This window comes from Pecten maximus, chromosome 3 (assembly GCF_902652985.1).
Source record: "Pecten maximus chromosome 3, xPecMax1.1, whole genome shotgun sequence".
Taxonomy (NCBI): domain Eukaryota; kingdom Metazoa; phylum Mollusca; class Bivalvia; order Pectinida; family Pectinidae; genus Pecten; species Pecten maximus.
Genome location: NC_047017.1, coordinates 34,771,165 through 34,843,253, shown reverse-complemented (window position 1 = coordinate 34,843,253; position 72,089 = coordinate 34,771,165). Strand labels below are relative to the sequence as shown.

Here is a 72,089-nt window from a genome sequence, read left to right as displayed (position 1 = left end):
TCAGCGGTAATTCCACCAGTCAACTCGACCCAATAGATAACCTTGATCTATCGATGCGGTAACCCACGCCCGACAACTCGACCAGTCTTTACAACTTGGTCTTGTTCAGCGGTAATTCCACCAGTCAACTCGACCCAATATAATAACCTTGATCTATCGATGCGGTAACCCACGCCCGACAACTCGACCAGTCTTTACAACTTGGCCTTGTTCAGCGGTAATTCCATCAGTCAACTCTACCCAATGGGAAAACCTTGATCTATCGATGCGGTAACCCACGCCGGTCAACTCGACCTGACGTTACACTTTGGTCTGGCAGTGGTTATTCCCACCAGGAAACTCGATTCAACAAACAATGAAAACTCATAATATCAATGATATCGTAAACGAAATCGTACTTCCAACACAAAATAGATCAAAGAGGGGAAAATGTTAACAAAATACAGTTTAACATTAAGACCCTATAAAAGGATCATAAGACCATGTGTTCCGGAAGGTTAGGCGACTCTGCTTCATCGAGGTCAAATCGAGGTCAAATCTAAGTCAAATTCAGATTAAGTCCTCACAAAAGTTACACGTCATGTTATGTCCCGCTTGGCCAGAATAGTCCAAAAATCAATAAAAATGACACGTGTAAATATTGATGCATTGCAAAACAAATATTTCGCCAAATCAAAAATTCACCTTAATGGTAACTATCCCAACAATCACTTTTTCTGAAAATGGAGAAGAAATACACCCAATATATAATACAATCCATTCGATACTTGTTACCGAAAGCACGTTCTACGTGCAGAAGGCAGTTTTATTATTAGTTGTTTTTGTTTTGTTTTTTGTTTGTTTTGTTTTGGGTTTTTTTTTGGGGGGGGGGGGTAACGGTTTTCTGAATTAGATTAAGATGATATAAAAAAAATACTGATAAAGGCGTATCTTTTATTTATTTTTCATTATTTTGAACACAATTAAGCATTAGGCCTAAGAAGATTGCCAGCATCCCAAATTTCCAGAGTCCTTGACCATAAAAAGGTGCGTTGAGATGTCTACTATGTGATCTAGCTATATACTTTTTGAGCAACGAATCTAAACACAAAACTTTAAAGTGAAATGTTGACGTGGCCGCAATCGCCGCTGGAAACGTAACACCATTGTCTAGCTTCGCGACTTCGTCACAGGTGTTACAAAGCTGGGGACCGTGGTGCTGGCAATGGAAACACTATGATATCAACAAGCACTTAGAATGTCTGAGGGAATATAGCACAAGGAAATATTTCCCAACGAGATCATGATATCGGTCATAAAACAGTATCGTGGTCTACATCAACCTGTCGCCCTCAAAATCTTATGTTGTGATTCAATGCGGCACACCGATCAACTAACTCGATCCAACAAGGAATTGATTCTACTTAGAAGACTTTACAATTCTGTTCGATTCACCTGAAATAAAGTCTTAACAAGCTTGTAATTGCCATTTACACTCAATACCAAGACAGTGTTTAAGTCATTCCGATACAGGAAAGGATAATATAACGCGCAAGACCTGGATTCGAATCCGGAACACAAACTTCCGTCGGAAAGTGAGCTATGTTTGATCTGATCTACATTACCCCCTCACCTTTCTTAGCCGCAGCCTTTAGGCAACACTCGGAGAACCTATCGCTAATGTCCTAGTCACAGCGTTGGGAATACAGCTGGTCAGTCCTTCAGACTCAATTAAGTCCGTAAGTCAGACCTATCTCGTCTATCGTGTTTTCCACGAAGAAAACACTTATACGGTCCGTGTAATACTTAACCATTCAAAATTCTAAAATTTTAGATTTAACTCATTTTTGTATTGAAATTTGATATTTTAGGTTTTGGTCAAAAATCTAAAAATCTAAAATTCTAAAACATTTTATAATTTTGAATTGTTAAGTATTACGCGGACCCTATACATTGTATACCTTGTTTGCAAGTTCAACATAGCTATAACTATAGTGTGGACCAAAAACGATAGTGAGACATCCAAATATAATAAATCATATAAAATATAATAATTATATAATTTGTAGAAGGACAGACCAATCTGGTATGAGGACCAGGCCTAGGTATATGTCCACAAAGATCGAAAGTCCAGACTAACTACAGCTATGGCACGAAACATCAACCATCATAATATAGAAATTGATTTTAAGCATATAAATAATTAACAAAACTATTTAGGAACAATGCTCTATTCTTCCCAACAAGTTATGGAATGCGATCAAATATAGAAATAAGCTAAATCGTGATCACTCATTATCGAAGATGTGTCCTCCACAAGTCTGTAAATACGGCATATAATATCATCTACCTTCCCATTATCACAGATCCCAAAGTAGATGATCACAACAACGAAAAAAGGTATTTATCGACAGTGCTTAAACGGATTGATACTCAATACGTCTCAGTGTACACACTGTCGGGTTGCTGCAGTATTCGGCAGCAGTTCAGAGTTGTGTAGGTACAGTGTGCACACTGTCGGGTTGCTGCAGTATTCGGCAGCAGTTCAGAGCTGTGTAGGTTCAGTGTGCACACTGTCGGGTTGCTGCAGTATTCGGCAGCAGTTCAGAGCTGTGTAGGTACAGTGTACACACTGTCGGGTTGCTGCAGTATTCGGCAGCAGTTCAGAGTTGTGTAGGTACAGTGTACATACTGCCGGATTACTGCAGTATTCGGCAGCAGTTCAGAGTTGTGTAGGTACAGTGTGCACACTGTCGGGTTGCTGCAGTATTCGGCAGCAGTTCAGAGCTGTGTAGGTACAGTGTACACACTGTCGGGTTGCTGCAGTATTCGGCAGCAGTTCAGAGTTGTGTAGGTACAGTGTACACACTGTCGGATTGCTGCAATATTCGGCAGCAGTTCAGAGTTGTGTAGGTACAGTGTACACACTGCCGGATTGCTGCAGTATTCGGCAGCAGTTCAGAGCTGTGTAGGTACAGTGTACACACTGTCGGGTTGCTGCAGTATTCGGTAGCAGTTCAGAGCTGTGTAGGTACAGTGTACACACTGTCGGGTTGCTGCAGTATTCGGTAGCAGTTCAGAGCTGTGTAGGTACAGTGTACACACTGTCGGGTTGCTGCAGTATTCGGCAGCAGTTCAGAGTTGTGTAGGTACAGTGTACACACTGTCGGGTTGCTGCAGTATTCGGCAGCAGTTCAGAGCTGTGTAGGTACAGTGTACACACTGTCGGGTTGCTGCAGTATTCGGCAGCAGTTCAGAGTTGTGTAGGTACAGTGTACACACTGTCGGGTTGCTGCAGTATTCGGCAGCAGTTCAGAGCTGTGTAGGTACAGTGTACACACTGTCGGGTTGCTGCAGTATTCGGCAGCAGTTCAGAGTTGTGTAGGTACAGTGTACACCCTGTCGGATTGCTGTAGTATTCGGCAGCAGTTCAGAGCTGTGTAGGTACAGTGTACACACTGTCGGGTTGCTGCAGTATTCGGCAGCAGTTCAGAGTTGTGTAGGTACATTGTACACACTGTCGGATTGATGCAATATTCGGCAGCAGTTCAGAGTTGTGTAGGTACAGTGTAACACTGTCGGATTGCTTCAGTATTCGGCAGCAGTTCAGAGTTGTGTAGGTACAGTGTGCACACTGTCGGGTTGCTGCAGTATTCGGCAGCAGTTCAGAGCTGTGTAGGTTCAGTGTACACACTGTCGGGTTGCTGCAGTATTCGGTAGCAGTTCAGAGCTGTGTAGGTTCAGTGTACACACTGCCGGATTACTGCAGTATTCGGCAGCAGTTCAGAGTTGTGTAGGTACAGTGTACACACTGCCGGATTGCTGCAGTATTCGGCAGCAGTTCAGAGTTGTGTAGGTACAGTGTACACACTGTCGGGTTGCTGCAGTATTCGGCAGCAGTTCAGAGTTGTGTAGGTACAGTGTATACACTGTCGGATTGCTGCAATATTCGGCAGCAGTTCAGAGTTGTGTAGGTACAGTGTAACACTGTCGGATTGCTGCAGTATTCGGCAGCAGTTCAGAGTTGTGTAGGTACAGTGTACACACTGTCGGGTTGCTGCAGTATTCGGCAGCAGCTCAGAGTTGTGTAGGTACAGTACATATATGAATATAAAGATGTTGTACTTGAAGTAGGAGATCACTGTAGCATTTATGATTCTGAATAGTCAGATTTAGGATGTCGATGTTGACCCAGATAGAGACAACGTCCTTCCCTGGTGCAAATTGATACATTGCTTCATCGACCTGCCGGTAGGCAGAATAAAACACATTTTGTGCTTAGTTGAAGCAGGCTTTTAGAGTATCCAATGGGATCTAACAGGCAGTCTGATTCGTCCGTCTATAATATTAACGCGGTCTCCAGTGATCCCCAGATATTAATATCCCCAGAGTACGAACTAAGAACAAATCTAACACACGTTATAGCGATTCGTTACCAGTAAATCGAACAGTTGAGCCCCGTTCACCACTCGTTTTCCCAGTATAAAACCTTTTCTCTATACAAACACTGTCATGGTAATATGGTTGTCTCACAATTCAGCCACTTAAGATGGAGATGATGTTGGTATTATTTGGGCTCCATGACATCAACTTTGAAGATGGAATCTAACTGTAACATTAGTGAAAACTGCTGTTTAATACCTCTACTTTATCTATTCTATATAAAAGTAATTGGTGTGATCGATTCGCTTAGCTGTGTTATCATATTGTATGTTAGTCTGGGAACTAAAATACACCTGCTGAACTAAAACACACCTGCACTCGGTTGTTTCCGCCGAGCCAATCAGGCGAAAGGTTACCGAACACACCGTCAGTTGCTAAGCGACGCTAGTTGTGGGTGGAGCTTCTTACCAATTTGCCGTCAATTGCCAAAACGATGCGAGAGGTGTGAGGAGCTTGAAAACCGAACGCGTCTTCAATCATTTTACGGTTTTCTGAATTAGATGTAGGTGGTCCTAAAGATACGGAAGTACACACAATATTACATTATTTGGAGGCGAAGGTAAAGAAATAGACAAGGTTGACAGCTGTCAGGTTGATTAATGCAGGGACGTACTACAGCACATATTTTTTACGCTTAACTTCGGAATGAAGATGTTTATACAAACGTATGTTACAAAGCCAATTTCTTCAGACATGAAACCTGGATATTATCAGCGACAAATCATTTGCCAAGTCAAATACCTGCCCATGCAAATGTGTGTTTTTTTCAAATAAGATGTAGGTCATCATAGCCTGTTTATTTTAATTCACTCGGGCTGTTTTTGGTTCCATTGCCATCCGAATGACATGATTTACAAGTATTGTCGGGTAGGCAGTATCCCTCTGGTATGTAGCGGTACAATAAAACGGTTTAAGTATATATATATATATATATATAGGGTTGAGGGATATAGGGCAAGTTTTTGGTTTCCCGAGGCCATATTTTTTCCCTGAGGCGAACCCTCAAACCCTATACGAACTTTAATTGTATATTCACTTTAACTTATACTAACTTTAACTGTATACTAATTTTAACTTATACCAACTTTAACTATATATACTAACTTTAAATGTTATAATTAGTTTAACTGTATGCTAACTTTAAATATATACTAACTTTAACTGTATACTAACTTTAACTGTATACTTATTCTAACTGTATACTAACTTTAACTGTATACTAACTTTAACTGTATACTTATTCTAACTGTATACTAACTTTAACTGTATACTAACTTTAACTGTATACTTATTTTAACTGTATACTAACTTTTAACTGTATACTTACTTTAACTGTATACTAACTTTAACTCCTGTATATACTAACTTTAACTGTATACTAACTTTAACTGTATACTTATTCTAACTGTATACTAACTTTAACCGTATACTTTTTTAACTGCATGCTAACTTAACTGTATACTAACTGTAGCTGTATACTAACTTTAACTGTATACTAACTTTAACTGTATACTAACTTTAACTGTATACTAACTTTAACTGTATACTTACTTTAACTGTATACTTACTTTAACTGTATACTACTTTAACTGTATACTAACTTTAAACTGTATACTAACTTTAACTGTATACTTATTTTAACTGTATACTTACTTTAACTGTATACTTACTTTAACTGTATACTAACTTTAACTGTATACTTACTTTAACTGTATACTTACTTTAACTGTATACTAACTTTAACTGTATACTAACTTTAACTGTATACTAACTTTAACTGTATACTTATTTTAAGCTAGTATACTAACTTTAACTAGTATACTAACTTTAACTGTATCTTATTCTAACTGTATACTAACTTTAACTGTATGCTAACTTTTAACTGTATGACTAACTTTAACTGTATACTTATTCTAACTGTATAGCTAACTTTAACTGTAATCTACTTAACTGTATAACTTAACTGTATACTTATTCTAACTGTATACTAACTTAACTGTATACTAACTTTAACTGTATGACTAACTTTAACTGTATAACTTACTTTAACTGTATACTTAACTTAACTGTATAGCTAACTTTAACTGTATACTGACTTTAACTGTATACTAAACTTTTAACTGTATACTTATTTTAACTGTATACTAACTTTAACTGTATACTTAACTTTAACTGTATACTAACTTTAACTGTATACTTATTTTAACTGTATACTTATTCTAACTGTATACTAACTTTAACTGTATACTAACTTTAACTGTATACTTATTTTAACTGTATACTAACTTTAACTGTATACTTATTCTAACTGTATGCTAACTTTAACTGTATACTTACTTTAACTGTATACTTATTCTAACTGTATGCTAACTTTAACTGTATACTAACTTTAACTGTATACTAACTTTAACTGTATACTTACTTTAACTGTATACTTATTCTAACTGTATACTTACTTTAACTGTATACTAACTTTAACTGTATACTTATTTTAACTGTATGCTAACTTTAACTGTATACTAACTTTAACTGTATACTTATTCTAACTGTATACTAACTTTAACTGTATACTAACTTTAACTGTATACTTATTTAACTGTATACTTATTTTAACTGTATACTAACTTTAACTGTATACTAACTTTAACTGTATACTTATTTTAACTGTATACTTATTTTAACTGTATACTTATTTTAACTGTATACTAACTTTAACTGTATACTAACTTTAACTGTATACTTATTCTAACTGTATACTTATTCTAACTGTATACTTATTCTAACTGTATACTAACTTTAACTGTATACTAACTTTAACTGTATACTTATTCTAACTGTATACTAACTTTAACTGTATACTAACTTTAACTGTATACTAACTTTAACTGTATACTTATTCTAACTGTATGCTAACTTTAACTGTATACTAACTTTAACTGTATACTAACTTTAACTGTATACTTATTCTAACTGTATACTAACTTTAACTGTATACTAACTTTAACTGTATACTAACTTTAACTGTATACTAACTTTAACTGTATACTTATTCTAACTGTATACTAACTTTAACTGTATACTTACTTTAACTGTATACTAACTTTAACTGTATACTTATTCTAACTGTATACTTATTCTAACTGTATACTAACTTTAACTGTATACTAACTTTAACTGTATACTAACTTTAACTGTATACTTATTCTAACTGTATACTAACTTTAACTGTATACTAACTTTAACTGTATACTAACATAATGTGACAGTTTAATGCCCACGGATGTATTATTAGGAAATAAAAAGACTGTTTTTAGTATGTATCTACCTTAATAGACATATAATTTAAGTAACTGGTTAAATCGATTATAACCACACTTTCCCCTCGACTTCGTTTATCAGTGTTTTAGTCCTGCGTGTTAGTCTTGGAACTAAAACACATCAGCTGAACTAAAACACTCCTGCCGAACTAAAACACTCCTGCTGAACTAAAACACACCAGCTGAACTAAAACACACAAGCTGAACTAAAACACACCAGCTGAACTAAAACACACCAGCTGAACTAAAACACATCAACTGAACTAAAACACATCAGCTGAACTAAAACACATCAGCTGAACTAAAACACACTAGCTGAACTAAAACACTCCTGCCGAACTAAAACACTCCTGCTGAACTAAAACACACAAGCTGAACTAAAACACACAAGCTGAACTAAAACACACCAGCTGAACTAAAACACACCAGCTGAACTAAAATACATCAACTGAACTAAAACACATCAGCTGAACTAAAACACACCAGCTGAACTAAAACACATCAACTGCACTAAAACACATCAGCAGAACTAAAACACATCAGCTAAACTAAAACACATCAGCTGAACTAAAACACATCAGCTGAACTAAAACACTCCTACTGAACTAAAACACAAATGCACACGGATGTCTCCATCGAGCCAATCAGGCGAGAGGTGGATAGAGCTTGTTACTGAACACGTCGTCAGTTGTCAGGGCGCGAGAGATAGGCGCCAGTTTCTTAGCATTTACGGTTTTCTGAATTAGATGAAGATGATCTAAAGAAGATACTGGTAAAGTCGTCCGTTCCGTTCTTTTATATTGCTCTGGGGGCGATCATGTTGATTTATTAGGCATACGAGAATTGTACGCTTAGGTTCGGAATGAAGATGGTATTAATAGGTATAGGTTACAAAAACACTTTCCTCATACACGAAACCATGGTAAAATCAACAACAAAACAATTGCCAAGTCAAATCCCAGTCCCCGTAGTTTGTCTCGTGAAATATTTGAAATAAAACGTAGGCCCCGTCGCCTATATATTTCAACTCAATGCGGTTGTATTTGTTCCATTGCTATTAAAATGACAGGACACAGCTATACAGCCTGTGCCTAACAAATATGTTCGTGCTAAAAACATCTCTCCGGTCTGTATCGGTATAATTAAACGCTTAAAGGATATATAGCAAGTTTCCGTTCTCCCTCAATAATGGATATTTCCTTCGGCTTCGCAATTTGTCCTGCATTAATGTTCAGCGATGATAATTATAGCAAGACAATTAGAACTATATACCAAGAATGCACAAATGATCCATTCTTAAAAGATAAGGTGAATTCACACACCAAGTATGAAGTTTCATTGTCAAATAGTGAAGGAGATAGAACATGGACAAACTTTTTCTTTGATGCAGGTCAAAGGTCAAAATCTAGGTCAGAGTGACCTACTTTCGATACATGACACACGGCCTCACCTAGGTGAACCCATATTCTAAATAGTTCCCGTGTCAACCAATGTAGGAGATAGAGCTCGGACAAAATAGTATATGGAAGGACGGACAAAATTATGGACGGACGGACAAAACGCAAAATTATAAGTGTCGTGGATGTAGTATAAAAACACTTAGTAGTCATGGATATCAGCAAACTCGTAATCATTTCATTAGGTCCATAGCAACCACAAAGTGTTGAACCTACTATGTGCGAGAAATATATTGTAATATTTACCTGATACGCCCTGTAACAAAGAGGAACTTGTGACGAAGAATAGATCATTGTTCTGGATAGAATTAATTGCCTGTCCATACTGCAACTTATCAACAGTGAGGGGAGTATATTTGCTACAAATGAACAGGAAATGAATCTTCGTTAGACTCGCCACAGGTTCACTGGGGATTGTGTACCATATTATGGGAGATGATTCCATTATTCAACTACCGGTATAATTATACCTTATTATTGGAATACCAACACTCAACTCGTCTCATATAGCCGACTACAATTACCTTATTGCTTTTCTGTTTTATTAATAGTTTGAAAGGTTAATACACAAGACAATAGGCTTTGTTTGTTTATTTGTTAGGGGTCATTTACAGAGGAAAACAATGTATAGAAAGACAGAGAAGTGAGGAAAGAAAGGAATAATTTAAGATCCCAAGTGTTACAAACGATCTATTTTTGTCTCTTCAATGTCCTCTAAATAGAAGACACGGAACAAAATCCCCGATTGTTCAGGGAACCCACTTTGAGTGGCCTTCCATAATCAAGACGCAGTAGGATACAATTAGAATTTTAGTCTAGGGCTCTCCACGCAGTGAGACACAGCAAGGCATATTCTATCTACACTACTACACAGATTTTACAATAGGCATTAGCCTACAGATTTCAGCTCGTCATCAAGTAAATACAAAAACATTTACAAATGGCATACAGAGCTAATATAATACGGAGCTTCCAAATGAAACCCACAATACCGACCTGTCGTGTGTGGTTTCCCACTCTTGGCCTACTTTTTGTTTACGTGACTGATTTTATAAAGCGTTATCAGAACAGGTCATTGAGACCTTGCAAAGTACTGCAATTTCACTTAGATATGCTGATGTGTTATCTTTGAATTACAAAATCTTTATTAACCATGTCGTTCGGATATATCCCTGCCGAACTTGAATACCTAGCCGAGTTTCATCTGGCCCTGACACCATGTTCAGAGGAAACTCGGGCTACTTACAACTAAACTATATGATTAGCGTGGTTTCTATTTCCCGACTTTTACTTTGCCATTTCTAGATAGTAACATCCCTTACAATCCCTTCGAAGTGTTCAAGGACTTGTTCCGAATATCAGGTTTCCGTGATATATCGACTACTGACAAAGAAACCACGTTTCGGAGACGTGGGTTAATGAGGACCATGGCGAAGTTTTATGGTTGATATCATGGGGTCTTTCGGAACTGCTCTATTTTTTTATGTGATATGAAATTAGACGTGTTTGATGCTTGTAACGCATCATAATCCTGATTTGACCTATATTTACATGGCGGATATCGTCGATTTGATCTAGATTTACAGGGCGGATATCGTCGATTTGACCTAGATTTACATGGCGGGTATTGTCGATTTGACCTAGATTTACATGGCGGGTATCGTCGATTTGACCTAGATTTACACGGCGGGTATCGTCGATTTGACCTAGATTTCCATGGCGGGTATCGTCGATTTGACCTAGATTTACACGGCGGGTATCGTCGATTTGACCTAGATTTACATGACGGGTATCGTCGATTTGACCTAGATTTACATGGCGGGTATCGTCGATTTGACCTAGATTTACATGGCGGGTATCGTCGATTTGACCTAGATTTACATGGCGGGTATCGTCGATTTGACCTAGATTTACACGGCGGGTATCGTCGATTTGACCTAGATTTATACGGCGGGTATCGTCGATTTGATCTAGATTTACATGGCGGGTATCGTCGATTTGACCTAGATTTACATGGCGGGTATAGTCGATTAAGTAGAAGATGCTTACCTTTCCGAAACACCAGTCCTTATTTAGTACTTTAACAAGGATCGCCATGCAAACCTATAATTTTGTTCGTATTTACACGTTTTATCAATTCTGAGCTAGATTCTGCTGTTCTTTAACAAGTTTGTGCACATCGAGCACCAACAGAAAACAATTCCTAATTGTGATTTTTTTTTTCATGTAAAAACAACCCACTTTGCACATATAACTCTTGTTCAAATTTTCTTCTTTTAGCGTTTCGGTGTCTAAAATACTTCCAAGAAAGAACCTGGCTTCTATATGATACTCTGGGATCAATACCTGCATTACGGTAACTACAATGGCTTCTCTTTAGAAAAATGTTTTTAAATATCTGTTTAGTGTATTTTGAGTATTTTTTTTATTAAACATCCAGTCTTTCTAGTCAGTTTCCGGGTCCTTGGCAATCGCTATTTCCTTATTTTGACATGATGTACACAATATCTCCTTAGCGTTTTCTTTCCGTACACATCATCTTTCATGACCAGGTAATCGTATTTAAAGAGACATCAGCTGGTGGACATTTAATTTGTGATACACCACATGATCAAAATAAATGTGACGATATATCACATGATCAACATAAATGTGACGATATATCACATGATCAAAATAAACGTGACGCTATATCACATGATCAACTTGTGACGATATATATCACATGATCAACATGAATGTGACGATATATCATATGATCAACATGAATGCGACGATATATCACATGATCAAAATAAATGTGACGATATATCACATGATCAACATAATTATGTGACGATATATCACATGATCAAAATAAATGTGACGATATATCACATGATCAACATAAATGTGACGATATATCTCATGATCAATATCAATGTGACAATACATCACATGATCGAAATAAATGTGACGATATATCACATGATCAACATAAATGTGACGATATATCACATGATCAACATAAATGTGACGATATATCACATGATCAACATAAATGTGGCGATATATCACATGATCAATATAAATGTAACGATATATCACATGATCAACTTGTGACGATATATCACATGATCAACATGACTGTGACGATATATCACATGATCAAAATAAATATGACGATATATCACATGATCAACATAAATGTGACGATATATCACATGATCAAAATTAATGTGACGCTATATCACATGATCAATTTGTGACGATATATCACATGATCAACGTAAATGTGATGATATATCTCATGATCAATATCAATGTGACAATATATCACATGATCGAAATAAATGTGACGATATATCACATGATCAACATAAATGTGATGATATATCACATGATCAAAATAAATGTGACGATATATCACATGATCAACATGACTGTGACGATATATCACATGATCAACATAAATGTGACGATATATCACATGATCAACATAAATGTGACGATATATCACATGATCAAAATTAATGTGACGCTATATCACATGATCAACGTAAATGTGATGATATATCTCATGATCAATATCAATGTGACAATATATCACATGATCGAAATAAATGTGACGATATATCACATGATCAACATAAATGTGACGATATATCACAGGATCAACATAAATGTGATGATATATCACATGATCAAAATTAATGTGACGCTATATCACATGATCAATATCAATGTGACAATATATCACATGATCGAAATAAATGTGACGATATATCACATGATCAACATAAATGTGACAATATATCACATGATCGAAATAAATGTGACGATATATCACAGGATCAACATAAATGTGACGATATATCACATGATCAAAATAAATGTGACGATATATCACATGATCAACATAAATGTGACGATATATCACAGGATCAACATAAATGTGACGATATATCACAGGATCAACATGAATGTGACTATATATATCACATGATCAACATGAGTGTGACTATATATTACATGATCAACTTGAATGTGAAATGCTTCATGGAGATTACAGTACCTTGTAATAAATCAAAACAATGATGAATGTAAAGGAACATTGTTCTGTTTGATGGATGATATTCAGCAAGTAATCATTTCACATCAGGCATTTCTTGCAAGTCATTTCACACAAGGCAGAAAGCATTCCACAGCATTTCCAATTGAAGTGCCACAACATCTCAGTTAAGCATACATTAAGTGTTAAATCTCTTCTCCCTTGTCGACAATAGCAACAAATACGCAAGGAAAACCACTTTTATATCTTATGCCTTTTAGAGAATCCATGTACTGTGAATGAAAGATCTATCATGTCACTTAAAAGTTTTTATATAAACAAAGCCATTCCACTAAAGAATGTCATATTTCATAAAAAAAAGCTTTCATTATTTTCATTAAAAACCATGACATATTAGCATTTATTGAAAGATAATAAAAAAAAAAAGATATTTGTATTAATGCTTCAATCCTGGATGTCTTTAATTCAATGATCCTTTATGATTGTTGACAACAAATACAACTTATTCAGTTTTTCTTCATGGTAATCTCTTTAGAAGTGACTACCTGTCCAAGTTCTAGTCTTAGCTGCGGGTATCTTCACTCTGGGATTTATCTTATGTGCACTGAGTTAAAAAACCCATTAATCAATATATATTTAAGATGTGTCACAATGCTATCATGACATAATGCAAAGTGATTTTTGACTGCTGATAAAAACACACAAGAAATAAAATGTACATTGAATTCAGTTTTATTTTCATTAAGCATTAACTATGATGAAATATTGCAGTACCTTGTATAAGGGACAAATTAACTGAAATATTTCTATCAAAACAAAATATAACAGGCATATTCCAAATATGTATAAATCTTGATATCAAAATAAATGAGAGCACAATTATGATCATAGCACGATTTCTATTACAAGGACTATTGTTTAATGGCAAACTTTCACCACTGTTAAACTGTCATCATTTTCACCCAAAAATTAAGAGGGTGAATTTTACTATATAATAAAGTTTTACGACTGTAAATAGTTCACAAATATGATAAGAGCGAATTTCAAAGAATCAAAAAAATTTTTTTTTCTTTTGTCTAAAGTCTTTTGTTTCCCAGGGCAATTGTTCCAACAGGATACCATAATACTTTACAACCAGAACCTTGTCACCAATTTCTTCATTTTTATACTAAACTAGTCCTTCTCCATTCCAAACAGATTTCCATCATACACGCATAGATTGTCCATATCCACTACTAACATTCAATTAACATTTTTCAAACAGATTGTCTCCTTTCTTTTGTGAATTGAACACAGTATGCTTGTCCATCATATGAACAAGTGTATGAAGTGATAAAGTCATGACATCATATTTCATCATCGTCACTAAATCCAAGATCTTCTTCCGGAAAGTCTCCAACTTCCAAATGGTTTACACGTACAAATCCACCATATTTATCAGGACATTCAAAGTACTGCTTTCCCTTCACACTGTCAAAGAAATAAACTGTCTAAAGTATAGATCTGGCCTATTCCTAAAACTTCATCGACATGTTCTTGTGTGTTTTATTACACAGTAGTAAAGCTTACATAGTATTGGGTTTTCCACATGCAATAACATTAAATCATTTGCTTCATCATCATGTTGTCTTAGACACAATAAAAAGAGGCCCAATGGACCTGTATCGCTCTCCTGCTTCTGATGCAACATTGAAGCTGGTCTTGGTCATGGATGCAGATACTAAGCTATTTACCTCATTATTCAATTAAAAGAGTTTGTGTTGAGAAGTCATCATTAAAAGATATTAGCACAATAGACCACTGTGGTCTTGAAAGTCGTCAGGGTCATTCATTTGAACAAACTTGGTGGCCCTTCACTCCAGCATGCTACAGACCAAATATCAGTCTCTGGGCTTCTTTGTTATTGAGAAGAGGCCAATTATTTAAAGATTTTGGCAAATTTGGTCCTTGTGACTTTCAATAGAGTCAAGGTCATTCATTTGAATAAACTTGGTAGCTTTTCACCTCAGCATGCTACAGGCCCAATATCAGGTCTCTGTGCCTCTTGGTCTTAAGTAAGTCATTTAAAGATTTTAGCATATTTGACCCATGTGATCAGATCTTGACAGTACCTGAAGCTCATTTATTTGAACAAACCTGGTAGCTCTTCTACAGGCCCAATATCAGTAGCCTTTTGATTATTCTTCAGAAGATGTATGAAGGGAAAAATTCATACTTGATGGATGAAGGACACCACACTAAGCCAAGTCTAATATACGTAATTGAGTAAAATGCTAAAATATGCTACATTGATATCCTCTATACAACCAATCCCTACTGTGAGATATACCTACCTTCCATTGTTCTTCCCCACAGGTTCATCATACTGCACACCCACCCAAATCCCCTCTTTGAAGTCTGTCAAACCTGTAAGTAAAACAATATATTGCCAATTTACGAAACTGTCTTATTAAGTTATTCTGCTATACATATAGCATATCATTTGGATTTTTCTCAGAGAAAATCAGTTATTTAATCAAACTTCCAGCATATGTAGAGTTGCAGAAAACTCAAGAATATCCTGACAACGTTTGTTGTGGGTTATAGCTCCGTGCCAACTAAATTGAACTAATGTTAAGGTGATTCAGTAGTTTCATCAATCATCTGAGTTCTGATGTCTCATGTTTGAATACTTGTCAACTCCTGTTAGCATTTTCCCTCTCCTGTTACCATTATGTATCTGAACATAAGCACTTTTCATGACTTGACCAAAGACGAAGGGAGGCAACTCTTACAATACTGTGGTTAAACACAGCTTTACTGAACTAATGTATTACCAGTACAGAAGATATGGATTTTCTTACCAACAAATTTAACTTCTCCTCTTTTAGCTAGCTGTTCTGGGACCCTCACTTCACACCTGTGGAATGAAATTAAGTTTTCTATGAAGTAACCATATGCAGTCGGCTAGTGCATAACACATTTCTGGAGACCATGAAAAAACACAAATGGCATTTAAAAATCACATTTAGTTGAACGCCTTCAAATTACAATAGTCCTCTTAATAGTGCAATTATAAAATACAATGTAGCTCAGTTCTGTAAATAAAGAGTTAAGTTTAGTTCATTGAAGTAAAGTAAAAACACAGTCGTGAGTTGCCAAAAGAAATGCTTTACAAAAGTATTTCATCTTTTTCTCTCTTTATGAAAAATAAAAGTTACACGAGAGATATGTTTCAGTGAACACAATCATATGTCTCCCCTCCTTATCCAAAAGCATATTTGCTTCTATTGTAAAATAATAAAATCGTACTGTTTTTGTTTACCAGTATTTGACATTGTGTTAGCAATTTTAATAATTTGCACTGATTTGACCTTTGACCTTGAAGTCAAGGTCACATTGTATTTCAAGGTCAGATTGACCCAAAAGCAGCACATTGCACAGACATTGAGGTCAAGGACACAGTGATGTAACTGAAGTGCAGTGTCATCGATTTTAGGTGATGCAAGTATTATAAGGAGAAGAACCAGAAGAAGAACTGGTACTAATACAATGTCTCCCTTAATTCCCAGGGGAGACATGAGTTTGGCATTGTGATCATTTGTCCTGGGAATTTGATAAATGGTGATAATTAAACTGTGTGAAGCTCCTCTCAATGTCATAATAACTAAATTACCTGAATTCAGTTTTTCGGCATTAACGAACATGCCTCACTTTAAAATGTGTCTAAACAGTCCCAGGAGAACAATTGGTAGCAGTGTACAGAATGAGGCAATATTGAATTTAAATTTCCAAGTCATTGGTGCTCTCACTACTGAAGGACACTAAAGAGATATCATAGTGTAGTTATAGATTTTTATTAGAAGTGACATATTCATTCCTGATTGTCATTCCAATAAAAACATCATTCAAGGCATCCTTAGACGAATGAGAGAAAAGCTATATAGATTTTGTTTCTAGATTCCTTCAAATCTACTCTATTCCTACAACAGGCAATTGTCTATACTATTCCTCAGGTGGACTATTTGCTGTAGACAAACTTGAATTTCATTGCTATGGTACAGCCATACTTTGAACTAACTAGTACCTGGGGATATATGTGACTACCGACAATGAAGCAACATGCACCATTAGTAAAGTGAAAACTGCATCAATATTGTATTGGCTCAAAATAATGTTCTGCATGCAGGACAATCAATGTTGGCCTAGTTTGGATATTACTGTGTATTTTAGAATGCTGTCGAACATTTCAGCCTCTGTTAGATTAATATGGCTAAGGCTATCAAATAACTCTAAATTTTCAGTTGATTCTATTTTATTTTTCTATTCAAATACAACCATTTAATTTTATCTGCTGCCTTTTAAAGATTTCAGTACACATCAAAACCAGAATAAATGAATTACAAAACAGACCTCTCAGGGGCATCCTTGGTGCCCACTGTCTGAGGTCACATTAAGAACAACAGTACTAGTTGGATCATTTGCCTTTGTCATCCTCAGACTTGTATTTATGATATTACATTCTAAAATATTTTTCTGAAAATTTATATAGAATTTGATCTCGAAGATTTGACTTATCTCTCAAACATATTTAATATTTTCTCCAGAGAAGGTAAAACACACCACATCAATGAACTTGACCTTGAACCATACCACCTGACTATTGAGATACTTGGCATCAATCCAAAAACAGTCATCCATAATAATGCAATATTTTTATATCCATATTTTGCTTTGAAACATTTAAGTATTAAACCTTTGTGATCTTCACCACTGGCCCCGATCTTATGTCAAACAACACCTGCTGTACTGGCTTAACCTGACTGATTTAAAAATCTACAGTATAACCTTAGTGACATAAACATTCATCCGACAGTTTACGATTATAAGATGTCTGAAAAAAAATAAGGAGTGGAAATACAAAATATCATTTATAACTTACTCTTCTGTTTCTTAGGAACTGGGACATCACATATACCTACTTGTAAAAATCTTGCTGAACAAGAGACTGAAATATTCATCTATTTTGTTTACAGAGTTTATTTCATTAGCACATCTATTTTCATGTATACATCGATCATATAAATAAAATTTTGAAGATAAATAAAGGTTACCAAAGGTCAATATATATCAGTTAGACCAACTTGTTCATCAATTCTTATCCATATGGTAGGTACTATTAATTTGAACATTTTTATAACAATGTACTGATGTAAGGTTATGTAAAATATTAATATAGAGGTCACCAAAGGTTACAGAACAAACAGTTTATCAATCCTTACCATGTTGTATTCTTTCCATCTACACATTTTATAACAATGCAAGGCTATGACAAAGGTAATTACCAATGACAAAGGTAATTACCAATCAACAGTGCCAGATCGTTCATCACTCTACCCCTCGAGACTTTGACAAAGGTCACAGGTAAGTCAATTTATAGCTCACCAAAGGTCATAGGTCAAACTATTTATCAGTATTAATTTAATCCTTTTTTAATTTTAGTATATTTGTCATTTGAAATTTTAAAATGTAACTTCCAGGGTGGCGCCGTGTGGGTTGCAGGTTAGACTAGTGAAATATTATTGTTCTTCCAGTTGACTATTCTCATTGCCGTTATCCTATTAGCAAGTCTTTGATGTTTTACAAGTTGATAAAATAAGGCAAATGGTAAAAAAAAAAAAAAAAAATTCACACTGGTCTTTATATGTTGTCATTTAGCAGAAAATATTGTGATACAGTATAAATGACAGGTGACATCAAAGCTGGGTATTTTTCAGCTATAAAAGCCCCAAGTGACCAAATTCTAGTCAAACTGATGGGATTTGGCAAAACGTTTCTTTGATAAAGATTTTCCTTCATACAATAATACTAAAAATGTCATTTATTGATTGTTCATACAAGCATGTATTATCTTTATTGAATAAAGAAATGTGATGTCCTTGCAACTTTAGTTTGACTGAAAACAAGATCGATCAAATGCTGCCTTAAATCAATAAATTCTTTTTACTTTATTTAAAAACTCTTACTGTCAGATAGAATTCGTCAACTAGACATCAATCCTTTATAAAACTTACAAACTCACTGACAAAAAGACACTGATGTGCTGTCCATGTTGTGAAGGAAACCATGCAGTCCACTTAGTAAAATACTTGACCGGTTTCATTACTAAGGCTTAACTCATCAGAGCTAAAGTGAATGGAGTCTGCAGCCCGTTATATAGAGTTGCATAGGTAGGGAAATATGGTGGAGGATGGCGCAATATGGCATAGGGCGGTGTAGGGTGGCACAAGGAGGTACTGGTATTGTATGACACCACGGAGAGTGGATAGACCTCCAGGAAAACTGAGACACAGTTTAAAGTTTATGTGTATTGTTTTTCAAAAAAGAATGGTTCTAATTCTAAAAAACTTTTTCCAAATGGATAATAACAACAGAACTAGAGGTCAGGGAGGTGGAATGGCTAATGAAGAGACATAATTTGGTATGGCTCCGTCATTCACTGTCAGTCCTTTATAGAACTAGCGATGTCATCAAACCTTTTATTGTTGAAACAGACCTACTGCACCATATGTATTAAATAGATCATCATTTGAGATTGTATGAGAATACTTCAGAAAAGCCAGGCTTTAAGTCAAAATCTAAAGAAAATGGACTCTCATTATATAATTACCTAAAGATGCAGGCGAGACTTTTATGTTTCCAAAAATAAATTGTTTTCCTAAAACAGCAATGGTGATTTTTCATGACCTTGAATTGCTAATTTGCTCAGGGAACTTGATGCAAGAAACAGTTGTGTGAAAGCAAGTTGCAGATGAAAGAGTACATTGATGTTTAATTCCAACACACAACCTTTAGACTCAAGGACTGAGATACCGATGTACACTTCCACAACAACAAATAATGAGAAATAGTGTGGTACATTGATGCTTCTATTTAAAAAATGAAGTATTTGGAGACATTTAACAAGAAACCTTTCATCTGATAATTGTTTACTGTTAACTAATTAATAAAATGATTAAATCTCCAACACTGTTACTCATTAACATGATGTGAGATAATAGAGATGTAAAGGGTAACAGTTTTTCATTATTTTATGAGAAGTGCAGTTTATAACCTTTGTATAGTGACCCATGTGTGAAAGAAACAAGGGCCCAATGGGCCCAAATCGCTCACCTGCAATGCAGTGATCTTTTCATATATGGATCCTGCAGTTATTTGAAAGCATGCTACAGGACCAATATAATGTCTCTCTGCACTTTGGCTTTTCACTAAAAGTCATTTAAAGATTTAAGCATACTTGATCGACGTGACCTTGAATGAAGGTCAAGGTCATTCATTTGAACAAACTTGGTAGCCCTTCACCCCAGCATGCTACAGACCCAATATCAACTCCCTGGGACTCTTGGTTATTGAGAAGAAGTTGTTTAAAGATTTTAGCCTTTTTGACCCCTGTGACCTTGAATGAAGGTCAAGGTCATTCATTTGAACAAACTTGGTAGCCCTTTACCCCAGCATGCTACAGACCCAATATCAACTCTCTGGGACTCTTGGTTATTGAGTAGAAGTCGTTTAAAGATTTAAGCCTTTTTGACTCCTGTGACCTTGAATGAAAGTCAAGGTCATTCATTTGAACAAACTTGGTAGCCCTTCACCCCAGCATGCTACAGGCCAAATATTAGGTCTCTGGGACTCTTGGTTATTGAGAAGAAGTCGTTTAAAGATTTTAGCCTTTTTGACTCCTGTGACCTTGAATGAAAGTCAAGGTCATTCATTTGAACAAACTTGGTAGCTCTTTACCCCAGCATGCTACAGGCCAAATATTAGGTCTCTGGGACTGTTGGTTATCGAGAAGAAGTCGTTTAAAGATTTTAGCCTTTTTGGCCCCTGTGACCTTGAATGAAGGTCAAGGCCATTCATTTGAACAAACTAGGTAGCCCTTCATCCCAGCATGCTACAGACCCAATATCAACTCCCTGGGACTGTTGGTTATTGAGAAGAAGTCGTTTGAAGATTTTAGCCTTTTTGACCCCTGTGACCTTGAATGAAGGTCAAGGTCATTCATTTGAACAAACTTGGTAGCCCTTCACCCCAGCATGCTACAGGCCAAATATTAGGTCTCTGGGACTCTTGGTTATTGAGAAGAAGTCGTTTAAAGATTTTAGCCTTTTTGACTCCTGTGACCTTGAATGAAAGTCAAGGTCATTCATTTGAACAAGCTTGGTAGCCCTTCACCCCAGCATGCTACAGACCCAATATCAACTCCCTGGGACTCTTGGTTATTGAGAAGAAGTTGTTTAAAGATTTTAGCCTTTTTGACCCCTGTGACCTTGAATGAAGGTCAAGGTCATTCATTTGAACAAAATTGGTAGCCCTTTACCGCAGCATGCTACAGACCCAATATCAACTCCCTGAGACTCTTGGTTATTGAGAAGAAGTCGTTTAAAGATTTTAGCCTTTTTGACTCCTGTGACCTTGAATGACGGTCAAGATCATTCATTTGAACAAACTTGGTAGCCCTTCACCCGAGCATGCTACAGACCCAATATCAACTCCCTGGGACTCTTGGTTATTGAGAAGAAGTCGTTTAAAGATTTTAGCCTTTTTGACTCCTGTGACCTTGAATGAAAGTCAAGGTCATTCATTTGAACAAACTTGGGAGCCCTTCACCCCAGCATGCTACAGACCCAATATCAAGTCCTTGGGACTCTTGGTTATTGAGAAGAAGTCGTTTAAAGATTTTAGCCTTTTTGACTCCTGTGACCTTGAATGACGGTCAAGGTCATTCATTTGAACAAACTTGGTAGCCCTTCACCCGAGCATGCTACAGACCCAATATCAACTCCCTGGGACTCTTGGTTATTGAGAAGAAGTCGTTTAAAGATTTTAGCCTTTTTGACTCCTGTGACCTTGAATGAAAGTCAAGGTCATTCATTTGAACAAACTTGGGAGCCCTTCACCCCAGCATGCTACAGACCCAATATCAAGTCCTTGGGACTCTTGGTTATTGAGAAGAAGTCGTTTAAAGATTTTAGCCTTTTTGACTCCTGTGACCTTGAATGACGGTCAAGGTCATTCATTTGAACAAACTTGGTAGCCCTTCACCCGAGCATGCTACAGACCCAATATCAACTCCCTGGGACTCTTGGTTATTGAGAAGAAGTCGTTTAAAGATTTTAGCCTTTTTGACTCCTGTGACCTTGAATGAAAGTCAAGGTCATTCATTTGAACAAACTTGGGAGCCCTTCACCCCAGCATGCTACAGACCCAATATCAAGTCCTTGGGACTCTTGGTTATTGAGAAGAAGTCGTTTAAAGATTTTAGCCTTTTTGACTCCTGTGACCTTGAATGAAGGTCAAGGTCATTCATTTGAACAAACTTGGTAGCCCTTTGCCCCAGCATGCTACAGACCCAATATCAAGTCCCTGGGTCTTTTGGCTATTTAGAAGAAGTCGTCTAATTTTTTTTTAGCCTTTTTGACTCCTGTGACCTTGAATGAAAGTCAAGGTCATTCATTTGAACAAACTTGGTAGCCCTTTACCCCAGCATGCTACAGACCCAATATCAACTCCCTGGGACTGTTGGTTGTTGAGAAGAAGTCGTTTGAAGATTTTAGCCTTTTTGACTCCTGTGACCTTGAATGAAGGTCAAGGTCATTCATTTGAACAAACTTGGTAGCCCTTCACCCCAGCATGCTACAGGCCCAATATTAGGTCTCTAGGCCTTTTGGTTATTGAGAAGAAGTTGCTTTAATGGAAAGTTGACGCCGGACGGACGGACGGACGGCCGGACGCCGCGCCACGGCATAAGCTCACTTGCCCTTCGGGCAGGTGAGCTAAAAACAGGATTACATGTCAAAGGTCAAAATGTATGGGTAAAAGTGACCTACTGGTAAATGATACATTATCTCAACTAGGTGAATCATTACCAAAGTATGAATTTCAAGTGACAAGTAGTGTAAGAGAAAGGGCCTGAATAAGATATAGTGTGGATGAATGGAAAGATGGATGGACATGCCGACACAATGTAAAACAATAGTGCCCCTTATACGATTTTTCATACCCAGCCTCTCTGATGACGACTATCTATCAGAAATTTGCCATCTAACGTCCAGAGCTACATTAATGAAGCTATAGTGTCCCCCCCCACTCTGGTTTCGTTGGAGGTTTGGTTTGTTTGTTTTTGTTTAACGTCCTATTAACAGCCAGGGTCATTTAGGGACGTGCCAGGTTTTGGAGGTGGAGGAAAGCTGGAGTACCCGGAGAAAAACCACCGGCCTACGGTCAGTACCTGGCAACTGCCCCACGTAGGTTTCGAACTTGCAACCCAGTGGTGGAGGGCTAGTGTTAAAAGTGTCGGTACACCTTAACCACTCAGCCACCGCGGCCCCTTTTCGTTGGAGGAACTAAAAATATAGATGTTACCTTACAGTGAGTGACAGAAAAACACTGCAATGTTGACTTAACTAATGTTGCTAAGTGATGAACAATATAAACTGAAATGGAATCTACTGTACATGCTCCTCCCTGAACACTTAAATGTGACTAGTCTGAAGCATGTGTAGAATACACAAAAAGAAACCTGACATGTCACAGAAAGTTACAAATAATGATCAACTGCTTACCTGTCTCCAACCTTCATGGATTCAGCCTTTTGTTTTTCAGCTTCAGCCTTTTTTGCTTTTTCTTCATCAAGTCTCTGTTGTTCCTCTGGAGAAACCTCCTTAAATCTGCCCATTTTATTTCTCTCTTTAAATGCCCTCACAGAATCTGAAATGTGAAACTTTTACAAAATCATCTATATCCAAGTTTACTATGGTATTCATAACTGAACATAAACTGAAAAAAAAAAAACTTTGCCTGTTTATCATTACACAGTACAACAGTACTTTTAATACACAGTACCGACTGATATCTCTAACATATTGTTTGTTAGTAAATAGGATAATGCCTGAGATATTTTTATCTATTTTATACAAGGATGTATACACAAGTTCCATTCAGGTTTTGGAAATTCAGTGTTCGAAAGTAAAGGTGGTCCGATGGCCAGATGCTATAGAAAACCTTGTCTGTCTATGTAAAATTTCTATGTGTTGGCCCCATTGGCTATGAAAAGTTTGAGTCCTAACATTCACAATCGAGATATTTTCACCAAGAACAATGCAAGTATGAACTGTACAATGCAAGCGTTTGTGTGGCACAGTTATGCTATTTTCAACAATATGTGTTTCCAAAATGGGAAAATTACTTGGGCCATGGGATTTTAATTTTCTGTAGACCAATTGTCTAAGGAATTTTAATATATACTTTCATACACTGGAAATTGAAGTTAGAATCCAGACTACCACTGATCTATAGAAATACTGCTATGAAATACATTTTACAGCTGATCAGGTCAGGGTGTTACATTTCCTATTTCATGACCATCAAAACCAGTCCCAGTGATAGGTTCGCTATCAGAGTCCACTGCCTCCTACATGTTTCCCAGTAATTAATTACCTGTTCGTTTGGAGTAGGCATCTTCTGACAGTTCAAATTTTTCTACTTTAGATGTATCTTCAAATTCTCCTAATTTAACTGTTGAATCTACTACCTGAAAAATACAATATAAAATAAATAATACTATTTATTCTATTGTGAAATTGTACTACACCCTCATGTCCCTGTATAAAAAGAACATAAAGCATAACAAAATACCGAAGTTCTAAAGTCCAAAGTTCAAAGTCTGAATGGCTTAGTGATAAGTTAATGAAAATAATGCAACTAGCATAGTCTAGTAGAAAAAAGCTGAAAGCAAAACTAAAACCAGATCAATATGGATTCAAAATGAACAGTTGAAGAAAGAAATAAGAGGAATGTATATGACTTAGATATTTGTCAAAACTTATTTAAAAGTCTGTGCTAACAAATTCTAAGAGATCATTTGAAGTCAAATGAAACAGAAGCTCTTGAATAATTTGGGACATGAAGAGATTTGTATGAAGTTCAGAATATATACGTGCAATGGAAAACTGGACCCAGATGTGAAAGTCTCACTTTGTGAACAACAAAATACAATATACTAGTATTGCATTAAAATACAATAGTGATTCACAGCATATTTTTCTTGATAATCACATCAATAATTGAATGCATCTGGCCATTTCAGAGTAAAAAAGATGGAATTTCAGAGAGGCATTTATCAAAAGTTCCAGAGAAGCATTTCTCAAATTACATTTCATATCGTAGGATGAATATGGTAAATGACATACCATTTTGATTCTTACGAAATGAATTTTGAATAGGTATGAGCATAAAAAATTTTACATGGCAAACAAGGATCAGACCAGTTACTTACATGTAATCTCATGCCATCATCCACAGGATATGAACCAAGCAATGCATCGTTATTGTCTAGTTTACATATCAGCTTGTCCTCCTTACTGTAAACCTCCAGTTTCATGTTTGTAGCAATAGAACCAGTCACAAGCTCCAATTTCCCCTGAAATGTAACAAAACAAATTACTTCGCTTAGGAAAGAATTTTGCAATAGCTAGGTTTAAAACAGTATTGCCCTTCAGACAAAAATGTCCAGAAATCACGATGTGACCCTCTAATTATCATGGAAAATGATGGCACCCATGTCCTCTGCTTCAAACAGTAATACCATCATATGTGAAAAGAAAAGTCCAAACATGTTTGATGTTTAAGGTAATATGAGTTGTCTCCCTTACACCTGGTTTCCCTGTGCAAAAAACAAAACTCAAGTAACATACATTCTTTTTTTCAAAATACACGAAAATATTGATATGTAACAATGTCTCATTAAATTGCTGCTCAATAAAGTATAACTACATGTCAGGAATATAAGTACTACTAAGTTTCTAGAGATCACTTCACAGGAGATCACTGCAAATGATTACAACAGTCAAGACTTTATGTATTCAAAGGCATGTGTCATGATGTTAGAAGCAATGTGTTCCATTGCTTTACTGAAAATGCATGTCAGCGAAATTGGTCTACAGTTTTCGGGATAAGATTTTTGTCTTTTTTATCAATTGGGGATATATTTGCTATTTTAGACTTGCAGCCAAAGACTTGCAAAAAATTAATGATAGATTAACTATGAATAGGGGCTACTTCGTTAGCAAGTTCTTTCAATACATTTGGTATAATGTCATTGGGTACTGCAGCCTTATGTGGATTTAAACCTTTAAGAAGTTTAAGTATATCATTTTTTATGGATTTCAATATCAGGCATGGTTGGAAACTGATGGTCAAGAGGCATGTTACATCTGCGAGCAACTTGGTTATTATTGATGGTTACTGGTCGAGTAAAAACAGATTGAAACTATGCGTTGAGGACATGCGCTTTTACAGGATTATGTATTTATTTGCCCTCTTGCTTCAGAGAGAAAATGTCAGTGATCAGATTGTTTGGCTTTAATGTAAGACTGGAATCATTTCATGCCAGAGTATGAGTTATTAGGGTTTGGACTATTTGGATTTATTATACATGTATCTTCCATATGATCCCAATAAGACATGCAGTCTCTTTTGGACTAGATGTTTAATGTCTTTGAATTTTGATTTTAATGAACAATCCAAAGATATTTAAGATTTCATGTAAAGCCTATCATATTTTCTTATGAGCCTTTTAATTTTGGGGGCAACACATGGTAGGCTTATATATATATATAGTTTTTGGTTTTATAGTTTTCTGGGGGATGTGTTCTTCGACAAGTTTTGTGAGTTCAGTTTTTATAATATTCTCACATAGAATTTATATTCTAATCATTGTTTGTTAACATATACTGTATACACATTGCCTAAATGAAGTTTGATGGCATTCCACTCCATTAAGTTTTTTATATATACATTTGTATACATGTATGTGGATTTTTCTTGATTTTTGTGAAAGTTTTATGGGTGTTAGGTTAACTTCAATGCAGACAGTGTTATGGTCAGATAGGCCTGGAATTATTTCAGTATGGACCACTTGGTTTGGAGAATTTGTTATGACCAAGATATAGTCATTTTGGATCCATTCTTCGAAGACTCGGTTTAGACTAGTATCACCTAGTAGGTTTGAAAATAATTGATTTTGGCAAAGCTTGTTTTGAATTTCATAACTTTGATCTTCCAGTTCAGCATGGAAGGTTGAAGCATCCATTTATTGAATCTATAAAGGATACCTAAAGGAATTTTAATATTTTGTCATTTTTTATAATTTGGGTTTAGCCAATTTAAGTCCTTGTGCCAATTACAATGTCTGACATGGTGCTATCTAGTATGTTGCTGAGATGTTGCTTATTTTGAGTAGATTGAAAGTTTATATTTAGAATCCTTAGTGGTTTACTGTGTTGTTTTAAATGAGTTCTCTTTTTATGCACACAGGGGTTGGACGAGTGAAGTAGTTTTTGCTGGAGAACACTGGTACTTGTATGGCGGGACTGGACTGGGTCGATCATCGGTGACCAGGTAGCTCAATTGGTAGAGCATCCGGCTAGTGTTCGGAGGTCCCGGGTTCGAACCCCAGTCTGGCCGCTACATTTTCTCCTCTCCTGTTACAAAATTGGCACCCAACTAAAATACCCATGGTGGTGGTTTAAGGGTCTTGTGTGTCTTCGAGGGCCGAAGACTTGAAAAAAAAAAGGAGGGAGGTGTGTGGCGGGACTGGACTGGGTCGATCATCAGTGACCAGCTCCACGGTAGCTCAATTGGTAGAGCATCCGGCTAGTGTTCAGAGGTCCCGGGTTCGACCCCGGTCTGGTCGCTACATTTTCTCCTTTCCTGTTACACTTGTATTGATACCAGGAGGGCCCAAATTATCGAGATTGGATAATGTATTTTAACGGTTAGATGTACTAATGCCATGCAGATCAGTCAAAATATGGCTACAATTAGGTTGGTTACATATAATGCGGTGCCAACGGACGTCACCAATATTCAGCTCCTCACAAGTTTCGGTATGGACGTTTTGACAATTGATGTGGTACCTAGACCATACTGGTTACTCATGATCAGGTTTCACACCCCCTGTGATCCCAGTTGCAGGTGTTGATATAGATTCAAAATAATGTTCTCACCAAAATGGTTAAGCATGGACGCAGTATTCGTGCAGCTACTTTGATCACACCCCTGGGATGTTTGTTATAATGCTAAAGATCTACAATAGACATTGTCATTTCCTTGGTTACCTTTACTTCAGCAACTGTCAGATCTTTCTGGAATCTCCTTTCAGACCCAAAGGTATTCCCTGTACTTGTAACTCTGACAGTTACAACACTTTGAGTAACAACAGAATATTGTTCAGCCATTTCGTGTTTCTTCTCTACTTGACACGCGTATGTCGGTAAAGATCAATCTGGATTTGTGTCTGCCCTCGGTCTGTGGTTAAAACATGTGCTCTCCTGTCATTATTTTTGTTAGCATCTCGAAATCACGTTGTTTAGGTCACGTGATCGGACACTTGAATCTAAAATTATATGTTGAACAACCCAAACAAGACCTTGTTAGATAACAATTTTATGTTTCTTAATCAATTTCTCCGTTTAAAATAAAGATGATGTAGCTATATGGCCCAAAAATAAGAAAACTCTAGAAAAAAATTGATCGATGATGTCATGAGCTGCGAGATTTCATGCCAGAAGAAGATGGCGGCCACTGAAAGGCAGTGGTATGTTGGAGAGGATGGCTGTATATCCGTTGGTGAACCAGCCAACGACGTCACATACCATTCTGCATTGAATTCCATCATCGTATCAACTAAGGAACCATCCGTAAAGATTTATGATGTGGCCTCTGGTGCCATCTTACAAAAATCAAGCCTTTCCGGTACGCCTCTTCGTAGTAAAATAATATGAATTTATATTGCACAATCGAAATCTGTCAGTGTTCCGCAATCTAACGACCCATTATTTATTCATGTTCAACATAAACTGTTCTAGTATATATGTGGTGTTGAATTATATTACATGTTGCTACCACCTGCCCCTAGAATATTCTGGTTTTTCCTGCTCAACGGATGACTGTTTCACAGTATGGCTGTCAAGGCCAAAATAACAATGTTTTGTTCTCGGACTTCGAGTAGAATGTTTGACACAGGCCCAGTTTTGTTCATTAATTACTCAGATTGATTAAATTTATTCATGAAAATATTTTCAAATGGAATTAATCTGGATAGACAGAAAGAACACCACATCATTCGCATTTATCAGTTTTGCTCCTTCCTCAGACTAGCTATATATAGTCTTATAAGTTATTACCATATATTTCCCTTTAAAATAATACAATATCTATACTCAGTAGTGAAATAAAAATGAAGCTCTGGGTCAGGACTTGTTAATTTGATGTACCCAATTTTATTAATGGCATTATCTGGTATATATAAACAGTATTTATGATGCCTTCTGTATGGTCCTATAAAATGATTCCATCAATCCACTTTAAAGCCTCTTTATATGCCTTTGTTTATATAAAAAAAAACTTATATAAAACTTCACAATCGTTTATCAGTTTGTCTTTATATGTAATTTTTATCAAAACAGTTCAGTTATGCCAACAATTCATAAGTATATAATAAGCGTCTAAAAATAGAATTTGATGTGTGGCTTAAATTGATTATCACTCGGCTATTCTTCAAAACGGACTCGTTTGTACAAACATGGATGACATATTTTCTGCTGCCCATTTACATAATTATATAGAGAGTGAAGAAATGCATTAGAGAATCAGATTTCTCGTAATCAGTTGGTTGTTTTGTAGTTTTCATTGCAATTATAAAGAACTGCCTTAATTATACTTCAGGCCTAGGTAGCAGATGATCATTAACTTTTAATTCAAAATTACTTGCAATGTTGAAATGAGAAATTGAGCAGGCCTGGTTGGGATTCACACATCTGAGAATGTTTTCCACTGTTAAGATGTGGCGAGTATATCAATAAAATGCATCAATCAGAAGAAGAGCTAATTATATACTTCTGTGACCATAAGAGAACATGCATTGTGTATAATCAAATCTTATACATAAATTAGTCTTTTTTTTCGCTGACTGTCATAGTCATGTTCGTAGTGACCGCTGTAAAATGTTACTAGAAGCATGGATGGCCTATGATCCTTTGTGGTGTCCTGAAGTTGAACAGAGAAAGTGGATGAATATATTTGCTAGCAACCTTTGACAGTACAAATACATACTGTATATAAGGAAGGACTTATGGAAAATACTCTGCCTGCTTTAATAAATTTGGGGCTCTAACCAGTGACCTCTCAATCCTACCATAAGGCTAAAAAGAAGGGGGAGGGGGATTTAATTACCATATTGATAAAGAGGGTTGGGCAAAACATATAACTATATATAATTCTAATCTTCCTTGGAGAAATGAATTACAGCTAGGGTGATTTTCCTGAAATTAGACAGGATTTGCATAACAAAATTCTGTAAACAGATATATAAAAATACTTGTTTTATTGTTTGCAGCACAAAGCAAAGATGCAATTAAGTGTGTGTATATATCTGGAAGGGACAGAATAGTGTTTTGTGATCAAAATGCTGTGGGAGTGCGGAGTGACCTGAGGGGAATGATACTATTGGACACTGCACTTCAGCCACCTGTGTCAAAGACGGAAGACTTGGTCAGGGTGGAGATCCCACTAGTAGAGGTAGACACATGCATTTTATTAAAATGAAATATTCCAGGTTATTACTTTAAGCTTTTCATACATTTTTATTGGAACTTTTCTGTGAAAAAGAAGAAGTAAGCTTTATTTGATTTAAATGATGAATCAAAAAATGTTAATGATACCAAACATACTGTAATATCTTGTTCTGTTTACCACAGGCTATCCAGCTGCTGAAGTCATTAGTCAGTGCAGAGCTTCCTGGAGTTGATCATGTAGATGATGTAGTTAAGGAGCTGGAAAAGCGAATAGAAGTTGTGCAGGAATCCACAAAAGGAAATCTCAAAACATCCAAGGTATGCAATTGTAATGGAGTCTTCTTTTAACTTTGGGGGATTGAAAATGGTCATTTTCAGGAAACCATATACTTATATAGGCTTATAACGGCAAGATCTCCTGAATCCTACATATTAAAATTTGTGTCCTCATATGAACATGTTTTATTGACAGGAGTGCTCTTATTTTAACAATGTTATGCATCTTAAATGCTTATTACTCACTTAAAGCTAAGAATACAATATTTCTTGATTCTCTTTTCAGTGGGCGACGGTTTGCGCAGAGCTTCCCCATGCCATCCTAAAGAGTGTATGTTCTAGTCTTGTATCAGAGATGAGGAGACTGATGGTGTACAATCCCGGTTTATCAGTGGCCTCAGCTATAAGTGACAGACTGACATACCTCTTGCCCAGTCCACAGCAATTGGAGGGCACCAGTGCACCATGTGAAAGAGCTATGATGTACAGTGAGGCAGCGCGACAAGAAACATTCAAAAAGTGGCCTCATATGAACTACAAGTGCGTACTGAGTTTATACAATTTAATTTCATAGAATGATCATTGATCATAAAACTCCATTATTTAGTCTTTAAAATTTTGTAACATTTCATTTGTCATTTCTGAAGAAATTGATGTTATTCCGTAAAACTAGATGTCGTCACTGATTGAAATGTTTTTTAATTGCATTGTTATAGAGGTCTCCTGTCTTACCAATGCAGCAACACAGATGTATAATAAAAATTATCTCAAGAGAAAAAAATCTTTCTTTGTAATTTTGGTTATGACCTATGATTATCTACACTTGATAGAATCCAGTGTTTATGTTTTACACTGTCACATTTGTCATGTTTACAATACACTTTTATAATGCAGATGGGCATTACCCGATCCTATGTCCCAGGCAGGCTTTTATCACCAACCTAATTCTATTGGAGATGACAGAGCTATGTGTTTTACTTGCAATGTTTGCCTGGTGTGTTGGGAACCCACAGATGAACCCTGGTATGTCACTGTCAGATAAGTATTGATACATAAGAATCAGTGGTACTTGTCACTAAGAAATTACTCCATGTTAATGAAAAAATATTCAACAATGATATAAACTGTTCTTAATGGTCTCTATAACAGCACACAATGTCTTTTAAATAGTTAATTTGAATATGATTCATCATTTGTAATCTGACATCAGATGTATTGCTGTTCAAGTGATTTATAAGGTCAATAAGAGCGAGCTAAGACAGCCTATTAATTGGGTTTATTTTAAAAAGGAGTAGTCTTATGTTCATAAACCATCTGGTGTACTTGAAATAAACTCCATATGCTTAGATATTAATGCATTCCTTTTTCTTACGAGTTTTCTTATGTAATGTTTATATTGGCCACTGTTTCAGGTCTGAACATGAAAGACATTCACCTGCTTGTCCATTTGTAAAAGGAGAATACACACAGAATGTACCTCTAAGTGGTAAGTATCCCCGCAAAACAATATCTGTTGTGTTGACAATAGAGAGGAAAAGTGTATTTTGTTTTTTCTTAATTAAATTGGCAGACTGAAATTAATATGTATAATTTCTTTTTACAGTTACCTATGCAAGTCAGCCAGCAAGGAAACATGGGGACAGTAATGAAAAGGTTAGTTTATAATGGTGTGATGAACAGAACACCAGTATTGATTTCTATGATAACTTCTACATAGCATTTCTTAAAAATATGGTAACCTATGAAAGCTAGTATCAAACATTGCATTAGTGTGCTTCTTAAAAGTTTTACTTAGTTGTACTTTTTGAGGTGCTTCAAAATGTCTTTTTGCATAGTTTTGATATTTATATGCAAATTGACATTAATGTTTTGGACAGTCCATTCTTCATTAAGACATAAACATAGGACCATTCTGAAAAAGCTCACAAGTTGGACGAAACCGGTACACACAAAGTTAAAAAGATACAAACCTATCCTGAACTTGTTGCAATTGAACACATTTGCCTTTAGGTTCCTGTTCCTCAATCGAAGGTATAATGAAAACTTCATAACCTGGACTAAAAGTACACCGTTGGCTTCATGCTCCAATGGATAATAACTATGAAGATTGTTTTGTGTGATTTGTTCAAGCACTTCTTCTAAAAGGCTTTTTGTTTGATAAATTGACATTATAGTATATTTCATGTATATACATTAGTTTAGATATTGGGGAAAAAAAATTCAATACAGATTGATATAAAACTGAATTTCCTGAAATATTATGCTTACATTGTCTGACTTAAATGTTGTTTTCTATTTTGAAAAGATTGAATGTCTAAGTACAACCAATACAGATGATTTTGTGGCAACATCAACCCTGAATGGAAACATCGTAGTGTGGAACATCTCAAAGATATCTAAGGTACCACAAGGACAAATAAAATGACAGATTGAAATAAATATAAATCATTTCAAATGATCATTTTATGATGTGTAAAAATTATGGCCAATTGAACTGAAGTTCCATTTCTGCCATTTGTGTGTATGAATGCAGAGATAAATAAAAAAGATGTTTTTAGTAATTATTATATAAATATGATTTTAAAATTATATCTATCTGTTACTGTACACATTTCGTTTAGATATATATTTATACAAAAGTTAAATGAGATGTAAAAATAAGGTTAAGTTGGTGATTGCTTAAAGACAAAACCTTCCTTCGTTAGGAAAACTCATGGAAAGGTGGCTGACCCACACATTCATTTAACACAAATTTTCTAACATTACTAGCACTGTAAAAATTGAAAGTATGTAAACCATCATAATGTAAAAAAAAAAATATTGTTTTCCCCACAGAAACACTGCCAGTTTAATTTGGACCCTACAGCCACTGTAATTGCTATGAAGACTGGTCTACAGATAGACCGCCCGAGTATGAGAGAGATCCATACTCAGACGACAGATTTGGAGTCCTCAGAAGGAGCAGAGCAGTGTGATAGGTACGTATTAATTACTATCCCAGTCTTCCTGTGTAATGTCTTTCTGTAACGTCTCAATAATATGTGGTCCAGTGAAGTTATTGTTTTCACAGTTCAGATTTCGTTAATGAAAATAAAGTAAATGTAATGTGTATAATTTATTGTGTTTAATACTTGTTCAGATGATTAAACAATTTTCACAAAACTTCTAAGTTAGCTTGTGTGGTCAATTTTCACAAAACTTCTAAGTTAGCTTGTGTGGTGGTACAGTGTCCATTCAACATCCAGTATTAATTTGTGATTTGATGATAACCCACAATGTCTCCCAATTATCATTGTCTCTCAATTTGACTTTGACCAACGGCACAGGTGTTATTTTGACCTTGACCGGTTTTGGAGGTCAGCGTAATTTTGTGTCCTCCCATGTAATAAGTGTACTGTACAAGCCTGTTTGATGTCCCGTTATAAGACATTAAGATCATTGCTCAATAAAAGCAAAGAAAAGAATAATGTAAAAAAAATATTACTTTTCAGTGTTACAAATGGTAATGGTGGCAGTGAAGACAAACCAGAATTTTTATCAACTAATGGCATTGATGTAAAACAAGATGATGATAAAGTCAAAGATCAGGAGTCTTTGTACGAGATACCTCTACATAGCAAACCTGATAAATCAGGTAATATCAAGATCTCTCATCTTATTGGGAAAACTGTCAAAATGAGTGTAATATTTACCTGATGATACTCAGGTTAATAACAAGATATCTTATCTTATTGGGAAAACTGTCATACTGAGTGTAATATTTACCTGATGAAACTCAGGTTAATAACAAGATATCTTATCTTATTGGGAAAACTGTCAAAATGAGTGTAATATTTACATGATGATACTCAGGTTAATAACAAGATATCTTATCTTCATCTTATTGGGGGAAAAGATCTTAAATATAAGCAATAGATTCAATAAAAATATTTGCACAATAATTATGTCAAGGTAGTTATGCAACTTTTAAGATATGTTGGTAACAAAAAAACAATAGTGAAGAAATGGGACATTTTAGATTGAAAAATATTGCTACTATAATAAAGATTTTACAATAAGATATAGATCTCTTTTTGAATACTATTGTTTGTTTTTGACAGAAGCAAGTACACGGTCGCGGCCTTGTGAAGATGTGCGAGTGAAATCCTTATGTGTCCTTAGGAAACCCAATCCAGAAAAGTGGACTTCATCAAAACAAAGCTGCAGTGGAAACAGTGGTACAAAATCCAAAAGGAAATCCAGATCTTATCCTCAGCCTACAGTGGTGTGTGGTGCTTCCCTCAGGAGAACTAATCTCACACTTTCTAACAAAGAGGTTCAAAACACTGATATCACCACAGAAGTTCAACTCATGAATGAGGTGAATGAAGTGGTGAGCTGTGATTCTAATCCAAGGATTATTGAAGATGAAGATGAGGAGGATGAAGATGAAGGATGTCAGGATGAGTTGTTGAATTCTACTGAATTTGTGCCACATATACTTTTGTTAGCTGTTAAAGATGACAGTAGAAAAAGTAGTAAACACAAAGAAAAGGAAAGCAAAAAAACTTCTTCTTCCTTATCGACCAGTGTGTTGAGTTATGTTAATGTGCCAGTTCTAGGGTCGGGGGACAGTGTAACTGTTAGCAGTAATTGGGCACAGATGGACCCTATGTTTGATCCTGATCCAGACCCAGATGTTCAGATAACTGGGATCACCCCTGGACCCAGTACCAACTTCACTGGTACCATCAATGTGTCCACTAGTGACAGTTCACCCATCGTTGTCAAAGAACAAAATGGTCCGACTGATTCTGAGCCAGGAAAATCTGACATTACAAGAAAGGCAGAAGATGTAAGAATAAAAAATACTCCAGTGACATTAAAGTTACGAGCTGGAGCTGTTTTACAGTGTGTAGATCTCCCAGAGAATCTGCGCTCTGATAATTTTGAAATTTCTCATATTATTCCTACGCTAGATGGACAGCATTTGGTGGTGGTTGTGAAGCCTAGAACCAGGCGTTGGAATGTGGCTACCTCCGCGGAGAACAACGCTGTGATATCCAACTCTGTAACAAACAACTGTGATGAAACTCAGACTGCTTCTGAGGATCTCAGCTCACCTAGCTCTGTTTCTGATATGGATATAGACTTACAGAAGGATGGTGAGGGAGAAGGGGACTGTCAGGGTGGCTGTATACTGGTTTACAGCTTCACCTATGGTAATGAGTATGCTGTATTGGATGAGTCACCGGTAGTAATCCGTTGTATTGACAGACTTAATCAGGGTGTGAAAAATGTTCTGGTGCTTCCACACGATGTGTGTGACTTGCAAGAGGATGATGATGACTTTGCATTGTATGGGCAAGGGGGTCAAGTGCCAAATTCAGTCTCTAATAGGTCATCTGCTGACATCCATGGTCAGATAGCAGTAACTCTAGTCAGTGGTAAAGTGTGGCTTCTCAACCTTTGTGATCTTAGTACAGTGGCCGAGGTCTCCCCTCCAAGTGGGGACATGTTTGTTTCCTCAACATACTGTACAGGTAAGTTTGCTTTTCACTTTAAGTTAGTAAATTTTATACTGTTTTTAAATTGTATCTATAAATACAGAGAAAAAAATTATATTTATAATATGATTTTCATTTCTTTGTAAAATATAACATCTGTTTAAGTCTTAGGAATGACCACCTTTACAATATACTGCTCTACATGTCACTATTAGATATTACATTAACATGGAGTTAAAATCTGGAAATCTACATTTTCACATTTAATGTTTAACATTCAATAATAATTCTGTTATTGATAAACATTCCAAAATTGTTGACTTCACAGGCATTGAGCGACTGTGCATCTGTACAGCACAAGGGAAGCTTCATTTCTACCAGCTCTGTGATCACGGTCCACCCCAAACAAAGCCTCAGCCCTTAGACTCCCCTGATGGACTGTGTAATGGAGAGTTTGCTGCTGAATTTGACAGTAGTCAGGGTAAACCAGAACTTGAAAGTAAAGAGTCGACAGAGAAGTCTACTCCTGGTAAGTTGTGGATTCGTATTGTGATGAATGTGAATAAAACATTTTGACTTGAATAAATGTTGACTTTAAAACAAAACCCAAACCAGAACCTTCTGAACACTTTTATCAATATTAAAGCCATTTTTTCTTCACTAGGATCAGACTTGCTTGCCAAGCAGCCTGTTACTGTGGACAATCTGATGACCCTCCATAACTTAATACAGTTTGAGAATCTGATGCCCCGGTTTACTGCTACTGTACCTGCTTGCTGGACAGAGATTCAGCAGGAACAGCAACAGAGACGCCACCCTCAGCACCTACAACACCAAGGAGAAGCTACTCAGCACACAAGGACATGGAAACTCCAACAAGATTGGTTAGCTTTGTTACTTAGCTTTTATAACCTACCTTTTTAGTGAGGTTGGGTTGGGTTGGGTTGGGGGGGGGGGGGGGAGTGAGATATAGTATCAAATCAGTGACTCTTAAGAACGCCTCAAGTAGCAGTACATTTTACACCAGAGTATCATAACATTTGTTCAATACCTGGGTTGAGGGATGGGGAGGCTAGTATCTTATTATCTTTTGTCTTGTTCAGGCTCTAGCTCCTACACTACTTGACACTAACACATGCTTGCGGCATGGGTCCTCCTAGGTGAGGTGGTTTGTCATTTGTCAAAATAAGGTGGCACTGACCTTTATTTTGACCTTTGATCGACATCAACTGAAAAAGTCTCCTTCCCTTCATTTTGATTCTAAATTTTCAGTTAACATTTTATTGACAAAATTCAAAATGAAATATATTTTCTCTTTTTCAGTAATACTTGGGAGGAACACATGTTGGAGATAGTCCTGCCCCGGCCTTGTTGTGTTGGACATGTGGATGTCAAGTTCACATTACAGCCTCAGTGTAGTACCCCGCCAGACATACAGGTTACGCTGCTTAAACAAAACATCACCAGCCTTGGTCGTCAGCCCACTGTGCCATCAAGTCCAAGTAGTGTGGATGTGGATAGGGGAATAGACTTTGGTATGTCCAGAGCTGGCAGTAGTTCCGAGTCACAGGAAAATGTCTGTAAACCGACAGAAAGCTCCAGCAATAATGTTCTAGATCCTCTGTTCCAGGAAAGTCATAACGCTGAAATCCTATGTGGTCCTATCAATCTTTCCACTTGCTTAGACCTGTCTGGTAACAGTGGTATTATCACACTCACTAGTCCACAGCTGATGAGCTCAAAGCCAAAAGCTTTTCTCCTACACTTCAGAGGTTTTGCTCAGAACAAAAATTCAGACGACAAAACAAATGATAAACCAAAGGTAAGTGGCTCGTTTTATGTACTCACATAAGTTATCCCTGAAAATTCAAATTATGTTAAGAAAACGAAACATTTTTCTGAAATATTTGAAACCTTAATAGATGAGTAGGAAAATCATGTTTTGATAAATGATGGCTATTATAAATTATTCTTTTGAGTCATTTTCTGTATTTGCATTAAGCTGCATACCTTTAAGAGTAGCAGTTGATTCTTTCTTTGTCTTCACATTGATTTTGTATATTTCTATAAAAATATTTATTATGTTTGTAGGATTCCAAAAAGAAATCTGCACCAGCTACTAGTACAGCACAAAAGATGAAGGTAATGAAGACTGCATTTGACAATGACCTGTTTGTACCACTAAAGGAGACAGTGATCTCGGCTCTCCCCAGGCCCAAGTTACCAGAGAACCTACAAGGCTGTGACTGGATACAAGAACTATCTATCACTATCCGAAAGTCTAAGAAGTTGGCACTTCCTAAAGAAAGGTATGCAAATATGATATTAAGTGCTGAAGTTATTTAGTCATCTGGTGGTTCTTCATCATGTAAGATAAAAATTTGAGATATAACATTCTTATAACCTAATAATCGTGTCAACCATTGGGGCCTGTTCTTTTATGCGGACAAACTGGTACGTCAGTTTTTAAATGTAATATTTCAAACATATATCTTGATGGACTTGCAAATGTTAATACAGACCTTGGAAGGCTTTGTCAAGGCTCATCTAAATACAATATAAATCACGAGGTCTGTCTTTATTTTACAAACGAACAACACTGGTCCAGCTGGTCCAACCGTTTGGACCACAAAAACGAAAATGGCCTTCATTACACAATGGCCTAATGAGATATTAAGCCATATGGTTTTTATCTTTAAGTTTATGACATATGATATTTTATAAGTTTGTTTTTTTTTTGCTTGGCCAGAAATCACTTAGACATACTGCCAAAGTATAATAATTGTTGATCATCCAAGGGGAGGTAAATATCACACGATCATCTCTTTTGATCATCCCAGGGGAGGTAAATATCACACGATCATCTCTATTGATCATCCAAGGGGAGGTAAATATCACACGATCATCTCTATTGATCGTCCAAGGGGAGGTAAATATCACACGATCATCTCTATTGATCGTCCAAGGGGAGGTAAATACCACACAATCATCTCTATCAGTATGCTGATGTAGTTTCAAATTATGATTAAACTATAAACTAAGTATTGAGTACAATTTGTTTAAATAATGCTGTCCCTCTAAATCTATTTTTCCCTCGGCATCAAATATCAGGAACTAGAAAAGTGTCCTGTTTATGTTAACAAACTCTCCTATATCAATCCTTAAAAGATATTATCATAAGTTATTACACAGTGTGAAATTTCACTTTCAGATTACAGAGAATCTCAATGATAGAAAGTACAGAGTTTCATGAGAAATTATTATCAGCAGTGGGGTCAGAGGATGAATTTACGTTTGGTGGGGTTAGTAAACAACAGTGGCAGGATATGATTCTGGACATTCTCATGTGGGTCACAGCCATACAGAACAAGGATCCGGAGAAAAAGTAGGTGACAACACCAACATGTAAACACAAAATGTTATTGTTTATTTAAGGCATAGCCACATGTCATCTGGTAATGATTTGTACAGTTAGATATTTTTAATGTTTTTGATTTGACATAGATTCAGTTGGTCTCTAGTCACACATACAAACAACCAGATAATTACTATAAAAATATCTCTTTTCACAAAATCTACAACACCTAGTTATAACTCCTAGTTTTTTACATAGCACTTTTCAGCTTCCAGACAAATTAATGCAATCTTGTAGAGGCATCTCTTATAGCAATAAAATGTAAACATTACAAATCCCAACATTGTAACAATTGAGATGTAATATTTATTTTAATGCATGTAACTAATTTGATAACATTTCACATTGGTTTCAGAACTTTCCAGAAGTCATTGCCACAGACCATTCAGAGTAAACTTGGATCATTGATCAAAGCTTGTTTCGTGTATGGGTCACGCACCACAGCTCACAAATGTTCAAGACTATTGGCTATGTGCATGGAGTAAGTTAACTGATATAAGCTATAATGTAGATTGTAATGACAGGCATATGAAGTTTTTTTCCTTCAGGTAGTGTATGTTTTTGATAAACTCTTGCAGTTGTTGTCTTAAGGGTACCATTTCCATCAGGCAACAAATAGCAAACCATTTCTGTTGAAGATAAAATTTGACATCACCTTTTTTATGGTATGACAAATGTAAGTTTTATAGTTTCAACAATTTATACCTCTGACTAATGATATCTGAATTTGTTTCAGTCACAACAAGCATTCGTCTGGCTCTGACTTAACCCCAACCTTCAGTTGGAGTTTACTGCAAGCTTTGCTGGAGAGTCTAAAGCTTCTACCATCAGCTCATTCAGCTGGAGCCGTCAAGTGGTTTTTCAGCATGCTCAATCGTGTTAAATGTGTTGATACAGGCAACCGTAGCCCAGCACTGTGCTGAGCTGATGATGTTCACTGCTAAACATTACTACGACAGGCTATTACCTCTGCATTCACTTCTAAAGTCAAGGTAAGATATTTGACACAGTTCAGCTGGAAACTAATTTGTGTTATAATTGTAGCAGTGAAAAGCTGTAAAATAAGTTATAAACATGTACAGCTAAAAAAGAACCATGTCAGACTAGTATTAAATAATCAACAAAAGTTTGCTGAAATTCTCTTATCAAGACAGAGACTTTCCTTTTTTCATTTCAAATAACAATGCAATATTATGTTTTTAATTAAAGGTATTGTCAGTGCATATGAACTAGAATTTAAGTGCTTTTATATTTATGTTTACACATAAAAGGGTAATGTATAAGGTCAATCAGCTTTAATAGCAGGATACCCAAACGAAGACCAAAGTCATATATTTTCCAAGCCAAAAATAAGTCGTTTTGTGTGATTAATTTTGTGTTAGTAACTGATATTCTTGTCACTGTGTATATTGCAGGTTTGGTTTATATGGTCAGCCCTTTGATCCTGATCTGTTTGACACAGATCTGCCCATGGCTCTCAAACAGACAATTCCAGTCACACCCAACTATGCAGCAACCGCTGCTGGGTCGACTGTAGGAAACAACAATAACAATTCAGTTATCCCAACACTGGTGGCTGATGAAATGGACTTTTACGACTTGTTCAATCCCCCATCAGAAAAGTCTTCAAAGGCCCAACTGGAATATGCAAGGAGCAGCATATTTGGACTGTTGGAAGTAGAACCTCTTCATTTCTTTTGCCATTCCACAAGTGATGGTACAAAGATGGAGAGACTGGATACAAGTGCCACCGGTCACTCTGCTTCTCTTAACACATCAGGACTGTCTGGTACCATCAATTTTGGTGAGGCACTGCCCTCACAACCACCTACAGCCAGTGCATCAACACTTGCATCTATGTCATCCAACATGACGAAACAACTAATGCAGGAAAACAGTCAGAAAAGCCACACATTTAAGCACAAGACCACCTTCAAACACAAGATCGATCACATCAAAGACGCCATCAAGATCCTGTCAGAGGTGAACAAAACCATTTCTGATGACCTCACTACGAAAACTGTCACCTCTGATCAGCCTCCCACCCCCAAAACCACACCACAGGTGATGACCCCTCCCATGACACCACCTAATGAGACTTGGCAGCAGGTAGGTACCTGTTGTAGACTGAAGTGGTGGTGGGTAGGTACCATCTTCGCTAGCCAAGGCTTCTGATTACGTTACACTCCACGAACCCTTGGCAGATATAGGCGTCGGTTCTGGCCCTCTAGCGGTGATTCGAAATTACCACCCTTCACGCATGAAATTTTCGACCAAACAAAACAAGCGTTACCGATTTACTTCATCGGTGATGTTTACAAACACACATCGAGGTTTGGTGTCATTTCGATGAGATATGTGATCAATGACTTATATGAATTGATCAAACACTGCGAAACCAAGCCAGAATGTAAAACGCGATTTGATTGGGTGCCCTGGGATTCCAGGGCGTGACGGTTTGAACACGACTATATCCGCCAAGGGTTCGTGGAGTGTAACGTAATCAGAAGCCTTGGCTAGCGAAGATGGGTAGGTACCTGTTGTAGACTGTGAGGTGGTGGTGGGTAGGTACCTGTTGTAGACTGTGAGGTGGTGGTGGGTAGGTACCTGTTGTAGACTGTGAGGTGGTGGTGGGTAGGTACCTGTTGTAGACTGTGAGGTGGTGGGTAGGTACCTGTTGTAGACTGTGAGGTGGTGGGTAGGTGCCTGTTGTAGACTATGAAGTTGTGTTGGTGGTAGGTACCTGTTATAGACTGTGAAGTGGTGGTGGGTAGGTACCTGTTGTAGACTATAAAGTTGTGTTGGTGGTAGGTACCTGTTGTAGACAGGTGGTGGTGGGTAGGTACCTGTTGTAGACTGAGGTGGTGGGTAGGTACCTGTTGTAGACTGAGGTGGTGGGTAGGTACCTGTTGTAGACTGTGAGGTGGTGGTGGGTAGGTACCTGTTGTAGACTGTGAGGTGGTGGTGGGTAGGTACCTGTTGTAGACTGTGAGGTGGTGGTGGTAGGTACCTGTTGTAGACTGAGGTGGTGGGTAGGTACCTGTTGTAGACTGTGAGGTGGTGGGTAGGTACCTGTTGTAGACTGTGAGGTGGTGGTGGGTAGGTACCTGTTGTAGGCTGTGAACCTTGTTGTAGGGGTAGGGGTACCCTGTTGTAAGAATGAGGTGGGGGGTAGCGTAATGTTGGAGAATGTGAGGTGGTAGGTACGGTAACTGTTGTTAGGACTGCTGAGGTTGGTGGTGGGTAGGTACCTGTTGTAGGCTGTGAGGTGGTGGGTAGGTACCTGTTGTAGACTGTGAGGTGGTGGTGGGTAGGTACCTGTTGTAGACTGTGAAGTGGTGGTGGGTAGGTACCTGTTGTAGACTGTGAGGTGGTGGTGGGTAGGTACCTGTTGTAGACTATGAAGTTGTGTTGGTGGGTAGGTACCTGTTGTAGACTGTGAGGTGGTGGTAGGTAGGTACCTGTTGTAGACTATGAAATCGTGTTGGTGGTAGGTACCTGTTGTAGACTACGAAGTTGTGTTGGTGGTAGGTACCTGTTATAGACTGTGAAGTGGTGTTGGGTAGGTACCTGTTGTAGACTATAAAGTCGTGTTGGTGGTAGGTACCTGTTGTAGACTGTGAGGTGGTGGTAGGTAGGTACCTGTTGTAGACTATAAAGTCGTGTTGGTGGTAGGTACCTGTTGTAGACTGTGAAGTGGTGGTGGGTAGGTACCTGTTGTAGACTGTGAGGTGGTGGGTAGGTACCTGTTGTAGACTGTGAAGTGGTGGTGGGTAGGTACCTGTTGTAGACTGTGAAGTGGTGGTGGGTAGGTACCTGTTGTAGACTGTGAAGTGGTGGTGGGTAGGTACCTGTTGTAGACTATAAGTCGTGTTGGTGGTAGGTACCTGTTGTAGACTACAAAGTCGTGTTGGTGGTAGGTACCTGTTGTAGACTATAAAGTCGTGTTGGTGGTAGGTACCTGTTGTAGACTATAAAGTCGTGTTGGTGGTAGGTACTGTGGTGTAGGATGTATGGAGGCTGTGATGGGAAGGTACATGGTAGTAAATTGTGAGGTGGCAGTAGGTAGTTTTATAAATTATGAGTTAGTTATTTCAATTTGATGAATAAAGTCAAAATGTAAATATTTTCAAAGGTGATGTTACTTGATCATTATTATTATGATTGATGTTTGAAGATTTATTAATTTAGTTTTTGTATTTACAGAATCAAGGCACCAATGACAAGTCTGATTCCTTAAAACAGCAGTATACTCAGGCACAGAAGTCATCTTTAGGGATCCCCAACACACAGACCCTGCTCCAGCCTCCCCCTCTGCAGGTGCTTGTCATTGAAAGAATGCACTCTGGTGAGTACAAGCTTTTGTTTAGTATTCCAAAATAATGCTGTACTAGTGTAATGTTACTTCTACTTATCTAAATTGTCACCTTTTTATAGCTTTGATGAAGAAATTGTACAAATATGGTTTATTTAAACCTGTTTTAAAAAGAAGAAAATTTGTAACAATCTTTTAGTTTATATACATTGTTTTCTAGTGTTTTCTAGTCTAGCCTATCGGGACTGTTGGAAATTCAGTGTATAATAATCATAAATAATAATCAAGTGTAGGTAAAATGGCATATACAGGCAAGGTTCACAAATTACAGATAAAAAGTTAAACATATATTTCACCATTAGATTGGTCTTTACCTGCTATAAACCATCAAAACCTTGAATGGCTTTAATATATATTACCAATGTGGTCCTTTAATATCCATGTTGATACTTAGGGTTATAATTATAATTTGTTCTTTGTCTTTTAACATTAGTTTGAAAATTTACCTAGTGACACATTATTTCAATCAGACTTCTGGAAAACGGACAGTTACGCTAGTATCTGATGATGAAACTGTAAAATGTGTTTGGTTTGTTTGCAGGTGCTCGTCGATTTGTGATCCTGGACTTTGGTAAGCCAGTGGTACTAACAGACGTGGTGATCCCAGCATGTGCAGACCTTGCCTCACTGTCTATTGATGTGTGGGTACAGGGTGAAGAGGTAGACGGGCAGAGATTTGTGGTGGCTGGAGACATAGGCAGCAGATCTCTCATCATGAATGATATTATGCCAGCACCGGTGTGCAGATACCTGAAGGTAAATCATGTTTATAGTCTTTAGAAACAAACTTATATTGGGTTAATGATCAACCAGATGTTTTAAACAGGAAAATGTGCAACAAGGTAAAGTTGTAGTTATTATTCAAGGAGGAAATGAAAACAAAATTGAATGCCTGTTTGGTTTGAAAAGACTAAAAACGTTTACCAGGAGAAGGAATAGATGCTATGGATTCATAAAGCATTATGATTTATAATAATAAATCTTTTATATATATATCTGTTCTATAATAAAATTCTACATTTATATTTCATTTGTTTTTCCAGATAACTACCATAGGTAGATATGGCAGTGGTGCTACAAGAACAAAAATTCCAATAGGTGCATTTTATGGGCACAGCTGTATCTTACCATGGGAGTGGAACAGTTACTTGGAACAGCAAAACTCTCAGGGCAGTAGTATGTCAGGGAGTCAAACAGAATTGCCAACCCAGCCCCATTTATTAGCCCAGCTAAGTGTGTACATGTCATTGTTGGAGGACATTCAGTGCCGGTACAGTCTGGCTCGGACTAGGCTAGAGAACTTGTTGGCTGCTGTAAATACCCAGCAGTATGCTAGTGGTCATATACAGTACTATTTGAAAAAACAGAAGAAGAATGACTGTGATAATAAAATTTTGCAGGCCTATAATGACTGCCTTCAACTTCAGCTTCAACAGAACTTGGCTCAAAGGGCCACAGACAGACTGCATTATGCTTTGGGGTTCAAATGTCATAGAGTGGAAACTTCAGGGACTCTGAACACACGACTGCGTCAGGCATGCACAGACAAACTACGATTTCTTCTAGAGCAAACATTGGACACTTTGCTCAGTTTAACAACTGTGTCGCCGAGTATTCCACAACCACCAGCCTCTTTGTTCAAAATGTTGGACCCGATGAACTCGGAAATGTTGTTCAAGCATTTGTGTGTTCATGGGACAAAGAAGATCCAGATCAGTATGGGGATGCTGCTGATGCGGGTGTGTGGCAGTCAGCAGTGGTGGGGCAACTTCTTAGGCAATGCTCTACAGGAATTCTTCCACTCAGAAAATACACAAATCTTCTCTCAAGACAGGTAGGATTGAAAACAGGAATAGCTATAAACAGTTAGTGTGGCTACTATGGATATAGCTACAACTGCAGATAAAATTGATAACAGTGTAGGAAAGATTATGATGCAAGATTGGGTAGGAAAAAAAAAAGATAGGATATTTAAAATTGGGCATGATATAAAACAATCTGCTTCAAACGAATGGTAATATTTCAAAATAGTTAAAATTGAAAATAACAGATATTTTCAAGGAAGGGGAGAGGGGAAGATAGACAATTCGAGGGAGGGGGGGGGCTGCTAGCGTAGGACAGGTACAGGTAAGATTTAAATTCGACCAAAATCATCAGAATCCATCTTCAGTTTGACTTCTACGATTGACTTATATGTAAAGCAATCATATATTGTTTTTTAGAATAAAATTAATCAAATAAATATTTAACATGTTAGGTTTGTTTTGTAATGGATGATTTGGCATATCAATCAAGTTCTATATTTTTGCATGGTGTCTTTTAAAAACACAACAAAAATGACAGCTTCTAAAATACTGTTGTAATCTGCAGAGTGTTTGTGTTGCTGTTGGCCATGGGACAGAAGGTACTGTCAGGTCCTAGTGCTGTTCACATCATGGAGAGTCTGTTAGACATGCTGGCCCGTGTCCTCACTCCTCTCATCAACAACCAGCAGACAATGCAATTTGGTCAAGCAGGTATGCTTACAACATTCCTTTACACTGCAAACACTGATCTTTTTATACATATTGAATTGTAAGATTGAGAAACCAGTAATGGCCTGTCTGCATGGTTTTGAACACTTTTATGTATTGCGGTAAATTTCTATGTTTATGCAGGGTTGATAGATCTAACACTAGTTGGGTGGATACTGTTGTTCCTGTGCCGGAATCTGGACCACACATTTGTTGTAGGATCAAATGGAGAAGACCGTCAGATCAAACGAGAAAATGGTAAGGGGCGAAGATTGGGTTTGTTAAGTCTTACATATATAGCTATGAGTGCTATTGAGAAAATACAACCATTTAATATTTCAGATTTTAAAATGGAGATTATTAGTACAGATTACATGAGTATGATTGTAGAAATTTAAGACTTTAAGAATGACCTGAAAAAGTATTCACACAAAAATTTGATGATATGGTGAGAATAGTAGTTCATTTGCATTATGAAGTATATTTCTGGTTGGATCCAGAGGTATGAGCTTGAACCTGAAAATTTTTCAGAAATGGTTATAATATGTTGACATGATTTGTTGAAAAATCCAGGCAATAATTTATTTGCTGATTAGACATGTTTTACTTATAATTAATATCTTTCCCATACAGGCAACAGTTTACCAAATAGATGGAACTTCATACAAGGAGACCATAATTTGATTAACAATAAAAGTAAAGTAAAAAGTTCCAAGGTGTATCGTTGGTCCATGCACAAGCGCCTCCTCCATCATAAGCAGAAGCTCATGGACCTCCAACAAGCACAGAAAACATTCTTTAACTCTGACAAATCGTCATCCAGTAGCAGTACCTCTCTTATCAAACAGCAAGAGAAGCAGTTCCGGAAGGAGCTCTCCCAGTATGCCTCTAAGGTAGGACTTGGAATGATAACTTCAAGTCACGGTATGGTGATGTACCTGGTGATAGTATCAGAATCCCGTTAATATATTTGTACTACATATATTATATGCATGGGACCTTAACAAAAGTCATTTTCAATCAATTTTATATAAATTAAGCATCTACTGATGTAAAGTTGATTTAAACATTTTATGTACTCTTTGTTGAACAGTATGTCAACAAAATTTTCCAGATGAGGTCCAATGTGGATGCCCTACGTAAATTACCAAAGATGGACGAGGTGGCAGGCTCCTGTAAGAGTAACGGAGAATTTGATCATGAAGGTGTCCTGGTGTTGCCCAAGGACAAAACACTAAAGGTGGTCCGGGGGCTCATGGCCCTTCTCCTCAGTATGGACTTCACATGTAATGTTGACCTGTTTCTAGTCACTTGCAAGGTAAGTCCACAAGGAAAGATGCCATTAATTTTTGAATATTTTAGGTGTAAGTTCTTCCTATTTGTATGCATATTAAGTTCTGACCTGCTGTATTACACATATATAAATATAATACACCTGTTTGATTAGTGTTGTCATTTTGAACGAGATATTTCACTTATTCATCTAGTCAGCTTAGACTTGACCTTGATTGCAGCTTGGTTGATTTGTTAACAGGTGCTTGCCACCATATGTGTGACAACACGACCAGCTATCACGCTGTCTGAGGCAATGGGACAGGAGCAGTTAGAGAAACTCATACTGTTGGCATCAAACATGGAGTTCAGCCACAGCAACATCAGCTGGGGAGGGCCGTGGGCAGGGCATGCCATCACATGTCTGCTGCAGGACATCCTTGATGGTATACATCTCTTTCACTAACAGTACTTCTGTCATCTGTTTGGACATTAATCCACTACCACTGAAATGGGGGCTTAAGATTAGATCCCATATTTTATCTTGATGATTATATTGGATTTGCTTGATACATGAGCTGTAGACTTTTAAGCTATAAATCTGGCTTTGACTAACTTTGAAGTGTTAAACATCATTGGGATGTATATGCTATACAGACACCTTGTTCCTCTTGTTTTTATGGACTTTTCATAGATTTGGATTTATTGTGACTTCTCCATTTGTCATGTCTGGTGTTGTCCCAAGATTAAAATCATCCCATGTTACTGAATCGTTGTGATGGTTTTAGATGAAGTTTCAGAGATGACTGGATGGTGCAATACAAAATATGGCTATATTCATACTCATTCCTGGTAAAACTTACCTGAAAAAATGTTACAAAACTGTATAGCACTCTTACTACCAGCCAATTTTAAGGAGGTTTTGAAGACAGGGAGAATTGAGATTTTCACTAATCACATGATTAAGTTAATCATCTTTTGAACAACTGGGCCCTGGGCATTGTTTTACTGACTGATAATTTATTAACCCTGATGCATTTAACCAGATTCTGTGTATTACTGTCCTACAGGAGAGAAGTTTTATCCTCCCAACAACGACACCACTGAGTTGACAGAGGAATGTATCAGTAACATCACAGAGACTGATGACAGCTTGCCTAGTAGTGTTGGTCTGCCTACCATGGAAGACAGTGAATCAGGGGCAGACAACCAAGGTATATATCAAACAAGAGGTCAATCCATGACAATTGGAAAATTTAAATGAACATTTTTGTCCATTCATTTTTGTGATGGCTAAGTATTAATTTGTGTTTTGAGAGGTATTATATTATAAATTGATGTTTAAATATATTGGTATATGACAATATCTAATGAGGAGCTTATATCCAGAACACAAGACCCAACAAACTGTTACATTCATTCATATGTACTCAAGGTTCTAATGGGATTTCAATATGCTTAAACTATCATATACTCTTTCAGATGCTGATTCCTCTGAGAGCAAAGATGATTCAACAAAGATGAACTTTGATAAGGAATCGTCCATGATGGTAGACCTGCTGTTGAATGGAGAAGAGGAATATGAGGAATCAGCTGCCAAGTTACATGCATATGTGACAGGCCATGCCAGTAAACCACATCCTCCCCCTATGTCTCCTTACGAAACACCAATACCTACCACCAGTCTCAATGGTGCCCTGGAAATGAATTCTTCTGGGTAGGTTTATATATATACTTTACACAGGTTAATGTTTATATACTATGCATAGGTTTATTTAGCTGGAGTACATCAGAATAAACAGAATTTTAAACTTGTAAAGCTAAAATTGTGTCATAACTTTTGTTTTCTGTATTCTAGTGTGTTCTCAGCAGAGATGGAGAAGGTAGAGAAATTAATGGTTCAGAAGCTAATAGGTCAAAATAAACAAATGGCCGAGATGACCAAAGGTGAAAAGACTCTGACTAATACCGGCACCACTCTCCAACAGATGCCTTCTCTACTGGGGTCTACATTATCAGGCTATCCTGGTAATCTGCGGTCTAGTGTGATGGCAATTGTCCAGGGCATGTCAACAGCTATGGACGCTAGGCTTGAGTTTGGTCTAGAAACACATGCTGAAATCAGACTCAAGGTCAGTTATCAAACCAGATGGTCAAATTTACAGTTTAAGAAATTTTGTAATCATTTATTTTTTATTTTTTATTTCTTTTCAGTTGACAATAATAGATTTGCCAATTCTTAATCACTTCTATTTTAGGTAACAAATTAAGAGAAAGCATGTAATTAATTAACTGAAGATGATGATAAGCTGTATAAATTTGAGTTTCTGTCCATTGCAGACCATGCTGTCATTACACACGGAGAATGTACAACAGGCCTTCTCTTCAGCTTTACCTGTGGCACCCTCTCCTGGCATCAGCGTAGAACAACAAAGTACCCCCTCTGCCACTGATGATGACCTTTCAGAAAGTAGAGCAAATGTACCAGAGGTAACTCAAACTCCGATACCACTTAATGGTCTAGGGCCAGGTTATTCAGGTTAATTAGATATCTACTATGGCCATCACAGCAGCAATTACAGACTTACAAATACATTTATCAATTTCTTATGAATGGTGTTGTTGCTTTATTATAAGTTTAATAAAAATTATATGCCTCTGTTTTTGCTTTCAGAATTCATCATCAGAGATGTTGAGTCAGTGTTATGCTCATCTGTTTAATAATCTCATACCACAACATACAAATCTGGATGCCCTTCTACAGCTGTGGCTCACCTTGAATGGGGAGGGTAGTTCAGAGGGAAACACTACTCAGTTGACCTTTGACCCCAGTCGAACTCCTCTGATCCCCCTTAGTGCTACCTCTATGGCTAACATGCTTGCCCTGGTGAATGCCACACCCAGTTTGCCAGTGTGTACATGGGTACTTGTGTTCCAATCACTCACATTGTTGGCCAACCAGAAGACTCGTCTTCATCCCTTGGGGCCAGAACAGTCTATGGTAATTCCCATGATGGCTGAACGAAACCTTATGGCAGTCATCACCAGATTCTTGTCTGGCACCTCGGAGTATGGACCCATAGCATCTTCAGCACAGTTTTCACAGGTGAATTAGCATTGAAAACACGTGTAGATGATTCTGAAGAAATCGTTTGTTAAAAAGTTTCAAAAAATGATGAAGAGTTCTTTCAACTTTGTAGTCATGATTTATTGTCTGTGGTGTAGTAATATGATTATATTGATAGTATTATAAAACAAATACATTTAATAAGGTTTTTAACAGCAGATGGATAAAAATTATTTTTTCTGTCTCCAGGTTGGCCCTTCAGCAACCAAAAGCTTTTATGAATTTTTACTGAGGCTGTTGGTTAAATGTTCAGCGGATAACCTGAAGAATCTAAAGGAGTTGATGCTGACATTAGTATATACTCTGTGTGCTGAGAGGTATGTTGACTATAGATTGATCATCTTTGTAACATTGAACAAGACCAAAATTTGACTTAATATTAATTTATTAACATGAATATGTGTATTTACATGCCTTTCTATGACTGGTGGCCTACTTCTAAACTACTGTTGTTGTTACAGAGGTGCCTTCCACTCCGGCCTAGGACCACTTGATGCACAGTGCAAGTTCCTGTCTTTCATTCTTGACATGTCCTATGAGAACATTGAGGTTGGCAATGCTTTGAGTGTGATTGAATCTATCAGTAGCCTTGTCCACCAGCACATACTGTGTCAGGAGCGCATCAGCTGTCGCAGTTCCTCGGAGAACAACATCAATGCCAGGTCATGTTTTGGTGGGCTGTTTGCCAGTCTGTTGAGAGGAGTGGACTCCCGGTCATCCCCTGGAGATGCTTCCAGGGATTCCTTAATGTGTAGTTTACTGCGGCTCATCAACAGTCTCATACAAATTCGATATGGACAACGGACAAGTCGAATATCATCTGTGGTACTGGATAACAGTACAGAGCCACATACTCCCACCCTCAACCTGTCTGCTCTGGCCACCTCCACTCCTACATCAGCTTTCATGCTGTCCGATGAGGAGAAGTGCCAACAAACTGATGAACAAAAGACTGAAAATCTACATGCTCCTCCAGAGCCAAACAACACATACGTGGCTGACATTATTTTGGGCCACAGACAGATCATGTGTAATTTAATGGAGGCACTGAGCTACTGCAACAGTAACACTATGGCTATGATCCTGGCGAGTAGAGGTGTGTCTAGTCACATGCAGGACACATTTACTGGTAGTAATCCTATCTCTGTTGGAGATGGCATCTACCAGATCCTGCGAACCCTGTCCTCACATTGCTCTGACCAGAAACTGGTCCTGGAATCTCTCTTCTATTATATGTCTGGCTCCTACATGGGGATGACCTCGTCACCTTCACTCTGTAGACTGTCAGAACCCCTGCTGTGGTTCATGCTTAAAGTCCTCGACAACTCACGTGCAATTCATATATTCTTGGACATGGGTAAGTATATATAACCACTTTTTCTTTATTGCGATATGTAGGAAATAGATCTTTAAAGGTTTTCAAATCAATAATTCATTTATTGTAAACTTGAATTAGAAATACACTGTAGGTTTAGTAATTATTAACCTTATCAATTTATTTTACTATGTACCTCACTTGTAATGTATAGACATATGACTCTAAATTTCTGTTTGGTAATCTTTTCCTACAGGTGGGGTGGAAGTTGTGTGTCGCAACTTGGTTAGCTGTAACTGTAGAATCATCAACACATCACCCAGTCTCATCTCCACAATCATGCAGAATCTCAACGGCAGAACAAAGATGATGGAAAAGAAGGCTACAGGGGAAACGGACTCACCTGATGGATTACAGAACTTTGCTCCCTTAGGTACTGTTTAAGATAATTTATTGTTGAAAATTGATTGTTTAGACTTGTATAGCAAAGTACCAGAACATCTAACAGCCATTATACTAAATGTATCGGACTGTTAGTCAACAATTACAGATAGATATCCATTACATTACTTTTAAGAGAGAGAAAAAGATGTAGAATATATGATAGGAATCTGGCATGCAACCTGAATGTAAGGGTCTAAGGGATTTTAACATAACAGTATTAAGAAGAATATGCATAGAAAGGCCATTATTCTTCAGCTAATTGTAAATTAAAACCTATTCTCATGAGTTTATGATGCTATGTATGTTTTACAGGATCCATCAGTTCCAGTAGTCCCACAGCCAGTCCCGCAGACGTCCTTATACAGGCCGCACAAACACATCGCAGGGCACGGTCTGCAGCCTGGTCCTATCACTTTTACCCAGATGAGGCCTGGGTCGATCTCACAGTACAACTACCTTTTGCTATCTTACTGAAGGAGGTCCAGATACAGCCTCACAATGCCTCACTTACAAGTAAGTATCTTGTAGGGAAAGCTCATAGTGCTCGCTTTATCTTCTGTTCTAGGCTCAGAAGAACAGCTGTAGACAGCCATACATGTCACTGTGAAATAAAATTAACATTTCTACTGTATTTATAAGCAGTGATGTATGTAGGTGTCTTCTAGCCTTATACATAATGCCAAGGTTTGTCAGTGCTCTAGCAGTTTCATTCCTTGACAGATTTATATCACCCTTCACACAATGATAAAGAACCATATTGTCACGGACAAGTTTGAGTTTCAGGGTTTTTGGGTCAAGGTCAGGGTCACTGTTACTATTTTTAGTTGGGGCTGGTTGGGGACATGCATGCATTGCTTTAGTAATACCCAATATGCTTGTTACATTTGTGGTTTTGCATAAATTAGCGAAGAGCATTGTTTGGGATTTAGTAATTTGATTTTGATATAATTCTGCATTACACAATTGATATACTTTTAAATCTCAATAGTAAGCCTGATCTGAAAACGGACTGGCTTTAAAAATAAGCCTACATGTCTTTGGAATAGTGTTATCCAGTACTAGTCCTTTACGCTTAAACTTAATACTGTACGTATTTTCCAGCATGTCCAGCCTTTGTATCACTGGAAATTAGCCATGACGGAGTGACCACTACCCCACTTTGTCAGCCGCTGATGACCAGCAGCCTGGCCTTCATCAAGCTCCAGCTACAGCGACCAGAAGTGGCCACTTGTGTAACCATTCGACTGCACAAAGCTCGTGATTCAATGACCATTGGTTTATCACAGATCCAGCTTGTTGGCTACAGTGCCTTCGGGGACACAGGCAATGCCCCGCAGAACATTTTTATGCCTACAGAGGATTTTGTGTCCAGATCTAGGTACTGATTACAATAATTTAGAAAGTGATATTCATGATACTTAATCATCGAAATGCAACATATTGATAGTAATCCATTAATTCAAGTTAATAAATCACTCCCTAAAGTGAAATTTGCTTAATTTAACTTTCTAAAGATTGTAATTGCTTTGCTGGATTGTTGTGTGACTAGCATGTCCTATCATGTTTCAGTGTGCGATGGATCCGCCTGCTTCACCATTGTATGACGGCCCACAAGGAAGTAGAGAATCAAGTAGCTGCAGCAGCTGCCAGTACTCCAAACCTTCTCAACACATGCTCAGCCCTCCTGGTATCTCCCATGTCTAATGTGTATGCCCCCAATATAGAAAATGTGCTTCTCAACCTTGGACTACACTCTATTTCCATGGGCTTAGCTCTCATCGACAACATCCTACGGAGTCCCATGGGTCAAGCTGATGCCAACTCAGGTACTAGACTTCAGAACTGTTAGCTTTCTTTTTAGTCCCTGATGAAACTATGTAATTTCACCAATAATATTTTCACAATTAATCCTTCAACATATTTATGAGTAACTTAATTCTTTCAAGGGATATATTTTGTTTCCTTATTAAATAAAGCAGTATTCATGAGGAAATTGAATTTATAAATGAATCTCTGACTTGACAAAAAATGTATAGGGACCTCGGAAAGGATTTGGTTTGTTAAAGTCTAAACTATTAATGTTGCCTTTGTAATTATATAGGATATTTCTGTTGTTTATAGGAATAACCACCCCCTACCTAGGTAAAGTGAGTGGGTTAGCCAACGACTCAACAGTGGAATTGCTCTACCAGCTTAGCACAGTGCAAGACTCAGGAACAAAACACAGGTTTGTACCACACACTTTCATTAATTTTTAGCCCACCATCATCAGATGGTGGGCTGTTCAAATCGCCCTGCGTCCGTGGTCCGTGGTCCGTCGTCCGTCCGTCCCTCCGTCCCTCCGTCCGTAAACAATTCTTGTTATCGCTATTTCTCTGAAAGTACCGAAGGGATCTTTATCAAATTTCATATGTAGGTTTCCCTTGGTGCCTAGTTATGCATATTGCGTTTTGAGACCAATCGGAAAACAACATGGCCGACAGGCAGCCATCTTGGATTTTGACAATTGAAGTTTGTTATCGCTATTTCTGAGAAAGTACTGAAGGGATCTTTCTCAAATTTCATATGAAGGTTCCCCTTGGTGCCTAGTTATGCATATTGCGTTTTGAGACCAATCGGATAACAACATGGCCGACAGGCAGCCATCTTGGATTTTGACAATTGAAGTTTGTTATCGCTATTTCTGAGAAAGTACTGAAGGGATCTTTCTCAAATTTCATATGTAGGTTCCCCTTGGTGCCTAGTTATGCATATTGCGATTTGAGACCAATCGGATAACAACATGGCCGACAGGCAGCCATCTTGGATTTTGACAATTGAAGTTTGTTATCACTATTTCTGAGAAAGTACTGAATGGATCTTTCTGAAATTTCATATGTAGGTTTCCCTTGGTGCCTAGTTATGCATATTGCGTTTTGAGACCAATCCGAAAACAACATGGCCGACAGGCAGCCATCTTGGATTTTGACAATTGAAGTTTGTTATCGCTATTTCTGAGAAAGAACTGAATGGATCTTTCTGAAATTTAATATGTAGGTTTCCCTTGATGCCTAGTTATGCATATTGCATTTTGAGACCAATCGGAAAACAACATGGCCGACAGGCAGCCATCTTGGATTTTGAAAATTGAAGTTTGTTATCGCTATTTCTGAGAATGTACTGAATGGATCTTTCTCAAATTGCATATGTAAGTTTCCCTTGGTGCCTAGTTATGCATATTGTGTTTTGAGACCAATCTGAAAACAACATGGCCGACAGGCAGCCATCTTGGATTTTGACAATTGAAGTTTGTTATCACTATTTCTGAGAAAGTACTGAATGGATCGTTCTGAAATTTCATATGTAGGTTTCCCTTGGTGCCTAGTTATGCATATTGCGTTTTGAGACCAATTCGAAAACAACATGGCCGACAGGCAGCCATCTTGGATTTTGACAATTGAAGTTTGTTATCGCTATTTCTGAGAAAGTACTGAAAGGATCTTTCTCAAATTTCATATGAAGGTTCCCCTTGGTGCCTAGTTATGCATATTGCGTTTTGAGACCAATCAGATAACAACATGGCCGACAGGCAGCCATCTTGGATTTTGACAATTGAAGTTTGTTATCGCTATTTCTGAGAAAGTACTGAAGGGATCTTTCTCAAATTTCATATGTATGTTCCCCTTGGTGCCTAGTTATGCATATTGCGATTTGAGACCAATCTGAAAACAACATGGCCGACAGGCAGCCATCTTGGATTTTGACAATTTAAGTTTGTTATCACTATTTCTGAGAAAGTACTGAATGGATCTTTCTGAAATTTCATATGTAGGTTTCCCTTGGTGCCTAGTTATGCATATTGCGTTTTGAGACCAATCCGAAAACAACATGGCCGACAGGCAGCCATCTTGGATTTTGACAATTGAAGATTGTTATCGCTATTTCTGAGAAAGTACTGAATGGATCTTTCTCAAATTTCATATGGAGGTTCCCCTTGGTGCCTCGTTATGCTAATTGCATTTTGAGATCAATTGGAAAACAATATGGCCAACAGACCGCCATCTTGGATTTTGACAATTGAAGTTTGTTATCGCTATTTCTGAGAAAGTACTGAAGGGATCTTTCTCAAATTTCATATGTAGGTTCCCCTTGGTGCCTAGTTATGCATATTGCGATTTGAGACCAATCTGAAAACAACATGGCCGACAGGCAGCCATCTTGGATTTTGACAATTTAAGTTTGTTATCACTATTTCTGAGAAAGTACTGAATGGATCTTTCTGAAATTTCATATGTAGGTTTCCCTTGGTGCCTAGTTATGCATATTGCGTTTTGAGACCAATCCGAAAACAACATGGCCGACAGGCAGCCATCTTGGATTTTGACAATTGAAGATTGTTATCGCTATTTCTGAGAAAGTACTGAATGGATCTTTCTCACTTCATATGGAGGTTCCCCTTGGTGCCTCGTTATGCTAATTGCATTTTGAGATCAATTGGAAAACAATATGGTCAACAGACCGCCATCTTGGATTTTGACAATTGAAGTTTGTTATCTCTATTTCTCAAAGTACTGAATGGATCTTTCTCAAATTTCATATGTAGGTTCCCCTTGGTCCCTTGTATTGCATTTTTGGACCAGTCTGTCCTGAAAACAACCTGGCAAACAAACAGCCATTATCGTTAAATCTCAAATTTCTTAAATAGCTAGGATTCCCTTGTTTGAAAAGTACTGGAGGGATGTCTCAATTTGCACAGATTAGTAAAATGAAGGGAAAAGTAGAGAAAAGATCAATCTGTCATGGAACCTATGAAGATCATTCAATGGTGGGCGCCAAGATCCCTCTGGGATCTCTTGTTCATTTTTCATTTTAAATTCTATATGATAGAAAGTATAACAAAAAAAGAAAATATGAAAGTTAATTGGTTGTTGTATAACTGATTACCCCTGTTTTGCACACACAGAGTGAAGGCGCTGCTGGACTGGTTGAGAGACAGTGCCAGAGTAAGCCTACAGAGAGCATCCATGTCCTCTACTGAAGGGTACACCCGAGGGTCAGCGCTGCCCAGCCCAGCCCCTTCACACATTCAGTGTGTGGCGTCGGTCCTGTGGTACAGTCACGAGGCTCAAGTGGAGTACAACCTGTCTGATCTCATAACAGTCAATCTAGTCAGGTCAGTTGTTATCTTTTGATTTATAGTTTATATAATCTTTTTTTTTTTAAATTAATCTTTAAGCTCACACCACAAATTCCAGGATAGCTGTTGCTATACCCCCAGTGTTAGCAGCGGTGTACATAGACAGTTAGCTTGAAGTTTTTATAAACAGTGTTGAGTTAATACTTATGAGGATACAACTTAGGTATTTGACATGTGTGTTCCTTGTAACAAGACCTTTCCATTGGTACTACATTTGCAGACCTGCTGACCTAGTTGGTGACCTTTAACCTCTTTTAAGTATCTTTAACCCTAGCCATAGTATGTAAACCATAAACACAAATTTTCGTTGTGACAAGACCTTTCCTTTGGTACTTCATTTGTGGATCTGATGACTTTGACAGTAACATTTAGCTTTCTTTTAAAAAACTAATTCCAATTTCAATACACTTGGCGAGCTATGTTGTCTTTTGATAGTCCTTGTTTTGATTTTTAGATATTGTTTGATTTGGAATCTTGGAATTACATATGTATCCATGGGTAATGTTACTGAGTGATTAAATTTTAACTGATTCCCACTTGATTCATACAGCTCAGTCATTTTGTTAAATGTTTACATACAGTAAAGTTAAATAGCTGTTTATATAGAGTTTAAAATGTCCCCTTTGTTATTGCAGTGCATTGTATGAATGGTCAACAGTGCTGAAGTCGGACTCGGCATTGAAGAAGTCTGTTAATTATGTACTGTGTTCGGTGTGTCACATCAATCCTGAGTACTTCTCCCAGCTGCTCACCTGGATGGGTGTAATTGTTAACGGTGAGATCAGCATGACAGCATCGGTGTGTGACGACCGTAAGGATGGAGGATCACATCTACATCAAGAGTGTCTGACAGATGACTCTAAGGAAGCTAACAGTATACAGAGGCAGCAAAGTCAAGGGACAGACAGTCCTGTGGCAGACATCCCCGTACCAGGGTTCCGTCATATCGTGTTAGAAGAGGCTCACCTATCCACGCTATCTCTGGCTTGTAAATCGCCTGTGGCCATCAAACAGCTGCTGGATTCTGGATTTCCAGCTGTACTGGCACAAGGATTGTTTGAATTCTGTAGTAAGGTGATGTCACACCTCACTGATGGATTTGTGAATTTAGAAGGACTTACAGACACTAGCAAAACATTAAATGATGATGCATCTAGTTCAAAGGTCAATGGGGACAGCGGCAATGATACAGGTAATACTATTGTTAAATGGTGGATTTATTAAGAAGGCTTTATGCTGTGCTATACTATGCTAAGTTTTTAGCTCACAGGGTTCAAAATTCTTTGGTTTGCTGTGGCATTCAAGTTGCATCAGCCTTTTCTTTGAACAACTTTTTCTTTAGACCTGGAATACTAAGGTTCATTCTATTTGGATAATAACTACCTGGAATGAAGTGCTATAGAGTATTTTACCTTGACTTACTGTGAAGATTTAATTTGAATTAATGGAGTATTGGGTTATCATTTTGTCTGTCACAGAGATCAAACCCCTTAAACACTATAATATAAATTGAGGAGAAATTCTATAAATCATATAATCAATTGATTTAAGAATGCAGAATGCATGTTAGAGTAAGAAGCTTGCTTGAAAGTTTCTGTACTGGGAAAGTATTGGAAGGATGCAATGTACTATTTGATTACCTTGATATTGGTTAGTTTCATCTGTTGTAATTGAAGATGCAATAAAATACAAGTGTTTTTATTTCATTCCAGACAATAATCTGTGGATGACTGCAGACATAGTAGCTGCAGTTCTCCAGTTTTTCTCAGAAGTGTCATCAGAACCTCTGATGAAGGACTGGTTAGGAGGAGTTGAGGGCAATATATTCTGGCCAGCCATCCTCACCATGCTGTGCAATACCCCAGTGCAGGCAACTGCCATCAGGAAAAACTCAAACCATCGCATTGAGGTTTGTTTTCATGCCCCCCTCAAAAAGTGGCATATAGTCTTGCCCTCTCACTATCAGTGTCTGGTTAAGAAGCATTTACAGCAAATTATTTGTTTAAAGTAAAACAATTTTGATAATTTCAAACTTTTAACTTATTATGTCTAAGCATGAGGGTTGGTATATATTGTCACAAACATTCTCTAGTTTATGTAGTGAATCAAGAATATGATTGATTGAAGTTTACTCATTGTAATGACAAAATCACTAGAAGACGATGTCAGAAAATTTCTTTTTTATGAACAGAAATCATATTTTAAGTTGCTGTTTGAAGAGAGAAATCATTGAGAAAATGCTCTGTCAAAGTAGGAAAATAGTTGCACTCATAGAAGTACTATTGATGATTATTTTTATTGACCACAGTTGATGTCTCTGGACGACAGAACATCTATAGAGACCGCAGCTGTGCGATTCTTCACTCAGGTGACGTCTTGTCACATCGTAAACCAGCTTCTGTTTGCCAAGGTTCTGTGTGAGGTGATCAAGGAGCAGAACTCCACCTCAAAAACTGGTATGTGTTTAAACAAATTTATATAAGTTCAATGCTGGAAAAGTTTTCATATTCACTCTCCTTCCAATTAATGTTCTTATAGTCTCCTATATTGTTTATATTAGAATCTGGAATATGTTGAAGTAATAGTTGCCAGATGTATATTACATTGTATAATTGATTTCCAACTTTTCTGCTTTTGTAAACATATCTGGAATAAATTAAATAAATTGTTTTTCTTCTTTTTTTATCGATTAAATCACTCTAATTTGTAATTATAAAAGCTTTTTGAAACTTCACCTCATCCGACTTTACTGATTAATACTGCAAAAATAATTTGATAAGTCTATAATTTGATAAGTCATACTAATGTATATGTAATAACATCCATGTATTTTTTTCCCACCTATTACCTCATTAAATAGCATCCATTGTGTAACGTCAGGCTTTAAACATTAGATGGTATGGCAATGCTGAAGACTCATGGCACCATCCTTATATCACCATAGATATTGATAGATGCAAACCCAAACCAACTCGATAGCAGTCAGGGGAAAACTTTAATCTCCAGCTTGTTTCCATTGCATGTGAAATTTAAGAAATTCAAAGTTAAATTATTTTCAAGCCTTGATGAAATTTATGGATACATTTCTTAGATATAAATTTATTTGATATTCCATACTACTTGATATCTTACTTCAGGTCAAGTGTGCAGTAACTTTCCGTTGTCTGGGTTTACTCGCTGCCTTTTCCTACAAGCTCTACTTGAGGATGAGAAAGTGTTGGTAGCGCTCCAGTTTAGTCAGCAACAGCAACAAGATCAGCGTGTACAGCTCAACACAAAAAACATTAATCCCGTGGAGCATCCCAAATACTCTGGAGGTCGCAACTACCACACCATGGTGGTTAGTCTACACACAACCTGTGCTGACCTCCTCCAGAAGGTGTCCGGTGAGTGATCAATACACTGTATATCCTCTCTGCTTCTCAGTAATTTTCGTCAAATCAATAAAACTGGTTTTTTTTGCTTGAATCAAAATATATATTCCTCATTTATTGATCAAAATTACATAGAAATCAGAGGACAAGAAACTAGTAAGAGCTGTTGTAGCTTTGATGTAATTTGCATGTTACGTTTTCCTTGTACAGATGCCCCGGGTTTGGCAGGGCAGTTTTTGGAAAAGGCAGCAGAGAAATCAGATGAGTCCAAGCGAGAGCTCAGTGGCACTTGTTCAACTGAAATAGCAGAATACATCACGACTGTTGGTATGTTATCTAGGCCAAACTAGCCAGCATACTTTCTAATCATTGAAAATAAGATACTTGTTAAATGTAAATATTTGAGCTTTGTGAATATATGCCTATCATAGATTTATATAAACTAAGTCTGCTATCTGATCCTTTTGTATATTTTTGTACAAAAAGATATGTTGAAATGAATTGCCTATCAAACCAGAAATCTGACCAGTCATGTTTGTATGTAGCAAAAGGTCAGGCTGCCAAGGAGAAGAGAGCCAAGGATGACCGGCCAGAATCTAGTAAGTCAATTCTTCCCCCAAGGCCACCCACACGTCGGGGTCGACATACAGCGGATGCAGTCACATCACAGCTCTTCTACCCAACTATGTCTCTATATCACGCAAAACTACCTAGTAAGTGACTTTAAACCAACATTAGTTAAACTATCCAAAATCTATCTTGTTATCCTTTTGTGTATCATTGTATTTTTGGGCATAAAAGAAAACATAGCATGATGCAAGGTACAGAAGTTAGGGGGCTTGAATCATGGTTTCCATCTGTCCTTTTGGTGACAAAATTAGTCCTAGGTAAAGCTTGTTAATACTCTTTCAACCAATTTCTATTAACTTGATGCATATAATAAGTACCTAAAGCAGTTTTTGCAATTGTGATCTTTGTGATCTATTTTTCATTTTGATGATTTTCTGAGGACTAACTTATTTTAAGATATCCTTTATTCTTATTTTATTTATTCATTTTTTTTTTTTAGATAAAGCATTGCCTGGTGATCTGACACTCTCCCAGTTACTACAGATTTTACACCAGAGAGGAGAACAGGAGGGACATTCTGTTCTTCAGTTCAGTGTCAAAATTGAGTCCAAGAAGAAAGAAACAACTGTTCAAGATGCTCGTAAGTACAAATGTTGAAGTTGGAATAAAACTACAGCTAGCAACTTTTCTGTGCTAATAATTAGTTTATATATTTGATGTTTCAAGAATCAAGAAGTATTCCTTACAAGTGTTAAGTGTCTTGATCCACTTTTCATAGGTTGTAGTCCCACAGATGACTGGACGGAGTCGGATGAAGATGTTATCCCAGATGAGACGCTGTTATCAGTGTCTTCATTCCCCACAGCACTACAAGTGTTTGCCAGTGTAGGGGGTCTTGCTCTGCTGGCAGAACACCTGCCACTTCTGTACCCCGAGATCTCCCGACATCCCCACACAGGACTTGCTGGCCACCAGCTATGGCAGCAAAACCATGTCCAACTCAAGCGAGCTACATGACTGGGTGACGGTGGAACCATTTCCGGAGGATTTCTACGAGGTAAATGATTAGTACAACAATTTTAGGTTTAATTGATGATATTTTTCAGCTTGTATATAAAAATTGAAAATTCAAGGCTTTGGAAAATTCAGATGAATGATCTAAACAAATACACAATGTCAGATGAATAACACTTGATATTTGATGTTATTATCCACAGCTGTATGAGCCAGTGTCTCCTGCTCCGGCGGTGTCCAGGGCAACCAATCCCTCAGTAGCCATGCCATCCATTCCACCACATTCCCTGGTTGCCTTTGGCTTGTTCCTCAGACTCCCAGGCTATGCTGAGGTTTTACTGAAGGAGAGGAAGAAGGCCCAGTGCCTGCTACGACTGGTGCTTGGAGTTACTGATGACGGAGATGGAGGTAATTGATATTTTATCCATAAATATTGAGAAGGATCATATGTATACATTTCCACACACACATATAGTTACAACCACACATTGTGATGTCATCCTATTTCACTGTAAGGAATATTGTTACATAGAAATAAACAGCACCATCCTCTCAGAGTAGCTTTACCTAATACTGAGTTTCAAAATTTAAAAGTATATCTCGAGAAATTGTTTACTTATGCCTTACTTTAGTTAATTCCTTAGTAATCAACAGAAGTACAGTATATCTAAAATAATTCTTTAAACATCAGTCTACCATATCTGCATCCTCTGCATCGATATGAGATTGTGTAATTTTTTGCTTAAATAGGCATGTTTACAGTAATTGGTCCCAGATATTGGTATGATTTATGTCATCATTGCTTAGTTCACCTTAAAAATAATGCAGCTTCCATGTCATATCAAATATTGAAATGAAAAAGACTTCCTGACTACTAAATGTGATATATGTTACTATTGTTGATTAGGTCATATCCTGACGTCGGCCATTGCTGGTTCCCTACCGACCTTGCCCTTCCTGGTGTTGAAGACACTCTATGACAGCACTCCCTTGACAACTGACGATGGAGTTCTGCTGAGGCGTATGTCACTGGAGATCTGGGTGATTCACCTGATTCTGGCCTGTTTGTCAGTCCTCAGTCACCACATCCCAAGGACATCTGTACCAGGTTTCCAACAGGAGGTACAATAAATACAACAAAATTCTAGTCAATCCTTTCAAGGTTTTCAGGTTTATTTCCGACGAAAGCACATGCCCTGCAGTTAAGTTCACTGGCTACTGAATTCAACTTGACAACACATATCTCTACCATGTAGAGCTTGTAAAAGAAAATTAAAATGTAAAGCTCACCTCAAGTGTACTATTTGAGATTGCTAACCACTATTAAGGCCCTATTAGCTGGCTATCAAAATGTTTATTTATAATTGTTAAAGTTTATTTATGTTTACCTTGATTCTTATTTTACAATATGCCCATTAAGCACAAATTGATAAACACACAGTTTACACTGACAAAAATTGAGGCCAAAATTTTTCTTCAGGCGCAGATGATATTGTCAGCCATGCAGACTGCCAGTACTCCCACGGTGAACTCGGTGAGCCACTCATCAGAGGACAAGTCTCAGCAGTACTGGGCTAAGGGTACAGGCTTCGGCACAGGCTCCACCACCTCCAGCTGGGATGCAGAACAGGCTCTAGTCCGACAGAAGAGCGAGGAGGAGCATGTTGCATGCCTCCTACAGGTAAACTGGAACACTTACACAATGAATGTTGTTTTCTATCATAGAAGATATTATCAGGTTTAAACTGATTGGTCATTGAATTAGTTTTGAATGTCTGGTACATTGTAATGGTTTTTCTTCATCACTTGAGATATCTTGATTTATATCTTGCAGAACAAAACCTTCTGTTAAATGTTATTGTCAGAATTACTCTGTTAATAATTGTTTCATCTAATTCATCACATAAAAAGCTCTAAGGTATTTTCTGGGCTAATTATAAATTTAAAGTGATCACTATGTTTTTAACTTGAAGGTGTTGGCAAGCTACGTGAATCCAAGTGGTGAAGTCCCCAAAAGCTTTGAAGAGACCGATTACTCTGCTCCCTCAGAGAAGATGCTTCTTCCACCAAATATTCCCGAGCTGCTGAGCCAGTCCTGTCTGGTGCCAGCCATCTCCTCATATCTCAGGAATGACTCTGTTCTCGACATGGCACGTCATATCCCCCTGTACCGTTCACTTTTGGAGTTGTTACGTGGCATTGCTGTGTGTCCATCATTGGTGCCACTTCTACTGCCACTGGACAAAGAGAATAATACAGACTCAACAGCAGCTGTCGGCATACTGCTCGACAAAATGAGAGTTTGTGTGGACACATACGCAAGTCGACTTAAGTAAGTAAACCTGTGTGTTTTCATCATGAACTTGTTAAAAAATCTTGTATTGAGTTGATAAGGAATGATTCCTCACAAAGTAAGATACCGGTACTGTAGTGCTGTAATAGTACATTGTGAACTTTTTCTCTGTAGGTCCAACAAAGGTAAGAATGGGCAGTCTGGAGATGAGGAGGAGAATGAAGGTCTTGCCCTACTCATACCAAACATCCAGGAGACTGCACACATTGTCAAGGTGGCCACCGAGAGACTACAGAAGTCCACAGGTAACATCAAAATCAATAACAAACTTAATAATCATATTGTCATTGTGAAATAGAGAGCATTATACATCATAACTTGTTTCACATTAGCATTAAATTGCTGATGATTGGGTTAAACAATGTTCACTAATATTTGTTAAATAATTTACTGTTATAAGTAACTAAATCTTACAATAGAAACGTTATGTTGTAACCTGCTGACAGAGAACTCATAAGCTGTTTCTGTAAGGAGACTTAGTTATTTTATGCAGACTTTCAATATAGATGTGGTTTATTAGGAGAAGTGTAAGGTGTGTGTAATGTAGAGATCTGTTGGATCTAAAATCTACAGGGATATAAAAACTATCTTATTTCAGAGTGTGACATTAGTAGTATGGACAGTGAAGAGGCTGTCCTTGATAATCTGTCGGACAAGGAAACCCAGGACAGGAAATATATTGAGGCAATGAAGATGCTGCAATTTGGTATGTCCTTTCGTTTTCTTAGTAGATAATATCACATATAGTCTAATTCTCTAATGTCCAGACTTATGAGGAACTGAAACACTTTTTTACGAGGGACTGTCTACTGGAATCCAATTAACAACTTATAAATCAAGTCATAATTAAGACAATGTATAAACATGATTAATTTTAGACATATAGTCTAGACATTAATTTCTGCAAAATGTACCGGATTATTAAGAAGTTGCTGCGTGTTGTCAACAGATACCTCAGAACTGGTAATAGATGATGGTAATGGGATCAAGTTTACATCACCACACCACTATGAAAACAATGTCAAAGCTGCTGGGGAAATTAACAACCCAGCCCGCACACGTCGCCTGGCTCAGGAGGCTGTCACTCTGTCTACCTCACTACCCCTCTCAGCCGGTAGCTGTGTGTTTGTCCGCTGTGATGAGGAACGGCTTGACATTATGAAGGTAGGCTTTTGTTCATTGCATGAAACCAAAACTATACACTTCTGTGTTATAGAAACCTTTCAATCATTTTGACATTAATATGATGATGTATATTGTGAAAATCAGTTATCAAAATGAATTCAACCTTGACCTTCACTGGAGGTCACAGGCTCACTTTGATAACAGATGAATGACAAAGGCCCAGTTAGTATAAACTTGTGTCCATTTGATGAAGACATATGAATTGTAACTTTCAGTATGATGGGTAATAAACAGAAAGACAGATATGATTGATAGCTTTAGCTGGGTAGTTATAGATGTGGTGTAAATGTAGAACAAGTGTGTAATTTGTGTATAATGATATTGTTTGCCCTTTCAGGTGATGATCACCGGTCCTGCCGATACTCCCTATGAGAATGGCTGCTTCGAGTTTGATGTGTATTTCCCACAGGATTACCCAAACTCTCCGCCTTTCATCAACTTAGAAACAACTGGAAATCATACAATTAGATTTAATCCCAATTTATACAATGACGGCAAGGTAAGACAGGTTTCAATTATATTTTTCTTTACATGTTTGATACAAAATTAAGATAAGAATGAAAATGGCTTTTATGAAGTGGATATGGGAATTAAGGGTAGCTGTGTGTACAGTACTCAATGTAATAAGGATAATCTTCCTGGGTACAGGCTCATTGGCCACCTCTATTTACTTATCACTGGTACTTCCTGACTACCTGTTTTTCTGTATGCTGCTTTTTCTGTGGTATATCTTGTATACTCTTTACCTAGAAATGCCAAATAAACACCATCAGGAAATGTTTAAATACCTTCAAATGCCTTTATCAGAACAGATTTGATATTACTCAAAATAGGATACCTATTTAATTACATTATTCAATACACATATGTCTTTGATATTTGATTGCTCACTGAGAGAAGCCACCTTATCCTCTTAAAATGTGCTAAAATTTTTGGAATTGTTGAATTAAATTTTGTTTCATTCCTAGGTTTGTTTGAGTGTATTGAACACATGGCATGGTAGACCAGAGGAGAAATGGAATTCCAACACATCTAGCTTTTTACAGGTATATATAATATTTACTTCAATGGTTCAGTCTCCAGCCACTGTTTTCAAATGTTTATGTTGTCAACTTTGTTGTCAATTTTACTTACTTTTAAAAAAACTTTTTAAACTTGGCCACTGTATATTGACCATATGAGATAGGGCTTTCATGTTTTACATATGTTCCTTGTCACAAGACCCTTCTATTGGTACTACATTTGTGGACCTGCTGACCTTAACTTTGACCTTTGTCCTACTTTTAAAAATGAATTCTGAATTTCAACCCACTTGACAAGCTTTATTGACTTCTGACAACTTTCGTTCTCTGATATGCTACACAAAGTGGAAAAACAATATTTTATAATACATTTACCACAAATCTCTTTGTAGCTCAGTTTCTCAAAATATTGATATTCTCTCTTTTTTCTTATCAGGTGCTTGTATCCATCCAGTCCTTGATATTGGTATCAGAGCCATACTTTAATGAACCAGGTTATGAACGATCACGTGGGACAACCTCAGGGACTGCTAGCTCAAGAGAGTATGACGCCAATATCCGACAGGCTACTGTTAAATGGGCCATGCTGGAGCAGGTTCGAAACCCAACTCCTTGTTTCAAGGAGGTGATCCATCGACACAACTGGCTCAAACGCCATCATATCCTGCGACAGTGTGAGCTCTGGATAGCCGAGATGGAATCTTACTGTAATGACAAGAGAACAGGACGGACAATTGCTCACAGTACCCTAGCTTTAAAGGTATGTCTAGAGGTCATTGAGTAATTAGCCAGAACCTGGAAATAGGAAATATAAATTTTTTGTATTAAAGTATCAAGCATGTTAATCTTATTGATTTGTGTGAGACCAAATTTGCATTCTTTTTGTGATTCTGTAGGTTTTAATAAATGTGCTGTTCTGTCTCTTTAGCGACACTACAACCAGCTACGTGAAGAGTTTGCCAAGATGAAACCCCCAGAAGGACTAGAGGAAGAGGAAACAGATATTGATCCCAAGGGGAAACAGTACCAGACAGACAACACTCTCAATACCTCGGCGTCCACTGGAGACCTGGAAGCTGCTGTAGCGGGACCTTCCACCTCCCAGCCAGATCCATGTAACAACATGTGACAGGAGGTGATCGTCTAGGCACAACAATTGACCAAGCTTCATTCTGTGTGATAGTCGGGGAACAAGTCTGGTTCTCTATTGATGATGGTACTCAGCAGTGACATGATTCTGACTTCATATTCAGTACTATAAATCAATGTAACTAGGCAGAAACTGATGTCAATAGTTGCTGTGTTTGATGTAGCAGCAATGTATATACACACAGTATATCAATACCACCAGGGGTGTGACTAAAACAATACTAATTGTGTTTTAACAAAAAATAGTCATACCCTGTATACAAAATACCTGAAATTATCACAGCTACTAAGACTGTAATGAAGAGGATTTTTTTCTAAGATGTGAACCAATAACAAAACTGTACAACAGGAGCATGGGCAATATTTATTGTCATGCAGCTTAAAGATTCTGTCAGAGTGTTGCAGAATATTTATTTTACTTTGACAGACAATAATGTTAGCTGTACGACACGGATGGAAGATAAATATTTTGTTTAATATTTTGTGTGCTGAAGTTTTATGTGGTTGATGAGTGCGGACATTTTATACCGTATATACATGTCACACAAATAATAAATTGTGCGACAAATTTACTGTTCACATTATGTATTGTATTGATATGATGGAATTGACCACATGGCAGTTATTATGACTAAAACATTCAATTTGCTGCAAATACCCAACTGTCTAATTTCTAAGTACTTGTCTCTCTTTCAAGTGTGTGTCCTTTGTGTTATCTATGCTTACAATACTAGGATGACGTCCCAAGGACTTGGTGGTAAGGAGGGATCGGTTTGTCTGTATGACAGGCAAAGTAAGTGCTGCCCCTCATGGGCTTCAACCTGTACAATTTGTGATATAGTCATGCAATATTGTGATATTCTCATGAAGTGCGAGTGTGAAAGTCATGGAATGTGTTGGCTTATAATGATGAGAGACGTCATTGTGATTATCTAGTTGTTGGATGTTGTGTCTGTAGTTAAGAATGATTTTGTTCCCACCATTGCTGTGTCCAGACGAAGCCAAATCGATGATTAACCTCTCTGTAATTATGATTAATAGTCTGAATCCTCTGCCCTGCTTATGTATGTATTGTTACCTAGTGGAGCCAGGGTCACATGGATCCACAGGGTCTTGCTTTTATATGGCATCCTTGCATGCCCATGTCTTTATGAGGTAATGTTGTGTGTGATTCAATGGTTTTACAATCATTCAGATTTCAAGAAAAGTTCTTTTGTCTTTTTATTCAGTGTTTGCTTTTTCCCCATTTTCAATTAAAGATTGACACTATTTTTAATTCATAACATTTTGACTTATTTTACATCATAACAATATCTCTGACAATGTGTTTGGTCAACTATTTTATAAAATCTGTATGAAAAGTTTGCTGAATGGACCTAGTAAATGTGTTCTCAACTAATACAGAGGCATTTGTAGATGTAAGAAAATGTTTAATTTTGAATTTGAAGTGTTTGATTATATGATGTTTTTCATTTTATACTGTGACCTGTTTGCAGTGATGAAGTTGGAAAAGGTTTTAAGATATTAATAATAAGATTGGAATGCATACTGTATACTGTAAAGATTTTGGAAAGTATAAGCACTCTCTATTTCTGATGAATTTGAGATGCAAGGGTGTGAGGTAGTAGAAACATGAGGAACCTTTTAGTACTACTAATATGATAGAAAGGGGAGGGTCCCTGTTGCTGATGATTTGGATTGGAAAGGGAGATAATAATGATCAAAACGATGCTACATCATGTATCCTGCTCCCTACTTCTCAGTTTAGTCAGCAATTACCTACTTTTCAGCACGTTACTGTTTTTGTTACGAGAATCCCCTGATCACTCATGGTGTTTGATGATCATAGATCTTAATTATAGTCAGAGTCGGATTATAACAAATTGTTCCTTATCATTTTTGTTTGATTTTTTTTTTTTTTCCTTGATGTAAAAACATTTTTAAGAATTATTCCTGTTTAATTATTAAGGTAACGTTTCCTTCATTTCATCCTTTATTGTTTGAAATAAACCTGTCCATGTGAAGTATTTTGTGGGCAGCTGAGAAACTTATTTTGAATGTATGATGAGCTAATTTATAGAATGTGTATTTACTTTGATTATGGCAGTTTGAGGTTTTGAAGTCAAATTCAAACATACAAGTTTAAGTAATGAAATAGTTGATGATAATTGTGTGTAACGTTTGATTTTTTTCCCATTGATTTGACTTCAATTCCTCAAATATGTCTTTTGTTGTCATTGTTTTCATTAAATTGTTGTCTGTGGCATGTTGACTATAGAGAATATAAGTATAAAGTGTATCGTTGTTGTTTTATATATTGTTGATCTGGACTGTCCTACTATTTCACTGTTTACACTGCTGTAATGGCACCCGTGTGTGGATGAGTAGAGACATGTGTGGATGTGTTGAGAGTGCTAGTCTCTACCGGAAACTAATAAATACAGATGTTGAAATATAACATATTCTTTTCCAAGGTTAGTTTAATCTCCAGATTGTCTTCATTAATTAATAACAAATCATTGCAATGTTCTTGCTGAATATTGAGTGGTAGGTCAAGGATTAAACATGACAAAAATAACAAGTTTTTACACACAAGCCAGTGTTTTTGTGTTTATTAAAAACTATAAATTTTATTTATTGTACAAATGGAAAGCAAACTGTTTAATTTTACTTACCACTTCGATGGACCCTGACACTGTGCAAGAGGTCTTGCTGTAGGAGGAAACCCGAGTACACTGAAAACATTAAAATCCTAATACTTGGCAAGTTATGATACCTTACTTTTTAAGGCAGAAGTAATGTAGGAACTGGTGATTTGCTACTTGCTTTAACACTCTTAACACTCTTTCTTTTTATAGCTGAATCTGGCCTGCATACTACACAATCTTGGTGCAAATTACAGAGAACTAGAATCCGATGTTATTTAACGGGATATTGACATAATTGTTTACCAGGATATGGCAGATCAGTGATATTCTCGTTTGTTGTACTAGGAGGGTGCTGCAATGTTTTCTTTATGCCAGGATACAAACATGGAAAAAATGTGAATGTGACCAACGTAAAATAAATTTCCACGGAATATGAGCAACGATGACAATAGATTCACAAGACAAAGCAACTGGTGACAGACATGCCCGGCATAGCAACGGGTGTCGGGCATAGCA

General features: G+C 37.2%; 2 protein-coding genes across 2 annotated transcripts; one reads left to right on the top strand and one right to left on the bottom strand.

Moving 5' to 3' along the window:
* Nucleotides 1-13,963: 13,963 nt before the first annotated feature.
* On the bottom strand, nucleotides 13,964-28,659 carry LOC117323992 (tubulin-folding cofactor B-like). The gene is made up of 7 exons (XM_033879569.1): nucleotides 28,403-28,659; nucleotides 25,561-25,704; nucleotides 24,723-24,816; nucleotides 23,849-23,993; nucleotides 16,091-16,146; nucleotides 15,581-15,653; nucleotides 13,964-14,717 (listed from the first exon to the last, which is right to left on the bottom strand). Exons 1-7 carry the CDS (start codon nucleotides 28,520-28,522, stop codon nucleotides 14,594-14,596), a joined length of 756 nt encoding a protein of 251 aa, XP_033735460.1. The 5' UTR covers nucleotides 28,523-28,659; the 3' UTR covers nucleotides 13,964-14,593.
* Nucleotides 28,660-28,856: 197 nt separating this feature from the next.
* LOC117323991 (baculoviral IAP repeat-containing protein 6-like) lies at nucleotides 28,857-71,520 on the top strand. The gene is given in 61 exon segments (XM_033879568.1): nucleotides 28,857-29,039; nucleotides 30,682-30,863; nucleotides 31,043-31,177; nucleotides 31,422-31,675; nucleotides 32,030-32,158; nucleotides 32,548-32,621; nucleotides 32,739-32,788; nucleotides 33,441-33,536; nucleotides 33,971-34,113; nucleotides 34,627-34,769; nucleotides 35,236-36,657; nucleotides 36,950-37,150; nucleotides 37,286-37,505; nucleotides 37,945-38,443; nucleotides 38,713-38,930; nucleotides 39,833-40,006; nucleotides 40,392-40,517; nucleotides 40,773-40,929; nucleotides 40,931-41,028; nucleotides 41,452-42,145; nucleotides 44,243-44,384; nucleotides 44,953-45,167; nucleotides 45,455-46,245; nucleotides 46,782-46,927; nucleotides 47,069-47,182; nucleotides 47,558-47,817; nucleotides 48,018-48,242; nucleotides 48,459-48,642; nucleotides 49,267-49,410; nucleotides 49,679-49,913; nucleotides 50,055-50,328; nucleotides 50,537-50,686; nucleotides 50,871-51,302; nucleotides 51,513-51,640; nucleotides 51,785-52,680; nucleotides 52,895-53,071; nucleotides 53,395-53,595; nucleotides 54,184-54,460; nucleotides 54,652-54,908; nucleotides 55,204-55,309; nucleotides 58,025-58,234; nucleotides 58,894-59,450; nucleotides 59,971-60,167; nucleotides 60,567-60,714; nucleotides 61,396-61,644; nucleotides 61,843-61,959; nucleotides 62,178-62,345; nucleotides 62,702-62,842; nucleotides 62,981-63,171; nucleotides 63,173-63,259; nucleotides 63,420-63,624; nucleotides 64,124-64,338; nucleotides 64,697-64,897; nucleotides 65,190-65,548; nucleotides 65,684-65,814; nucleotides 66,168-66,275; nucleotides 66,519-66,733; nucleotides 67,092-67,253; nucleotides 67,723-67,800; nucleotides 68,213-68,536; nucleotides 68,705-71,520. Coding segments are annotated over 61 exon segments (14,814 nt in total). The 5' UTR covers nucleotides 28,857-28,858; the 3' UTR covers nucleotides 68,906-71,520.
* Nucleotides 71,521-72,089: the final 569 nt, after the last annotated feature.

Excerpts from the sequence above, each read along its gene's own strand:
- LOC117323992 (XM_033879569.1), bottom strand. The coding sequence starts at position 28,522 with ATGGCTGAACAATATTCTGTTGTTACTCAAAGTGTTGTAACTGTCAGA. Across the intron at positions 25,705-28,402 it reads TGACAGTTGCTGAAGTAAAG|GGGAAATTGGAGCTTGTGAC; the intron begins GTAACCAAGGAA and ends GTTACATTTCAG. Across the intron at positions 15,654-16,090 it reads AGGAGAAGTTAAATTTGTTG|GTTTGACAGACTTCAAAGAG; the intron begins GTAAGAAAATCC and ends TTTTACTTACAG.